The sequence below is a fragment of the Durio zibethinus genome, chromosome 25 (assembly GCF_047325235.1).
Source record: "Durio zibethinus cultivar Kanyao isolate XHJ-2024 chromosome 25, ASM4732523v1, whole genome shotgun sequence".
NCBI classification, from domain to species: domain Eukaryota; kingdom Viridiplantae; phylum Streptophyta; class Magnoliopsida; order Malvales; family Malvaceae; genus Durio; species Durio zibethinus.
Genome location: NC_143186.1, coordinates 8,080,353 through 8,152,441, shown reverse-complemented (window position 1 = coordinate 8,152,441; position 72,089 = coordinate 8,080,353). Strand labels below are relative to the sequence as shown.

General features: G+C 30.3%; 3 protein-coding genes and 1 non-coding gene across 10 annotated transcripts; 1 reads left to right on the top strand and 3 right to left on the bottom strand.

The window, feature by feature from the left end:
• Positions 1-11,218: 11,218 nt before the first annotated feature.
• Positions 11,219-11,322, bottom strand: LOC149511581 (U6 spliceosomal RNA). The gene has a single exon (XR_016333910.1). It is a non-coding gene; the product is annotated as a U6 spliceosomal RNA (small nuclear RNA).
• A 3,013-nt stretch (positions 11,323-14,335) lies between these two features.
• On the top strand, positions 14,336-16,313 carry LOC111276620 (UPF0481 protein At3g47200-like). Its single transcript, XM_089754628.1, has one exon. It carries the CDS (start codon positions 14,355-14,357, stop codon positions 15,882-15,884), a length of 1,530 nt encoding a protein of 509 aa, XP_089610754.1. The 5' UTR covers positions 14,336-14,354; the 3' UTR covers positions 15,885-16,313.
• An 8,345-nt stretch (positions 16,314-24,658) lies between these two features.
• LOC149511580 (uncharacterized) lies at positions 24,659-27,495 on the bottom strand. Its single transcript, XM_089754046.1, has 2 exons — positions 25,328-27,495; positions 24,659-25,145 (listed from the first exon to the last, which is right to left on the bottom strand). Exon 1 carries the CDS (start codon positions 27,135-27,137, stop codon positions 26,331-26,333), a length of 807 nt encoding a protein of 268 aa, XP_089610172.1. The 5' UTR covers positions 27,138-27,495; the 3' UTR covers positions 24,659-25,145; positions 25,328-26,330.
• A 773-nt stretch (positions 27,496-28,268) lies between these two features.
• On the bottom strand, positions 28,269-50,104 carry LOC111276058 (uncharacterized). Of its 7 annotated transcripts, none has more exons than XR_016333465.1 (15): positions 49,901-50,104; positions 48,514-49,681; positions 47,686-48,412; positions 46,860-47,355; positions 45,421-45,572; positions 41,908-45,348; positions 41,576-41,788; positions 39,650-39,853; positions 39,312-39,515; positions 37,347-37,505; positions 35,241-35,299; positions 34,265-34,612; positions 33,281-33,719; positions 30,103-30,193; positions 28,269-29,131 (listed from the first exon to the last, which is right to left on the bottom strand). XR_016333465.1 is itself a non-coding variant. In XM_022861804.2 (14 exons), exons 1-14 carry the CDS (start codon positions 49,932-49,934, stop codon positions 28,927-28,929), a joined length of 7,881 nt encoding a protein of 2,626 aa, XP_022717539.2. In that variant the 5' UTR covers positions 49,935-50,097; the 3' UTR covers positions 28,269-28,926. The 7 variants fall into 7 exon arrangements, 5 of the variants coding, with proteins under 5 accessions (XP_022717539.2, XP_022717540.2, XP_022717541.2 ...); XR_016333466.1 differs by having other exon boundaries at positions 35,245-35,299; XM_022861804.2 differs by lacking the exon at positions 35,241-35,299 and having other exon boundaries at positions 49,901-50,097.
• Between the last annotated feature and the right edge of the window lie 21,985 nt (positions 50,105-72,089).

The following is a 72,089-nucleotide window of genomic DNA, read 5'->3' as shown; positions in this document are numbered from 1 at the left end:
GTTTTCTTAACTTTGATTAGACTTCATGAGTCATGACATCTCATCAAGTATTAATTAGATAGAAAAATTATGATATTACAAATCAACTTTGATATATGGATATAAACACCTTTCACCTAAATAAATTTATTGTCATTTTTAGGTAAAAAAAAATATGAATTTGTCTATTTTATAGTATCTTTTGCTATATTTTTAAATGAGCTTCCTTAAAGGTGTTGATTATTAGCCTTTAAAGCTTACTAAAAAAAAAAAACTCAATCCTTTACAATAATCATCTTATGCTATATATTAAAATAAAAGACTCAATAATCATTTTTGTTATTTCTATCGTTATTGCAAATTATTTAATTTGGTATTATTTTTTAATAAATATATTTTTAAAAAAATAAAGTGATGGACTCATTGCTAACGATGAGTTGTGAAATGAGTATATCAAAATTGTCTTCATGGAGATTGAGTGATAATTAGCTCCCACTTACTTTCAATAAAAATCCAAAATATATATGATGATATTTGTAGAAGATATTAGTTTTGAAGGCTGCAAACGCAATAATAAACATTTGTTTTAATAAATCTATAATAAATCTCTCTTGCGTTCCACACGTAAGAACAATTGTAATATGAATAACAATAATAAATGACAATGAATCTAAAATATAGTTCCATGTTAGATATGGAGCTACATCATGTTACCATGGAGATATAGATCATTTTTCCTTACAATATGTATTTTTTGGCTAGAATACCCGATAAGAAACATGATTATGGTTGTTTAAATGCGGCTGGTTTTAAGGAAACACTAGTATTGAGGATAGAAATATATGGCGGTGTTGAGCATATCTCCTCGTATTAAGAATATGGAAATTGATTAAATGATCAGATAATCAATTAAATTTAGAATATGGAACAATATCAGATGGCTGGATCCGGGCTGAGTATATGAAACTTGATTAGATGGCCGGTATGCTGACTGAGAGTTTGGAAATTAATCAGATGGTTGGAATGAGAATGATGAATGTGGAACTTGCTTAGATCGCAGCGTTTTACTTCTAGTGATGGCTTGGTTGGACCTCGGCTTGGGTGGTGGATGTTGGTTGGACCTCAAGTGGGGTGATGGATCTTGACTGGACCATAATTGGGGTGGTGGATATCGACTGGACCATAGTTGGTGTTTTGGACATTGCTTGTATCATAGCTGGGGTGGTGGACTTCCGGAATGAGAATCATGAATTAGATCGTAGAGTTTTTCTCCCACTGGTGGATATTGACCGAACCATAGCTGGGGTTTTAGCTATTGCTTGGACCATAACTGGGGTGGTGGATTTCCGGAATGATAATGATGAATTAGATTGTAGGTTTTTGCTTTTAGTGGTGGATATTGACTGGATCATAGCTGGAGTTGTGGATATTGACTGGACCACAATTCGGTTTTGGGATTGTCCCGGCGTATTAAACGGCCAGTATGCAAATTGAGGAGATGAAAATTGATTAGATTGGGTACATGTAACTTGATCAGACGATCGGATTTGGATTGAGGATATGGGAGTTGAGAATATGAAACTTGATTAAATGAAGGGTATGTTAATTGAGAACTCGGAAATTGATTAGATGACTGAAATGAGATTGATAAATTCGGAGCTTGGTTAGATCGCTCGGCATCACTTCTAGTGATGGATTGTTGGACCTTAGCTGGAGCTCGGATGGATTTTTGGACCTTAGCTGGAGCTCGGATGGATTTTTGGACCTTATCTGGAGCTCGGATGGAATTTGAATGGACCTCTTTGACAGCTCGGAGGGAATTTGACTGGACCTCTTTGACAGCTTGGATGGAATTTGATTGGACCTCTTTGACAGCTCGGAGGGAATTTGACTGGACCTCAGCTTGGAAAACTCGGAGGGGTTTTTCCTGGACCTCTTTAACAGCTCGGAGGGATTTTGACTGCACCTCAGCTCGGACAGCTCGGAGAGATTTGCCCGGGACCAGAACTTGGTTTAGAGATTGTCGCTGCATATTTTGGTGGAGGCACGTCGGAGTAAAGGGGAATAACAAGCTATTGTTGACAAAAGATGATGATACTTACAGGATGAGTTAAGTTCTTCCCTTTAAATTTGTGAGGAAGTAGTGCAGGTGGATCTGCTCTTTTAATTTGTGGGATAGGGCAATTCTCCTTCGGTTCTTCTACAGCAAATATATATGCAAAGGAAGAGAGTATGCGGTACAGTACGAGTAAGCGAACGACGGTGAAAGTCTTTTTAATAATTGGAGGGAAGCTTCATCCTATTTGCCTTTCGATGTTAGGACATTATAGATACTTCTTTTTGTTTCAAATTTGACTTAACTTTTGTTTTTTTAATTTTTGTAAAGACAAAATTTAGATGAGTTTTTTAAAATAAAATTAGTAATGTTTTTTATTAAAAAATTTTGGCAAAAATTTTAATAAAAAATTCAATTTATAAATTAATAAAATTTAATAAAAAATATATAATATACAAAATAATTATTAAAAATACTATTTTTAATTAAAATTTGGCTCATACTCATTTAACTATTAAAATTCTATCAAGATTTTTATTAAAAATGTATATTCAAAAAATTATTAAATTTTTTTTTAATTTTACATACTTTATATTTATAATAAAATCTTTTGATTTGTAATTCTTTTATTATTTTTAACAAAAAAATCACAAATTTTATTTAAAAATTTTAATTTAACGGAAGACTTTTCTCTTTTCTAATAGTAGGAAGAATCTTCTATTCCTTTTTCATATATTTTATTTAACTTTTACATTATTCAGGTTTACTCTACGTAAATTATTCTTTTGAGGATTATTTTGCTTTTGATGTTTCTTTTGAGAAAATATTTCTCAAGTATGATGTTAGTTAAGATGAGTCAAAATTAATTCATGATCCTAAAAATTTTGATCAGAAACTTACTGATTAAAAAAGAGAAGCTTCGACAGTTCCTCTAATCTCGAAAAAAAAAAAGTGCCATTAAAATTACAATTTTTTATAGTGCAAAAAACAAGATAATAGAAGAATAGTGATGGGCAATAAATTATATCCCATTCAATTATTTTTTAATATTTAAATTTGTAATAAATTGAATTGTAATTATAATAATTAAAAATTAAATATTCCATCAAAAAATTATGTCTCAGAAAAGTTAATCATATAATAATAGTATTATACTATATGCATGCATGTCTACCTGTACTTTACTTTTATTGATTATCATAAAATTTGCCAGGTTGTTAAAAAAATATATTAAAGCTCAAATAGACTTTATAATTAAAGAAATTAATACATACATAAATAAAAATGTGAATAATAAAAAGCAAAAGGGTAAAAAAAAAAACTTTTGAACTAAAATTTAAATATTTATTTTCATCAATTAAATTCTTACTAAAAAAATGATTAATTGTTTCAGTTCAACCGATGACTTAATTGAGTGAAAATAAATATATAACATTTTAATTTGATGAAAATAAATATTTAAAAATTTAAGATTTGATTAATTATAATAAAGTGTTAAAATTTTAAATAATTATTAAATTTTTATTTCAAAATTTCTTTTACCCTTTTGCCATAATGAAAGATGTAGCCGTGGTTAATCTTGACTTGACTAAAGTATATTCCTTTCCTCCTAAAATTAATTGACTTTTTTTTTATCAAATTAACTTAATTTTGATTATTATTTTTAATAAAATGAAAAATATTAAAATAATATTTGCAAATTATGAGTTTCAAATTTCTTAATACACATTGTTTACAATTGTAGTTTCATATAATATTTTATAAAATGAAGATCAAATTGACTTTTTTTTTTTGAAAAAAATAAAAGATAATTAATTATGACGGAAATAGTATTTACAATGAATGGGTACAATATAGATTATTATTTATATAAGAATATATATTGTATATTGCAGTGTTAAATATATAAGTAAACCTTATATTATATATTTTTGTTAGTTTTATATTTTAAAAAATAAAAGTTTTAGTTTGGCACTCCAATTTTAATTTTATCATCTATTTTGATACCGGATATTAACATCGTTAGTTAATTTATTAACGTAGTATAAATATTTAATAAAATATGGACATATGTCAAAAAATTTTGTTAGCACCATATCATTATTTGGTATGTCAGTATTAAAAGAAATTTTTTAAAAATTCAAAAGATTTTTAAATTTTTTAAAATTCTAAAATATATTAACAAATTAAAAAAATTAAAAGAACTGAAATGTTTAGAAATTTTATGAGAACTTAAAATTTTTTAAAAATCTCAAAATTTTTATAGAAATCTAAAAAACTTCTAAAAAGTTTTTAAAAATAAAATTTTAATAAAAATAAAATTTTCTTAAAATTAAACAAATAACAAAACTTAAAAAAGTTGAAAATATTAAAAAATTCTAAAAATTTTAAAAAAAATTTAAAAAACTTATTACAAATTATGAAAAATTTTCACTTTTTTGAATCTTAATATTTTAATATTTTAAATATTTTATGAATTTTGAAGATTTTTTATAAAATTTTAATATTTTTTATAAATTTTTAATTTTTTTAGAATTTTAGAATTTTTATATTTTTAGAATATTCTAGACTTTTGAAATTTTTTCTAATTTTTTTTTAAAATTATTTTTAATTTTCAAAAAATTTGAGTTTTTTTTTTCTATTTTTTAGTTTTTGTGAATTTTTTAAAAATTTGAAGAATTTTTTATTTTGATTAAAATTTTCAATATTTTGAATTTTTTATTTTTTGGATTTTTATTAAAATTTGAAAGTTTTTGAAATTTTTAAGTTTTCATAATTATTTTCATTTTGATAATTTCTAAAATTATTTCATATTTTTAATTATAATTTTTTAAAATATTTCAATTTTTCTAAAAAAAATTTTTAATTTTTTTGAAATTTTCTTCTAAAGTTGACATGGCATTTGATGTCGTGGCATTGATCGGATTTTTTAATACGTATTAATATTTTATTAGATGACTATGCCACATTAGTAAGTTGATTAATAGCATTAGTTTAAAGCATAAAAGTGGATGACAGAATAAAAATTTGACTACTAAACTAATAATTTTATTTTTTTAAGTATTAAATTAACAAAAAAATATATCCTTCGATCAAGATTAGGAATGATCATTAAATTTGGATCGGGATTGTGAATGATCACTGGATTTGGATCAAATCAAGATTGAAAATGATTGTTAAATTTTGTTAAGGATCGAGATCAAGATCGATCTTTAATTTGAGATCAAGATTGAAACATGAGTCAAGATTTTTTGGATTCAATCCATGGATCAAGAATTTTCTCCCAATTCAATTCATAAATTTGGAGTTTTTTTGGACTCGATCCATAGATTGGGAGATTTCCTGTCGTTAATTTTTGATAATACTTCTACCAAGATATAGATGGTTATGGGAGGAAGCAGATGTTGTTGACAAAGTTCATGTATAAAGAAGATTAAACTTAAAAAAAAAAAAAAAAACTTTGCTTCTTGAAAATTGAAATGAGGAGATATGGGAGAGAAGAAATAAGAGGAAATTTGATAGAATTTATGTTTTAATATCTTAAAATACAATATTTAATATATTGAGGAAACTTCCCCCGTTTTGGCTACTGATGTTCTACGGAATTACAAAGTTGTTCCTTAAAAAAAGATATGCAAAGTTGTTGGCTTTTGTTTTGATAGGCTCTGGTTTTTTTTTTTTTTTGGTACCAACTTAATCCATGAGTCAAGACATCTTATCAAGTATTAATTGGATAATAAAATTAGGATTTTACACATCATCTTTGATGTGAATAAAGACCTTTAACCTAAATAAATTTATAGTCAATGTTAGCTTGGAAAAGAATATGAAATTTGTATATTATATATGCAATTAGAAAATACATGACTTTGTTAAAGGCTAATCTCAATTCAAATTGAGACAACTATTGTAAATAATCTTAATTAATTTATTGATACTTATGTGTTAATATCTATATATTTTGATATAATTATTATAATTATATTACATTTCTGTTTAATTATACATGCATATATTTTGTTAGTTATATATTTTTATATTGTACTTATTTATATTTTATTCATATATTATATGTTATTGATATAACTTTTTAAAATCAAATAAATGCAAAACTTTTGTTTCTCGCAGCGAAGTGGAAACATTCGTCTCATGAAAATAATTATAAAGAAATGCCAAATGAGTCAAAATTATTCGAAAACCAAATAGTGGGTCTACATACACAATAACATTGCTTGCAATATCATGAACTCTAAATATAATTTTTCTTATATGTTCATCTACTTGGTTTCAAAATGGATTTTTTTTTTTTTTTTGCAGAATTAATAAGTCATTTAGCTTTATCCAAAATTATAACCTTAAAAAAATTCAAAAATTTGTGCTTGCATGTATCTAGAAGTTGAGAAATTATGAAAAAAAATAATTTTTCATAAATATATTAATTTTGATGTAAATAAATTTACTTGAACTGACAAAAAAAATGCCCAGGGAAATTCACAAATCCCTTACTACTAAGTTGAAATCATGACTAATGTCTTAAAAATGTTGCCCAAAGAATCTTATACATATATTCCATGTCAAAACCCAAAAAGAGTGAGTAGTTGGAGAATACGTAAACCATTTCTTTAGAGGCATTCATGTCGTGCTTGTTACGCAAAATTGGTGTTTTTCCAAAATTGCAGGTCCCAAAGGGACAAATGATAAGCATGATGATTGACAACCGTGGCTAAAGCCAACCTTATTTCTTTATTTTTTTTTTAGATAAAAGAACAAAAAAAAGAAAAAACTTTTGAAAAAAATAATTATTTAAGTTTTTGTCAACTTATTTTAATTAATTAAATTTTTAAATATTTATTTTCAGTAATTAAATTTTTATTAAATGAAAGTTGATTAACCGTCAATACTTATTTCTATCTAATCAAAAATTTAATTGAGTAAAAAAAATATTTAAAGATTTAACTGAGCAAAAAATAAATATTTAAGAATTCAATTAATTGAAAATAAATATGTGAAATCTCAATTGATTGCAATAAAACAATAAAAACTTAAATAAATTTTTAAGTTTTATTTAAGAGTATTTTTTTTATATTTAAGTTTCTTATAACATGATTAGGAGAATCCTTTGATTTTATATATATCGATCTATTTTTTGTCGAATACATTAATTTGGTGTATTCATAATTTAACTTTTATGATGCTTTTCATAAAGAACGATTCTAATAAAAATATTAAGACTATGGATATTAACATCTTTAAATTGTCTTTATTATTTAGAAAGAAAAATAATTTTAAAAAAATCTTTATTTTGAAATATTATGAAAATCTTTAAATTAAAGAAGTTTTTTTAAATGTTTCGACATAAAAACAGAATTCAAAGATAGTCTTTTCATCGAAGATTTATCGTAACATTTTTTTAAAAATAATAAAAATAATATTCTTTGTAAATAATAATTATTAATGATTCTCCAACATCTAAGTAGAATGTCAACAATTATAATTATTATTATTATAACATATCAATTTAAAAACTCGATTGTTAGACGTAAAAATTTAAATTATAAAAAATACGAGAAGTTATCATCAATCTCCTTTAGGATGTGATTGGTTACCTAAATATTTTATCTTTTTAATAAAATAGATTTAAAGTTTATTAAAAAGATCATTTTGGTCTACAAAAACTGAATTGGGTTTAGGAGTCGATTACATATGAGGAAGGATTAGTACCTTCATAGCGCCTACAAAATTGATACTAATTAATCATGCACTATTTATAATTTTGGACAAAAATAGTTTTTATATGAAATTTAATTATAATTTCCTTCATTATTTAGAAAGAAAATCAATTTAAAAAAAGTCTTTATTTTAAAATATTATGAAAATCTTTAGATTAAAAAAGTTTTTTTCAAATTCTCCGACATAAAGAAAGTATTAAAATATAGTCTTTTCATTTAAGATTTATCGTTATATTTTTTTAAAAATAATAAAATAATATTCTTTATAAATGATAATCATTGATAACCTTCTAACATCTAAGTAGAGTACTAACAATTATATTTTATGGAATGCTATTTTAATTTTATTAATTTAACACTAATATTTTGAAAACTTTTTCGTATAGTAAAAATGAAAAATGTAATAATTAATATTAAACATCAATAATTAGAATAAACATATATATATATATACATTATAAATGTACATATTAATCAAAATATGAGATATATGCAAAAGGTGATAAAATGTGAATTTAGGAATCGAGTTTTCAAATATAAAGGATCATCTAGACTCTCTAACTTCTATGTAGAATTTGGGTGCGACTATTTATATTTAAATCCCATTTTATTATCTTTTATTTTTATTATTAAATTTTAATTTTTAAGTTATGAAAATATATGAAAATTCTTAATAAAATAAAATTTCTTCCCCAACCTTGGCATTACTACCTATATGACAATCCAAAAACTCTAGAAAATCCAAACCCTCCAACCTCCAAAATTACCTCTAGCTCCAGTTCAGATCCTCACTCACAAACATTTTCCTTCCATAACAATTACCACTTTCTTTGACACTGGTGCAGCACAAACCATAGCAAATTCTATTGTTTTACCTAAAAACCTTTGGAAAAACAAAAAACCTTCTTCAAGATCGTTGATGAAAATGTATTCTGTATAACTTTATCAACAACCTTATTACCCTTTAGATTTTTCTAGGTTATCAAATAACTCAAAAGATTTTAGGATCTCCACTCCCCTAGAAATACCTTGTTATTGGTTTTGATGTCATAACCAGTATACCGGGTTTAAAACTTAATAAAAAAGGTATAAAGTTTGAAAGTTATTTCAAACCTTGGAAAAACCTTCCCAACCTCTTTACCTTAACCATCCAACCAGATTTTTATAGGAATTCAGATAGAAATTTATTCATTTTTTGTGCAAAAAATCATTCAAAATTTCTCCAAAAATGTAACCACCATTTTTTGAAAAATCCTGAAATTTTCATTACTCTTCATTTAAAAAAAAAAATGAAAATGCCAATCTCACAAAAGCAAGTCATTCAAGCATGAACTTAGATCATTTTAAGTTGGTAATCCAAAGATGTTCCCTTCTCCAGGCTCAAGGATTAATTGAACCAACCTCTTCTCCATGGGTATGTGATGCGTTTTATGTCAACAAACGTTTAGAACAAGTTCGTGAAAAATTAAGATTGGTGATTAATTACAAGTCTCTTAACATTTTTCTTGCAGATGATAAATTTCCCTTTTCAGACAAAAAAAAAGTTTATTTGCAAATTTGGCAAATGAAAAAGTCTTCTCCAAGTTTGACCTGAAAGCAAGATTTTGACAATTAGGTATACATCCAAAAGACAGATACAAAATGACATTTTACATCCCTCAACACTATTTTCAGTGGACAGTTATGCCTTTTAGATTAAAAGTTACTTTTTCACTATTCCAAAAAGTAATGACGAAGATACTTACTCCCATTCTTAATGATGCATTGATTCACATTGATGATATCTTCTGTTCTCTTCAGATGTCACATCTCATACACAGCTATTGGATAAGTTCTAGCAGATTATTCAATAGTATAAGATAATGCTCTTAGAGAAAAAGATGATCATTGGTGCCTCAGAAATTGATTTCTTAAGCATGCATTTGAAAGATGGACAGTACATAACTCAACCTCATATTGCTTAGACACTTGTAGATTTCCCTGATGAAAATCTTTCCAAGAAGCAAGTACAACAATTCCTTGGATTGGTGAACTACATGAGTGAATTCCTCTCAGATCATACACAATTAACTCATCCTTTCATACAGATGTTAAAAAAAAAAAATCTCCATGTATTTACCAAATCCAAAGAGACACTGTTATTCGAATTTCCTTGGTTTAATAAAGGCAGCTCCTCTTCTCTATTGGTCTCTATGAGATTTCTTGAACCCTTTTCATTTGAATGCTTACTCTGTGTCTATTCCTCTCTAAGAGAAGCTTCAGTCGAACATGATCTTGATAAGGATTGCAAAAGATTGACTTTTATCAAATTTTTTACACTTGAATTCCATAAGAAGTCTGGACCTTCCTTAATGGAAACTCTTACTAGATAAGTAACCCCCTTGATCATCACTTGGACTACACTTTGGAGAGGATAATCTTTCCTAATTAAAGATAGAACCCTAGCAGTATCTAGCTTTGTTTTGTTCATTGTACTCTCATCAATAGATATGAAATTTCTTCATAAATTCCTAATTTTCTTAAAGAGATCATAACACCATCCATGAGCAGGGACGTTTTCCAATTTTAACCATGCAAACTTATCCCTACTTATCAACTTCAGACTCTATGGTTTTACCCAAAAGAACCATTCACTCAACCAGGTTTTCCCATATTCCAGCATCCATTCAATCTCCATTCTCGACTCAAATTGTAACAGGATCAAGCTGTTACCCATGACTGTAATAGAAAAATGCAATACACCTTGACTTGGAGCATGTTTATTTCTTGTGGATTTTTAACTTCCACTACCACGTATGCTTCTAGCCATTCCATCTTCAGTTCCTCTTCTTCTATAACTATTTGAGAACTTTGGGTTTTTTCACCTTCAACTTCTTGCTCCAGAGTTGAATTAGTGCATACCTTCTCTTCAGCTCTCCTACAACCATCATTTTCGGCCTCCATCGGCTTCCACTTTGTTACTTCTGCATATGAAGGTTTTCCATGCCCATATACTGTTAGCTGTTGTGGCTTATCAATCCTTTGAACCTCTTCTAGGATTTGAGTGTTTTGTTTTGTGTTGCCCTGCCTTTTTTTAACTTTCAGAGACTAACTTGCAGCTTCCAACCATTCCATATTGTGCCATCCAAAGCCCTCATAACTGATAGGGCCTCACATAAGTCTTTGAAACAGAAAAAACCGAACTTGCTACGTCTTTCCTTTTTTCTATTTAAAGGGATATAAAAATCTACCCTGCCATACTGCATTATCAACCTCCACAAATCCTCTTCTTTCTCAGTTGGGTAGATATTATCCACAAAAACAGTGATTAAATTCCTTTTGCATGATCATTCTCTGCGGCAACCTGCTCTTTACTCCACCTGTTTCCTTGACGCCACCCTCTGTTGAACCTGTTATCCGTTCTCTCTTTAGCTCTCTCTCCCATTCTCTTCATTTTCCACTTGATGTTCTTCAAAAAATTTTAGACTTTTTCTTGATTTGTGCGCGTCATCGTTGCGCAGGTGTCATGCTAATCTTCTCTGTATTGCTTCAATTTGATCCGATATCCCCTTAATGCATTTTTTATGGGGAAAGGAAAGGATGGTTCGAAACCAAACCTTTTAAGTCCTCAACATGCACTTTAACCACTACGCCAAGGGCAAAAAACATATCACTCGTATTAGAAAATTCTGATTGAGCTGCTTGTCACAATTATACCATGTAGTGATTATAATGTCGATGTCGTAGACTGAACTCGAACCCGAAAACATGCCTCAAGAAACCTGATCTCAAACTTAAAATTATCGTAATTTAAGATAAATTGAACTTGAAATGACCTAAGCTCAAAAGAATTTGAATATGAAATGTGATGAATCTCAAATACTCCAAATCCCAAAGGATCTAAACTTTGAGACCAACTTGATCAAAACACATAACAAATCAAACTTCATTCTAAACGATCCTATGTTTAACTATTAAATTTATTCTAGTACAAAATCGAATATGAAATAAGTTGATCCAAAAATGACCTGAACTTTAAAGGATCAAAGCAACCTTAAAAATGATCGTAAACATTAAATAATCTGACCCAATCCCTCTTGAACCTTACATTTGCCATGTTTCAACTATTAGGCAAATTATTGGCGTGTCTCTTATCTCCATTGAAATGATTTGTCCCCAAATAAACAATATTGAAAGGACCATGTCCTATTTGAAAATAAATAAATAAATAAAATGCTTAGCTCTTAAATCGACAAACTTAGCAAACGCTTGATCTTGATTTAAGTCTTCAGTCAAAGCTAAAATTTGATTCTACATGTTCAAATCAGTATTTAGTCAATTTTAAAATTTGGATCATCAAGTTAATTGGAAAGAAATTTAAAAAATTAGGAGTATACAGATGGCATAAAATAAATTTATTATCAATAAGAGATTGGGTTAGATAATTAAGGAAAATGAATTGTATATTTTAATATTGTCTACAAAAGCTTTAAGCCTTTATTTGAGAAAATTTGTTAGTGATGGACTCATTGCTACCGACGAGCTGTGAAATGGGTATAACATAAATTTCCTTATGGTGATCGAATGATTAATTTGCCCCCACTTAATTCATTAAGAATCCAAACTATGATGATATTTGTAGAAGATATTAATTTTGAAGGAAGCAAAGGCTACAAAAAACATATTTTCTTTTCTTTTTATAAATCTAAAATAATAAACATCTTGGGCGCTAGCATGAGAACAATTATACTATGAAATAACAATAATAAATGAAAATGAATCTAAAATATAATTCAATGTTAGAAATGGAGTTACACCACGGATATCGATCCTTATTCCTTACATATATATATAAAGGTAAAGTGTCTCATCACTTCAACCAAACAATATATGTGTTGGCTAGAATACACTGATCAACGTTTTGGGATTGTCGCTGCATATTAGATGGCCAGTATGCAAATTGAGAAGATGAAAAATGATTAGATTGGGTATATGTAACTTGATCAGATGATCAGGATTCGGATTGAGGATGCGTTGATTGAAAAATTGAAATGATTAGATCGATGAATTTGATTATTATTTGTTAAAAACTTTAAAAGTTTTAAAAATAATATTTGCAAATTATGAGTTTCAAATTTCTCAATACAGATTTTTTAAATTTTAATTTAATATAGTATAGATTTTTTATTTTATATATATTTGGGTGGAAACTTGTTTGGCTTTTGATTTTGGGATACTACGGAGATACTTCCTTTTTGTTTCAAATTTGACTTACTCTTACTTTTTGACTTTTGGAATAATATTAGAATCTTCTCACTTTTTCATATATTTTTCTGAGAAAATTTTTGGTTTTTGATGTTCGGAATTTTCTTTCGAATTTTTTTTTCTCGATTAGGAATTTGGTTAAGATGGGTGAAATTGAATTGATGTTACCAAACATCAAGATAACATCAAAAGCAAAAAGTCGTAATGAACAAAAACAGTACTGAAGAGTAATAAACTACATTACGTTAAATGCATAACATGAACACGCAACCTGTAATAGTTGGTATTATTATTTTATACAAATAAAATTATAATTTAAAATAAAAAAAAGTTTTAAATTATCAATCTAATTAAATTTTAAGTTTTAATTAGTCAAGTTTTAATCAATCATATTATTATTATTTTAATATTTAAAATTATCATAAATTGAATTATGATTATATAATATATAAAAATCACTAACGCCAGTTGGCATAATGTTAATAATTTAATTATAGTATTATAATACGAAATCGCCTCTGCGTCAATGTACGCATGTTGGAAAAATTGCGTTGCAGCCAATAAAATATGCAAGATATATTATTTATCATTAAATAAGTCCAGTTGTTAAAAAATATATATTAAAGAGCAGAGAAATTATAACATAAACAAGCCTGTGAAAAATAAAGGATTAGCCGTTGGAAAGAAATACAATTAATATAAAAAATGACCTTAATTTGACCAATATGCATCGTACAGATCCGATGGGTACATTAATATAGATTGTTATATAAGAATACAATGTATATTTTATTGGCTTGAATACAACTAAACTTGGCAGAATGTGTTCTTTCGTTGATAAAAAAACCATAGCCCACATGCATTGACGCAGGTCAACGGTATAATAGTATACATATATGAAATATATTTATATCTTTGTGAAAGAAGTGAAATAGTAGTGCAGATTGCAGATTAATTCCGGGCAAGGAAGAGAAATCCAGGGCTCCCTTCTCTCATTGAAGAAGACCTCCTTACCAGAACCTATAGTGTTTTCGTTCATCGATTGATCATATCTAGCTACAACAGGAGGTACCACTCCTTAAATTCTGTTGTTACTATTTCTGAATCTAATTTATTGCCCCCTTACAACTTTGCTCATTGTTAGATTCTCAATTGATGAATAAATCAAACCAGAAATTCATAGCTTTTAATTTGTTTAACATATAGTGAATAAATTTTTATATATTTGATATTTGACTTATAAATCAGTATTACATGATTATACGTGAGTAAATTTAGCATTTTACATTTTTCTTCTAACACCGAGATTTTGGTCATGCTAAGGTGGAAATCAAAGAACCTGACAGATGGAGAATGTTGCAACAAACCAAAATAACTCTTCATCGGAGGAAAGTCTATTCAATGCTTTAGCTATACAGATTCAATCCAAGTTTGATATCGTAAAGTACTATTCTCAGCGACCCTTGCTACAGGATCGTATTATCTGCTGTGTTGACCCCTTACTTCGCCAAGTAAATGCAGCAGCCTACAGACCAAATTTTGTCATTATTGGTCCTCTTCGTTGTTACGAGACCATTTTAGAACACATCGAAATACAAAAGCGGATATGTTTGGCCTCATTTCTCCAGCGAGCTGAGAAGAAAGCTAGCTTGATCGATTTTTTCAAATTGATCAAAGACTCTGCAGACCGAATCCATGGTTGTTATGAAGAAACCTATTGCCGAAGTTGGGATTTTCTCTCACACGTCATCCAACAGAACATACCAGTCAATGATGGCAGTTCCGGATTGTTTATTGAGATGGTATTAGTGGATGCAAGCTTCATCATTGAACTTTTCTTGAGAGCCTACAACAAGGAATTAGAGAGAGGAGAAATTGATTTTATATTCAACACCCCAAGGAAAATGCATGATATCCGGCGAGACTTGTTTTTGGCTCATAATCAACTTCCTTTCTTTATTCTCAAGGACATGTATGAACTTGCCTTTGGTGGTAACCCCGACTTCCCTTCCTTTATTCATCTTACTTGTCACTTCTTCAGCCCTTATTACAACCAAAACAAACCCATTGAAGATATAATGCTACCAAACCATTGCCATTACGAATATAGAGCCAAGCTGGAGGGAGCTAAACATTTCACAGATTTGCTAAGAACACTTCAGATGCCATATACATTTCAGGATGATTGCAGTAAAGAAAAATCTCTCTGTAGCAAACTCGGAATCAAATGGATGAAAACCAAAATTGCGCATTTCTTTAATCTAATGTCTTCTTCATCTGTGCCATCATCCAAAAAGACAGAAGACAGCCTAGAGGCGGGCAGAGTGCAAGGTCGGTATTTATATAGTGCAGTTTTGTTGCGTGATGCAGGGGTGAAATTTAAAGTGAGCACAAGCAGATGCTTACTAGACATAGAATTTAACAAAAAAAATGGAGAATTGAAAATCCCACCTTTGAGAGTTGATGAGTCAACTGAATCATTTTTCCGCAATCTCATGGCCTGGGAGCAACGCTACCATTCACATGAAACTTACTTGTGCGACTATATCTTTCTAATGGAATATCTCATCAAATCTACTGAAGATGTGGATTTACTCATTCGAAGAAGAATTATCATCAACCAGCTCGGCAGCAATACGAGAGTGGTAACTTTATTCAACAACTTTTGCAAACATATTACTCCAATGGAGAAGAACCATTTCTCTGATATTTTTAGAGAACTAAACGCTTACAATGCAGTTCGTCGTCACAGTTGGCTAGCAATTCTGAGACTCCAGTATTTCTCAACTCCATGGAGAGGTGTTGCTACAATTGCTGCAGTTGTCCTCCTTGTGCTTACTCTAATTCAAACCATATGTGCACTTATCTCTCTTTAGCTGTAAAGAGTAATCCTATCTGATGGAGACTTAGTCAGCAGGAAATTGATCCTTACAGAGGCAATGGAAACTAGGAGTCTTGGTAAGAAACTGGGCCTAATTGCTACCTGTAGTGAAGATATATTATTGAAAAACTAATGAGCTTGGAAGGATGTGTAAACACTTTCATTTTCGGTGTTTTGGTGTGTTCAAAATTTGGGCCTTTTGACTGTTTGTAGAAATTATGATCTCTATTATGAGAATTTTATCTTGGAATGTTAGGAGTTTGTCTAGTGCTTGTATTCCGTTTGGAGTTGTTTTTGACACGTTTGGCAATTGATGTTTCACGCATTCGGTGTATCTTGTTTAGATGAATTTTGTTGTTGTTGTTGTTGTTGCTGTTAGTTCTAGCTTTGTAATCTTTTGATTACTTAATAAAATTTATTTGGCTTATCCAAATAAGGCTGTAGAGAGTAATTAAGTGTTTAATTTAGAGTCTAAACATTACATAAATTTTGAATTGGAGCTAGATTTTGGTAAACCAAAAGCTTGGGTACCTGAGGAAAGCCAGACTGTAAGGTGAATCTAATAGAATACAGTAGCTTTGCTGCCCTGAAAGCATGAAAATTAAGAGAGGCCAAGCATATGCTTGGATTATAAATGAAACAAAACTACAAAGAGTTCAAAATCCAGAGTGGATGAATCAACTGAATCATTTTATCAAAACCATATGGCCTGGAAGCAATAATGCCACTATATATATATATATATATATATATATATAGATTATATATATATATATATATATATTTATTTATTTATATAACACGGGTATATATTTCTATTGGTATATATATAACACAAGTATATATTTCTATTGGTATTTCTCATTAAATAAGTGAAAGTTTTGGATTTATTTATTTGAAAGAAAGATCATAATTAAGAGAAGTCGACCTATCAAAATATTAATAGATTCGACATAGTTTGACTAAGAAAAGTGAATAATTTCAATGTTGCAAACTCAAACCTTAATTAAAAAAAAAAGCATATATTTTATAAATTGTCTATATATAAATTTTATATAATATCAATGAATCAAATGATATTATTTTATTAATAAATAAATATCAACCCATAAAATAAATATATAAAAAATTATTTTTTAAAATTTATTTATTAATAATATAATATCATCTTATTCATCTTATTAATAAGGTATCATCATCTAATTCATTGATAGTGTATAAAATTTATATATTGACAATGCACCAAATATAAAATCAAAATGAATTAAAATATTATAATGTACCATTTAATTTCTCCTTTCACATTTATTGTAATTTACCTTTAATGTCCCATTTAATTCATTGACAGTCTTCTTTCTCATAGATTTATCAAAAGTTAATAGTTCACAATCTTCTACCTCTAGATCTTTGTTTAGTTTACCTTCTCCTCCTTCTCTTCTAATTAGAATATCTTCCTCTTTTAAGTTAGATTTCCTTTATAAAATTATCTTAAAAAAAAAAGTCCAAGAAACAAATCTTCCACTTGCAAATCCTCGTATTGCTTTTCAAAAACTTCTTATTCCCTTTTTAGATCCATAAAAACCCTTTTAATACTAAAATATCAAGGTCCAAAAAAGTATGTTCAAGCCTCAAAGTGTAATCAATGCTTTCTCCTAGCTAGTTCTCAAGAGCACCTCGTTACTCTCTAGATTTTTCCAAAATTTTCACAACAATAGTTGAACCAAGGATATACTTACATTCACTTTAGTGCTATCAAAATTGCTTAAAACTTTCATGACAAAAATGGTATTTACCAAGATGGCCTTATTGGATCAAGATTCAAAGATTATCAACATGCAATACTTGTCATAATTAAAGCAATGCTCAACATCGAAACTGTCTTCTTCATAGTTTTTCCAAACTATAACATGTCTCTACATGATCCAACACTGCTGATGCTCTAAAAGTTCAAGTGCAGATTGTAGAAACTGAGATGAAAGGATTCTAGGAAACACTTCACATTAGATGGCGTACAACATTCAAGATCATGCTATAAACTTGTATTTGCCCAACTCTAGTGATGCTATACTTGTAAAGCTAGAAGCTGCGGACAAAAATCTCAAATATGTTCATATTCCAAAGCAGATTTCAAATGAAAATCTTGTTACCCTACTCCATAAGTCATGGACAACAAGTTACCAAAAGATTTGAAAATAAGATGAACCAATCCAACACTTTGACCCTTTCTACAAAACAAACCCAGATGGTACTGTGACAATTGAGTTTGATCATAGTAAAGGAAAAGAGATTCCTAATCCGACTATCTTTCCTACACAGTTCATGATGCAACCATGTCAAGCTGAGCAAATGTACCAATTCCACACTTCAAACCTAATTAAAAGCATGTATATACATATAGATCTCCAGAATGACATTGCTATTGGGACATTAATTGCAAATGCAAAAGATGTCAAAAAGATAACTATAGAAGCTTTCTTGATGATAATGATGAACCTTCAAAAAAACCAAAAAGAAAGTTTTCCCAACAAAAACTAAAAAAAAAAAATAGATATGAAAAAAGAGACCCTAAAGTTGATCTTATTGGTGAACCCTCAAGAAAGTTGACTATTATGTCATCTATTCCAAAAATAAGAAATCAAACCTTCCACAAAAAACCTGAAAACCTCATACCCCTAAAAACCCGGAACCAAACCAACAGTTACCTCATATGTGCATACTGCAACCAAGTCACTTTTTTATGATTCAGATTTTCCTCCTTACCAAGAACTTCACAAAAACCAATACAAACACATTTCAAAAATCTCAAACCCTACTAACAAAGATCAATATGGAAACCAAAAAGGTGTTTCTCAATTTAAGCAGTCTGAAACTGGCAATCAAAGAACTCTATTCAACATAATGCATATTTGTACATGATAGAAAGCAAGCTAGATCAAAGTGAGCAAATATTTTGATCAAAGTCTTGTCAACCTCCAAAATATTATTCTTGACATCTAAACAAGGATTATAACCTAGATCAAGAACTTAGATACATGACAGAAGCTAATACTGGTTACACCCATGCTTTTGTAGAAAAAGAAAACGATATTAAAAGCCTCAAGTTTCAACTTGCACATCTTCAAGATCAACTCTATTAGAAACAATAGCAATAACTCCCAACCTGTAGTATTTTTCCTCCCATCAACACTAGAATGCATGATACTTCTTACCAAACTTATGCTCTTCCTCCTTATCAACCTTACAACCCATCTTCCCGTCCTAAACCTTTTTTCACCCTATTTCAATACAAACCTCCCCTTGTATCAGTACCTTCACAACCAAGATAATACTTCACACTAATGTCAGTATAATTAGAATAACCTTCTTTGGCACAACTAAAAAAAGGGATTCAAAAATTCAAAGATAAATAGATAGTTGACTAGAAACCTAGGAAAAATACAAAACAACCACTTTCATAATCCCCAAAACCAATATCAAACACTAGTGCTACTACTTCTTCAAACCCTACCCCTAAAAGTACCTCTTAGAACTCAAAACCCCCAACACAGCTCATGATTTCTCCTAGTCTAAATATTTTCTCAAAAATACTCCAACATATGGCATAAAATAACCTCTCTTAATTTTTATTAAAGATATTTTTCGTACCAAATGTGAAATAGAATCTCAGATGGAAAGTGATGAGTCAGACCACTTAGATGATTCAGATGAAATACTTTCACAGATCTTTATGATAGAACCAACAGTTGAAGTTCCAAAAAATAACCCTGAAGTGCATAACCTTAAAGCAATGGATGATGAACAACAACCTGTTTCTTCTCTATAGACACATGTTTTTCCTTCGACATCAAAGTTCTCAATATTCACAATTAATGATATTCCTTTTTTTCTAAATAACCTTTAAGATTTCAAGAGTTCCTAGCTTGAAGACTTGTTAAATTAAACTTCAATCCCAATATTACGATGAAGACAGTTTTAATGACAAAAGCTATATCTCAGTTATTGATAATATTTTGTGGCCAAGATGCTCATAGATTGGAAATGCTTACAGAATAATTTTTTTAGCTAAAATATTGTTCACTCATCCAAGAGACCTTAACAAACATTACCAATAATTTTTCTAATATTTTTACATACTTGGTGGATTTGATTATGTCAACCTAAAGCAAGCTTTTCTCAATTTTGTTCTAAAAAACTTACTTAACAAATAAGGACTCAGTTTAATCTAGGATCCATTGATTTGAGATCTATGAATCTAGGTGATATCTATAAAATGATGATCAAAGCTTTTGACAAGATTTGTAAAAAGCACAAATACGTTGCAGATTTGGTAAACAACTCTAAAAAACTAGATAAGCGATGTTCTTACTTAATAAACCATGTTCTTACTCCTCATCAGACTATAGATCAAATGTTTTTCTGAAGATTCCTTATGTCTTTGCAGTCACAAAAAAAGAAATCATTTTAAAAAAATCAAACTTTCTAAAAATTTTCACTTTTTTTAGACATAAAAATCTGTTCAAAACTACAAAAAAAAAAGCCCAAAAGATTTTAGAAATTCAAGTTTGGCAGAAAGAAAAGAGACCTAAAAAAAGAAAAGAAACAAATATTTTTTTTGTGACAAACTAGGACACTTTGCAAAGAACTATCCAAAGTCAAACAGAAAGTTTGTGAAGATGATACATAATATTGTTAATATCTCTAGTATTAATCTTTTAGATGATGACCTTAAATCAATCTTCTTTTTTAATGATGAATAGATTGAGAAATCATTATTCATGATCAAGCAGTATGATGATGACAGCTCAGACTCAAACATAGATGACTATTCAAAAGATGATCATTGTCATGAGTTCATGTCAATCTAATAAGTTCAAAACTTTAAAAAATCTAAACCCTTCAACCTTCAAAAGTACACTTAGCCCTAGTATAAATCTTCACTCACAAACACTCTCCTTCCATAATAGTTACAACATTCTTTGACATAAGTGCTACCCAAATGATAGCTAATCTCATTACCTTACAAAATTTTTTAAAAAATAAAAAACCTTCTTTAAGACCACTGATGAAAATGTATTCTTCATAAACTTTATCAACAACCTAGTTACTTTTCAAATATTCTCAGGTTGTCTGATAACCCAAAGAATTTTAGGATCCCTACTTCCACAAAAAGACCTAGTTATTAGTTTTGATGTTATTACTAGTATACCAAGTTTAAGACTCAGTGAAAAAGGTATCAAGTTTGAAAGTTATTTTCAGCCTTAGAAAAACCTCTTAAATATCTTCACAATCTAAACAGATTTATTTCAAGAATTCAAGCAAAAGTTCATTTAGATTTCACATACAAACAGTCATTTAGAATTCCTTTAGAAATGTAATAACTCACTTTGGCAAAATCTTGATTTCTTAATTACCCTTCTTTTTAAGAAAGACGAGAATGACAATCCCTCAAAAGCTAGTCATTCAGGAATGAACCTAGATCATTTAAAGTTAGCCATTAAAGAATGTTCATAGCTCCAAGCTCAAGGATTAACTAAACTAAATTCTTCTCCATAGGCGTGTGAAGCATTCTATGTCAATAAAAAATTAAAATAAGTTTGTGAAAAGTTAATATTAGTAATTAACTACAAGCCTTATAATGTTTTCCTTGCAAATGATAAGTTTCCTTTTTCCAACTAAAAGTCATTGTTTGCAAACCTATGACAAGCAAAAGTTTTCTCAAAGTTTGATCTCAACTATGACAGATTTTTCTGATGACAATCTCTCCAAGAAATAAGCGCAATAATTCCTTGGCATAGTCAATTATATAAGTGAATTTCTTTCAAATCTTCCTTAGATAACTCATCCCTTCAGATAGTTACTAAAGAAAAAATCACCCAAGTGATCCCAGAAGCATATATAGTTAGTAAAGTTACTAAAGATAAGATCGCAGTCACTTTCAACATTAAAGATTCCTTCTGATGAAAAAATAATTTTGCAGATAAATGCAAATGACAAATATTTGTCGACAATGTTGATTAAAGAAAAAGATGAAACTAGATAAATATGTGGATACAAAAATGATAAATTTAAAGATTCAAAAATCTATTACCACTCTATGCTAAAAGAGATTTTAGTAATGAAATATAGAATTCAAATATTTAAATTTTACCTCATTGGATACCATTTTCTCGTGAAATTAGATATGTTAGCTTTTGATTAGATGCTCGATCTCAAGAAAAAATAAATATCAAATGCACAATTACTTAGACTCTCTTAATGGTTTTTAAAGTACTCTTTTACCACCACACATATAAAAGGAAAGGATAATGTTCTCCCAGATATGTTAGCCAGACCTCTTTTGAGTTCTTTGAAGATTATTCCTATGATATCACTAATGACCCTCTCACCTTCACCTTACTCCTCCCAAGCCTCATCCTTAAAAAAACTTTCTCATTCTTCCAACAAAACCTCACCTTGATGATGAGTTTGCCCTTCCTGATGAATTTCTCAACATCTCAATTGAAAAACTCCCTCAAAAATACGAAGACTAATTGTAACTAAAACCCTTGACCAAAAAGCTCCACACTTCATATTCAAATACCAATCCAAGCTACTCAAAAGATTTAGAGACACTTCAATTCAATCCCTTGGAATACAAACAAACTACCCTTTCATTTACCCTTTTAAATCTCCTGACCCTCTTTGGTTCCCAAAAAAAAAAACTGTTTGTTTCATGTGTTACCTTTGTCACCTTGACTATATTGCTATAGAATTCCCACTCCAAAAGCTCAAAAGATTACTTCACACTTTTTACCAGTTAACCATCAACCCAAAATGAAATCACATAAACTTTATTCATTAACATTTTAAGTTTTTCTTCCAATGGTTCAAACCATTCCTATATGGATCCAATGGTTAGAAACCTATGAAAGATACACTAGAGTTTTCTTTGATCTTTACATCATTGTAATCTTTCACAAATCTTGCAATTACTTGGCAAATGAACCATGATATTTCCCTTATATGATAATTTATAGCTTACAAAGCTATTCATTATCATATTTCATATTTGATCACCTTACTAAATACATAGAGTTTCAGAGACATATATGTGAGATGAACCATGAGATTCCCAATCAATATGGCCAAAGCTCTAAGATGATGTTCTATAGGAAAATTTTCCTTCAAAATATAATTATCAGTTCAAAATTGATAAAAAGATTTATGAAACAAGATTTAATAATGTATGGAAAGAACTTTTTTATGAAATAATAGGATTTGAACTTGACCATGTTACTCTAGTAGATTAGAACACTTATTAGACTTCTCATGATGTCATTAAAGAAATAGAGTGGCAAGATTCATATGACCCATATGAAGATTTTGACCCAAACTAATGGTTAAAAAATATAGGTTATGTTTCACTCTAAGTACAGATAATTCACATCTGAACCTATCTTAGAACACTCACTTTTCTCACAAGTAATGCTGCTTCAGTCAGAAGTTCAGTCATGGTGCTAAAGCTAAAAAAACTCATTATTCCAGTCCAATTATGTATAATTATGTGTGATGCTATTAAAGATACTTTCCAAAATGCTTCAAAGACTATAAGATAAAGATTGGTGCTGACACATCAACTCAAGTTTGTTTTCATCAACATCAACTTTATGTCTACTTTATGTTTTGTCAGGTTATACTTTAAGTCATTTTTTAGTTAGGTCTATTTTATTATTACTTTGATAAAGGAAAAAAAATATTACTTTTACTTTATTAAAGCTACTTTATTAAAGTTACTTTAAATCTAATCGATTGCTTTATGTTAAGTCATAGCCCCATTGTAATTATTATAGGTCCTTTTCATTTACTTTTCTTTGCTGTATAAGTTGTAAACTTCCTTGAGAAAGTAGAGTCACCCAACTTCTTTGAAAAGTTACTTGTAAGATTTTTCCCATATAAATATAGTTTTCTAATACCTCTTCTCTCTTTTGGTGATTTCTTTTTTCTTTTCAGTTGTTAAGTTTATAATCAAAAAAAGTTTTCTATATCATGGTTTGTAGTGATACAAGTTAAGTATGTTCTACAATTGTTACAGCATTATAGATCATTTACATCAGAAAGTCTTGTAAAATTGTCAAATAGACCATTGATCCACTTAAACAAGAAAAAATTATTGTTTCAAGAAATATTGAAGTAAGTTACCATAATGAAAAGCATATCTCCATAAAAGTTAGGCCATCAATTCAACATTATGCCAGAAGAGCGTCAAGTCTTGAACACCAACTAGAATACCTTAGTTATATGTCTAAACTATAGACTTCTTATATTTGGTATTACCTTGATACTAGCAACTAATCCTCATCTAATTCTTTTTTCCAAATATTCCTCATGCCTTTGTAGTTATAAGAAAAATAAACATTTTAGAAAAATTAGTTTTTCCAATATTTCTACATACATGATGAATTTGATGAAGTCAACCTAAAGCAACTTTAATGACAAAATTGATAGAAAACTATTTATTTTTCTCTTTTTATTTTTTTTTTCGATGGAGGAGATCAAATTAATATGGGGGTTTACCAATATGCCAATAGCTTTGTTAAGAAAGTTGCTACCTATATTTCTAACATGACGTGCATGTGATCAACTAAGACTTACCAAGGCAATATACAGTAAATTCTGTAACTATTTACTTATATTTACCAACAAAAAATAGATTATTATCTATAAAAATTCTATTAATTCTTAATTTAACACCATATAATTTTATCATAATCAATTAATATCATCTTAAAATTTAATGTCGAAAATTTCAATCGAATATAACTATTTTTCTTCTAGTGTATTGAAGATATTAAGGATACTGGACGAGGATTGAAGATATAAGATAGATTGTTAATCAAATGATTTAAGGGTTCTCATCCTTGTTTCCTTCGGCAAGGATTGAGAATACCAACTTGAATAAACTACAAAAATAGTGTGAAAATTTAAAGATTACAAATGTTGGAAAGGCAAAAAACTTGTTATAAGGTAAAGCAATTCATGGAAACTGAACAAGAGCTCGTAGTATGTTGGTTTTGGAACCTTTCTTTCATCTTTAAAAGCTACCTTTATAATTGAGTGACACCTCCAGTCCAGTTGTGGCGTGGATTCTTCAACTACAACATCTCCCAAGTTCCAATCGACGCTAAACATGGGATAGAAAAAGTGCACCTCTCCTTTAACTGCCATGTGCCTTATGCTTGAAATTCTATCAATAGCATAAAATTCTCAAGCAAAGACTCTGCGGTTTGCATATTACCTTTAATTATTACTAAAATTCAATCAACCATATTTCAAAATTTTGTAAGATCCATCAAAATTTTGGATGAAACACATGCCAAACCATGCTTAAAGTCACAACTTTATGCTATCTTGAACAAGTCAACAAACCCAAATTGTTTTATTGAAGGAATGTGCTCTTACCTTCTTGAGCTTGCTTACGGTTGGTGTTGGAGTAATGATGGGATTGGAGTTTGTGATTGTGCTTGGACTTGACGTAGAGTACGAGATTGTACTAGAGGCTGAGGTAAAGTTCGAGAGTGTACCAACAACGCAGGTAGAGTTCGGGATTGTAATTAAGGCTGGCGTTGGAGAAGTGACAGGGTTGGAGTTTGGGATTGTGCTTGGGTTTGAAGTAGAGTTTAGGGTTGTACTTGAAGTTGAGGTAGAGTTCGAGATTATAATAGAGACTAGTGATGGAACAATGATGAGTTGGAGTTTGGGATTGTGATTGGACTTGATGTAAAGTTTGGAATTGTCCTTAAAGCTGAGGTAGAGTTAGGGATTGTACCAACAGCACAGGTAGAGTTTGGATTGTAATTGAGGCTGGTGTTGGAGCAGTGACGGGGTTGGAGTTTGGGATTGTGCTTGGGATTGAAATAGAGTTTGGGGGTTTTACTTGGAGCTGAGGTAGAGTTCGAAATTATAATAGAGATTGGTGTTGGAGTAATGACGAAGCCGGAGTTTGGTATTGTGCTTCGACTTGAAGTAAAGTTTGGAATTGTCCTTGGATCTGAGGTAGAGTATGGATTTTTACCTGCGGCTCAAGTAGAGTTCGAGATTGTTATAGAGACTAGAGTTAGAGCAATGACAAAATTGGAGTTTGAGATTGTGCTTGGACTTCAAGTAGATTTCTGGATTGTGCTTGAACTCTAGATTGTCCTAGAAACTGAACTTGTTTGGGATGTGTTTGAGATTTGTGCTAGGACTCGAAGTAGAGTTGGAGATTGTACTGCAACTCGGGTAGAGTTCAGGGAATGTAATAGAGACTGAAGTTGGAATGATGACAAAGTTGGGGTTTGGCATTGTGCTTGACTTGAAGTAGATTTTGGGGTTGTGGCTGAACTCTAGATTGTCTTAGTAACGGAACTGATTTGGGTTGTGTTTGAGATCGTTCTAGGAGTGGAAGCAGAGTTCAGGATTGTACCTACAGCTGAGGCAGAGTTCGGGATTGTACTTGCAGCTGAGGCAGAGTTCGGGATTGTACTTGCAGCTTAGGTAGAGTTCGAGATTGTACTGGTAACTCAGGTAGAGTTCGAGATGGTACCTGCAGCTTAGGTTGAGTTCGAGATCGTACCGGTAGCTCAAGTAGAGTTCGGGATCGTACCGGTAGCTCAGGCAGAGGTCGGGATCGTACTGGCAGCTCAGGCAGAGGTCGGGATCGTACCGACAGCTCAGGCAGAGTTCGAGATCCTACCGATAGCTCAGGTAGAGTTCGGGATGGTACCTGCAGCTCAGGTAGAGTTCGAGATCGTACCTGCAGCTCAGCCAGCCTCTCAGATAGAGTTCGGGATTGTACCGGCAGCACAGGTAGAGTTCGAGATTGTACCGGCAGTTCAGGCAGAGTTCGGGATCGTGCCTGCAGCTCAGCCAACCGCTCAGATAGAGTTCGAGATGGTACCGGCAGCTCAGGTAGAGTTCGAGATTGTACCTGTAGCTCAGGCAGAGTTCGGGATCGTACCTGCAGCTCAGCCAATAGCTCAGGTAGAGTTCGGGATTGTACTGGTAGCTCAGGTAGCTCAAGTCGAGTTTGGGATTGTGCCTGCAGTTGAAGCAGAATTCGAGTTCGGGATTGTACCTGCAGCTCAGGTAGAGTTCGGGATGGTGCTTGGACTTGAAGTAGAGTTTTGGATGGTGCTTGGACTTGAAGTAGATTTTGGGATTGAGGTTGAACTCTAGATTGTCCTGATAACTGAACTGATGGTGATTGTGTTTGGGACTGTGATTGTCGCATATTTTGGTAAGTTGCGCGATGATGTAGGCAGGCAGGTTATTGTGGGACAAAGCTGGCCGTTGGTAACAGGGTGATATCTAGAAATTAGAAGATGAATCAAGCTCTTGTTCTTTTATTCTACTAAATTAAGATAAATCTGCCAAAGCATGAAATAAAATTAAACTAAAAAACCAAGTTGTGTTTCGAATTTTCTCTCGGTTTTCTCTTGAAATGAGAAGAAAAGGAAGGAATAAATAAGAAGCCTCTTAAATGAGACTCAAAGGAAATTGGCGATTGATTGATTTCATATGTGCTACGCACCATGAAACTTCCTTTCCCTCTTTTCTGGTTTCTATTAATTTTAATAATAGTGTTTCTTAGCAGTATGAATTTGACTTCTTTTTTCAATTTGCATTTTTTGACTTTTGCTATACAAGAAGAATCTTACAGCTTTCCCTCCACTTTCCATATACTTTGTTTAATTAATTTAATATTTATATTTATACAAAAGGAATCTTACAACTTTCTCTCCATTTTACTTATACTTTATTTTATTAATTTAATTTTTATATTTATATTGTATAAAATGTAAAATATATTTACACAAGAGGAATCTTACAGCTTAAAACACTAGGTCTATCCTTTTGTAGCGGAGGCAATTGCAGATGTGGGAGCATTAGATTTAGCCTTTCCTTTTGATATGGGATTTCATACGATAGTCCTAGAAGGAGATGCTTTGGGTGTTATAAAGAAGCTGCAATCAGGGGAACCAGATTTCTCTCCCATAGGAATAATTATGGATGAGGTAAGAACCAAAGTGAAACGATTCTCTACTTGCTCTGTAATGCATATAAAACGAAGTGGGAATGGAGTAGCATATCAACTAGCAAAACGCGGTCTTGGGATTAATGGGGATATGTACCGTACAGGATGTCCCAAATTTTAACATTATGTACTAGCAAAATCAGCTTAGATTTTATATCCGAAACCTTTATCAAATCGACACCTACCAAACCTCGTAAAGTAACTTTATCGGAAGGGGTAGCTCTCATTTTTTTTATTTATTTTTTTTTGGAGCTGATGATACGATGTTAGTGTACTTTCCCAATTCTTTATCTACTCACCCACATGCCACAACTGAAACCTGAGAAATTCTATAATAGTCGCCTTGCTTCCTTCATTAAATATAATCGCAGTTAAAATGTAAAAGGGTCCATTAAGACTATCTCAGCTTCACCAGTAATTTCACAAGAATTCATGCTAGTTTATTCAATTCAAGTAGCAACATTATTGCAGCGATTCAAATTTAAGCCAAGAGCATCCTTGCCTTGCACCTTTATAAAGAATGGTGGCGCCCATCTTTTTCACAAATCCCAGCAGCCATGCTCTATGTTTTGCTAGCCAGCCGGCTGCTCTATTGCCTTTGCAAGAGCAACAGAGTGACTGTTGAAGGTCTTGGCCAATGACAAGAAGCAAATACAAATAACCCAAGCCAAAGACTCCATTGCTCACTTCTCATGTCACCCAGTCTGCGTCACTCATCATAATCTCCTTAACTCCATAATCATTCACAAGCTCCAGCCTGGATACAAGATAGCCCATGGTTTCCAACATATGTAGTCCTATGACCATGACCAACTGTACTTTCTGTATTTCCTTGGCTTGGCTGTTCCAAGTATTGCTTCAATATTTACCAAACTCAATGTTGTGGTTTCCATCTTTACTTGAGTTAGAGCAGTGGTCTATTGGCTTCCCACCATCACTGCCTCATATTATCTAGAATGCAAAAGGATTGTATTCATCTGAGATATCATTCAGTCTCTATAATACTTCTTTCCCACTCAAATACACCAGAGTTCTCTACATCTTGCAGTGATAACTCCCAAAAATCTGAAGACTTCCTCCAAAGCATATTTGAGATCATCAATAACAGTGTTTGGCAGGCATGAAGCTCATCAATCCTCTCCAAACCAGTCAGTTCAGACGAATGATCCTTCCATGGCTGGTCAAATGACCTGTATAAAGAGTACAACAAGGCATTTTAGTTTTCCTGGAGGTGCGGTAGCACAAATACCAAATGAACTTCATCAGGAAACAAGCAAGGAATATGTAGCATAAATAATAAAACCAAACATAACTTCATTCAATCTCCACCCTCGCACCCCCCTTTTATTTATTTGAAGGAAATATGTATGTGTGTATGTGCAATTTACTAGTTAGTATAAAAGCACCCCAAGAATTCATATTGCAGCTCTCTGAATGAACAGCCATACATTCAGAATTTTTTCAAATACTTTCCATGGGAAAGAACCTAATAGTAAACGCCACCAATTCACAAGTGCTGTCAATTTGATTTATCAAATAACTCAACAAATTAACAATATAAAAAAACAAACAAAAAAGGTTAAAGCTAACAAGGGAGTATGAGAAGTCAGAATATTTGTCTAGGGCAGGAAATGAAGCTAGGTCTTCTGAGTAGGCTTTCCGGCTTTACTTATTACTTGCTTTAACCAAATCTAGCCAAATGTAAGATACGCTTCCCTAAGGAAACAAGCCCAAGCAGCCTGAAGTTGGTTTTATTTTCATATTAAACAAACAATGGTCCCCTCTCTGTTTGAATCTGATGAGTGTGGGAATTGTTTTTTTTTTCAGGCTAATTTTTTTTCTTCCATTTGCAAATCAAAGAGTTGGATTATGGCATTTTGTTTTTTTTTTTCATCAAGGAAAAAAGTGAAAAAATATTGCCAAAATAACTCCATGACCCAAGCTCAAGCTTGATAATCCAACAAGCCAAATACAAAGAGGATTAATGAAGCTAAGCTTGAGCTAAAGCCAGAGTCTGAAGATGCCCCAGCTATGATGAAGCCAGACCTCACTAAACAATTAATCAACTGAACTCAGCCCAATTGCAGTTACCAAGTGTGCTATCACATCTTAACAAAACAGAAAATAAAATTATCATAAAAGCAAATATGGAGCGATTTACCATCTCCAAGCAGGATTCAATTCAGGAGGACAGCGTATCCTTGAACACAGGGTCACCATTGAAGTCTTAAAGCCAATCATGAAGTCCAATCCTGATTGAGCAAAAATCATGAAAAGGTTAGAAATGAATCAAAAAAGAATTCCATAAAAGCATAAAAATTATTTTGGAAATTGACGTACTCTCCAGGGAAATTTTTAGTAAACCCACTGATAAAAATAGTACCTTTATCCCAGGTAAGGAAAATAAACAATTAAGAAACGTTATAGCAGCTCAGTAAGGCTCAACATTACAAGCATACAAGTCAGACACCAGCAGATAGAGCATCTATCCTTCAAGCCAAAATAGTTGACATTGGCATTATTGGGTAAACCATATGTTTCTAAGTACACAAGAGCACCCTTAAACTAATTCAGAAGCCCTACAATCAACAGGGAATGGCTACTACATGCTTTCTCAAATTGTAAGAACGTGTTTTTTTTTTTTTTCCTCAAAGGCTATATCATTAATTAAGTATTGGGTTCAATTGAAACAAAAGGAAACATAATTGTAGTCACTCTCTTAACCCACTTGCCATTAAATTATATCACATTCATATTTAGGCATATAAGTGCCCATTCCTGCCACACATCCACCAATGCCATAGAACACATGGATCTTGTATTCTGTTATCCGCTTCAACCATCATAAAATGCCAAAATGAATCCAGAAAAATGTTTAATATCCACCACCTGTCACTAAGTTCACAACATCTAGCATTAATTAGTGTTGACAGATTATGTATCAAATCATGATCAATTTCCTGATTTGTTGGGATTTATATTTCTGGTCTTTTATTTGTTTCTATGTTTGGATGATTGTGTCCTGATTTTGTGGGTTTCTTTGTACATATCAATTCCTCTATATATTTGGTGATTCTTTTTAATAAAATTACACTTAGAGAACATTGTTTTTTATCTCTGTTTTCATGGTATCAGAGCAAGGTTTGCTAGTTTTTTCTTTTCTGATGGCCAAAACAACCATAACTGGTGCCTCTCAAGAAAGTAGATCAAAAGTAACTTCTGAACCAATTACTGCACTTACTCCAAAGTGCACAATTGCACAAAAAAGTAACTATCTCTCTGCTTTGGATGCAAATCAGATTGTAAGAAGTATTGGATTATAGATTTAGGGGCATCCGACCATATGTCTGGATGCCATGAATTGTTTTCAACATATAATCCATGTTCTGGAAACCTTAAGATTGCTGATGGATCACTATCCTCTATTGCTGGAAAAGGAAAAATTAAAGTTTCTAATATGACACTATTTTCAGTTTTACATGTTTCTAATTTAGCATGTAATTTAGTGTATTAGTAAATTGACAAAGGACTTGAATTATGCGGCAAAGTTCTATCCTTCATATCGTGAGTTTCAGGATTTACTTTTGGGGAGGATAATTGCCAATGCTAAGGAGTATGAAGGCTTGTACTACCTTGAGGATCTTCAACAAGTGAATAAATAAGCTTTGGCTCTAAATGGTGAATCTGTTTCTGTTTCTAGTGAAATTATGTTATGGCACAATAGATTAGGACATCCTAGTTTTCCATATCTAAAAACTCTTTTTCCTTCTCTTTTTAAGAATAAAGATGTCCATTCCTTTCGTTGTGAAACTTGTCAACTTGCCAAACACACTCATGTTCCTAATCATCCATATAGATTTTCTAAACCTTTTTCTTTAGTTCATAGCGATTTTTGGGGACCTTAATGGGAAAACAACATAACTGGAACTAGGTGGTTCATGACTTTTATAAATGATCACACACGAGCTTGTTGGGTTTACTTATTAAAAGACAAGTCTGATGTTCAGGCAATTTTTCAGCTATTTCACAAAATAATTCAAACACAATTTCAAGCCCAAATCCAAATTTTCCACATAGATAATGGGAGGGAATACTTCAACTCAATTCTTGGTGATTATCTAAAAGAAAATGGGATTTTTCACCAAAGTTCTAGTTTTAACATCTCCCAACAAAATGAGGTTGCATAATGAAAAAATCGTCACCTATTAGAAGTTGCTTGTGCCATCATGTTTACTAATAATGTTCCTAAGTTTTTTTTTTGAAGGATGCTATTTTAACAACCTCATACTTAATCAATAGACTTCCAAGTAAAGTTCTCAATTTCAAAACACCATTGAACATGTTACTTGAATCATATCCACAAACTAGGTCGTTTACTTCTTTACCCCCAAAAGTCTTTGGTTACACATCTTTTGTTCACAACAAAAGTCCATCTCATGGGAAACTAGAACCTAGAGCTGTAAAATGTATCTTTATTAGGTACTCTCCTACTCAAAAAGGGTATAAGTGCTATTGTCCATCCACGAAACAAACATTTGTCCCATTAGATGTCACATTCTTTGAAAATCCACCTCTGGGTATTGTACGAAGGTTTGGGGTAATCTTGTCAAATGGAGGAGCAAGAAACAGCATGTTGTTGCTCAAAGTAGTGCAGAAGCAGAATTTAGAGCTCTTGCACAAGGAATTTGTGAACTTATCTGGCTGAAGAGACTTTTGGGAGAATTGAAAATGATAGCTGAGTACCCTATGAAACTGCATTGTGATAACAAGGCTGCTATAAATATTGCTCCTAATCCGGTGCATCATGATCAAACAAAGCATGTGGAAGCTGATAGGCATTTTTTCAAAGAGAAGATTGATATGGGAGTGATCTATATGACCTATGTTCCTACAAAGCCACAAGTAGCAGATATCCTAATGAAGGGACTACATAAACCAAGCTTTGAGACTCTTGTTGACAAGCTGAGAATGATAAATATCTATTCTCTAGCCTGAGGGGGAGTGTTGACACATTATGTATCAAATCAGGATCAATTTCCTGATTTGTTGGGATTTATATTTCTGGTCTTTTATTTGTTTCTGTGCTTGGATGATTGTGTCCTGATTTTGTGGGTTTCTTTGTACATATCAATTCCTCTATATATTTGGGGATTCTTTTTAATAAAATAACACTCAGAGAACATTGTTTTTTATCTCTGTTTTCAATTAGAAGAGTATTTAACCTGTTAGGTTGTCAACCAACACATCAATTGATTCATTTCATAAACCAAACCCAAATATCTATTCCCACCTCAATCCATGATGCCATATAGAGAAAATATTAGTCAATTCTACTATACCTGCAAAATTGGAATCGTCAGAAAGGAGTAGGAGACAAAGTGCAGAGATGACTGATGGAAGAGCACTGCAATTTATGCCAAGAGACTGCTGGAGATAAAAGACTTGGGCTGCTAGCATCTCCTCAAAGTGAAAGCTACTTTTACTGCCTTCTTTATCCCCCTTTGCAACATATTCCAACAAAGACCAAAGAGTTTTCAAGTTTGATCTGTCTGAAAACGTGGCAGTCCAATCATTAAAATTCCAAGAAAGCTTCCCATGAATTATAGAAGCAGTTAGCCAGCGTAAAAGTTTCAATGTTAATGGCTCCTCATGTGATGCCTCCTCGGAGACTACTGGGAGGCAGAGACCAGATTCATTGCACTGAAACATTTTTCTAGACTTGGACTTCAAGGCAGTAGAAGTAGCCCACACAAGAAAACTTGAGAGCTTCTCTCGATTCTGCAAAATACATCCAAATTGAATTTATTGTTTAGTGAAGGGAACAAGGCAAATGTAGCACAATACTGGGGAAAAAAAAAAAAGAAATAACATAAGAAAAAATGGATTGAAAGAACTCCTTTCTCTTTCTCTTTTTTTTTTTTATTCTTTCCTTCTGTCTTCTGAGCCAGATATTGATTTAAAAAACTCAAAAACCGCATTAAACTAACTCAATAAGGTCAAAGTATTAGACAACCTGCTATATAGAGGCATAAGGTACTAATAGATAAGTAGCAAAGTCAAGAAACAATAAATCCCACTTCTCTTTTATTCTTAGAGCCGTTAGGGAGTTAGTCAACAAAACTTATGAGTAAAAATGTTTTTCCTGTCCCCCATTTTAAAGAAAAAGAGATAAAAAGGGACCTTAATCAGCATAATTTATAATTTTACAAAACTATTTGACATGATAAAACCAGTCATAAAATTCTCCATCAGGATATATTATACAGATACATAAGTACATAATATTCATCAAAAAAGGTATATAAACAGAGAGAGAGAATAACCATGCAAAAAATGTCAACCGGAGGTGTGCACATAAGTATAGCTTCAAGCCCACACTCGGCATTTGCAGTACTTCCAATGCCATGCTCATTAACAGCCAGAGAGATTTCAAATAAAACCTCAAGTGATAGGGAAAAATGAGGCTGGTATATTTTCCTTTTGTGGGATATCTTTAGAGTTGATATGATAATCTGTAAAGTTGGATTGACGAAAGCAGCATATTCATTTGTCACCTTCATGCCACCAACAATAAGTTTATATAGATGAGATACAAGTTCCATCAGCTGTTCAAGGGCACAGCTTTGCAACCATTCACTGATATCTTTTGATGAAATGACCACATTAACAATCTAAATCAGAAAACAGAAAAATTAGTAAATAAAGCATTTAAGTTAACATTTAGCATGTCCAGAGAAAATATGTCATTAATGGGTCATACAACTATGAATAGTAATTTAAGTGATAGGACTATTTTAAGTAATATTAAGACGGTGAAATTCAAGCAGCATCCATATTGTTTGTCCTACCATAACTAATGGAAACATAGCAATTTTTTTAAGAAACATTTTCCAACATAGAGCAATTCTGATAGTTCATATCAATGATGGCAAAGATGACAACACTAACTCAGTTTAAATCACAACGACAACCTTGAACTTTTGCTAAGTCAGAAATCAGTTTTATATGGATTGTGAAATAGAGAAACTACATTCACCTTGCAATACATGGATCACACACTCATTCATTTATTTTGATACTATTCCAAAGTTTGCAGTAAACAAAAAAAAAAATGTATGAATAAATGCAAGTCTGTGAAAAAAAATATGTTTCCCATTTAGGTGGACGGAAGAAACTGCACTGAAAACCAATTTTATGGAACCTTACTAATCCCTTAAAACAATCAACAAGGACACAGCTTCTACTATCTGATCTATGTGTCATTCATGAGGAATAGCAATTACGTAGGTAAATGGTTACCTACTCTGTCCAAGGGCATAGCCACATAGTCTGAGAGTGGGTAAAATAACAGCATTCACCTTGCAAAAAATATAAATTGTATTGAATAAAATATTAACCTTAGTAAGTTAAGTAAAAAACTTAAGTGAATGGGGTCAAAAAGTAAATTTCATCTTCACTTAACGCTCCAGTTAGATAATTTTCTTTCAATTATAGGTATGACAGTCAAAGTAGATGTCATAGTTCAGACTTTAATGTTTATAATAACACATTCTAAAAGAGGTCATTCACTGACCAACTTGGAAACCATATACAGTAACAGATTTTGGCTTATACCTGTTGAAATTCTTTCCCCTTAACTTTTTTGCCACCATACTTGCCCACTGTTCTTTCTCTTTTTATGTTTCTTTTAAATTATTTTGAATTTGTATATAAGCTACAAACTGTGATCCAAAGTCATGAGAGTAAAATGTGGCAAGAATTGACCCAAAGTTGCCTAAAGGCCAAACCCAACATGACCTGGTCCGAACTAACTTCGAAGGCCAACAACCTAAACCTGACATTGAGGGTGTGAATGAATGAGGAATTTTGAGATTCTGAGAGAAATTTAAAATGATGTCATTTTAAAATGCCTCAATTTAAAATACAATATTTAAAATCGCGTTGTTTGAATAATTACTTTTCATAATGAAATTTTGTGTATTGCAATTTGATCAAAAAAATAAAAAAAAAAAAGAAAAGTATAAAAGAAGAATAATGATGTTAGAGATAGAAAAAGAAAATATGGAAAAATATGGTATATAAGTGTCACTAGATTTGTAAAATAGTGCAGATGTTAGTGATAATATTAAAAAGATCAAGAAATATATTTAAAAATGAGTTTTTGTAGTAGGAATGTAAGAAAATAAAAGTTACATAAAAAAGGAAAGAGAATAAAAGTTTGTGTTACTAATAAAAAATAAGGAATTCACCAACGGTGTCATTTGAAATGAGAAATTTGGGCATTCAAAACCCCTTATCAAAATTCAAAGACTTTTGAAAATTCCAAATTTTATTTTCTGAAACAATGAAATATTATTTCTGGAATTTTAAATTCTTTCAACAAATGAAATCCCTCTTAATCCTCATCTAAATGCACTGAAAAATGAACCCGCAGAAACAACCAAAAAAAAAAAGGTCAAAACCCATAATGACCTGAAGTCCCAAACCCAGAATTCCAGAACATCTCAACTCAAACCTAACCAGAGCCACCCTGCCCCCTAATTGTCACCTCCAGTTAAAGTGGCAACAGACCATTGGGAACTTTGGGATTAAATCATTCAGCAGAATCTGGAAGAGAGACTATTTATCCTTTACAGACATTTATGATTCATAACCATACAAGAAAAGAGAGTGAGCAAGAGATGACGAACAAGGGAAGTCAATTCGGTGAAAGGAATTTGCTATAGATCTCTGCAGAATTTTCAGAGACATCATCTCAAAATTCTCAAGAAAAGCTTAAAAAAGTCGTGCCTACATGATAACCTCCTTAAAAGCATGAAACAAGACCTAGTTATTCATAATAAAGTAGGCATAGTCATCAAGATAACTGAAAGCCTCACAATAAGGCCAAACACATGGTGCTAATGATGATAAAGAAGGGAGAAAGCAGAATAGGGGCCCAAAAACTAGATGTCATGAATTTTGAAGGAAATAAAATCCTTAAAAAATTTCAAGGGAAAAAGACCAGCATCTTAAAAACTGTAACATACAAGAAGGTTCCAGCACATGTCAATGCCAAACGTTATGGTCCAAAGGTCATTTTACCAAAATTAGCAAATATATATATATATATGAACAAAGGTTTGCAAAGAAACAACTATAGAGCATTTAAAGAATATTTCAAAGAAACACAAAGATAGAGCTATAAAAGGTAATCAAAAAATCCAGAAACCTTCACATCACACCCTGCAGTGAAATCAATGCTACAAAAGATTTTATTCAAGGAAAAAAAAAGAGATAGAGCTGTTACAAGCTAGAAAGTAGAAAATTTGGAAATAAAAGCAGAAAATAACAAAGATAAATAAATTAATCCACATACAGGACACTGTTAATAAATTGTAGAATCAAGTGGAAGCAGGTAACTACCTCTATAACCACAGCCAGTTCGGTTAAGAAAATTTTCTTATTATCTCCAAGCAGCACTCTGCCATAGGTTGAGAGAATAGATGACAACCACGAAAACAGACTGCACCTTTCAACCAGATAATGAGCCATTTTATGAAACTCCACAGACTTTTTTAGTATCTGTAAAGCAAACAAGATAAAGGGCCTAATAAGGCAAGCTCGTCAACAACAGTACCAAATCTGGTATTAAAGTAACTTTGGCATCCACATTTTTCAAGCATAGAATTTGTTCCACTTACATTGGCAGTAATTGTTGAACTTAAATGATATTTGAATAAAGGAAAGAAGACTAGTTAAGATTAAAAGCAACAATCTAATATCATCTCTGAAATGATAGACTACCCGCTTAAAAGATTCACAAGATAATGGGCCAATTTGACATCTGAGTTTGTCACAATGGTAGCAGTCTGAACATAAAGATCAAGAAGAACAAACTGATAGAAAAATTCATAGAGCATTAGCACTAAATTACAATACACTTATAGCATCATCATAAATCCAGAATCAGCATCAACAAAATATATTTCCTCTGTTCCAAAATAATCCTCCTTCTATTTTTGGGATGTCTCAAGAATTGCTGCAACCGAAAGCCAAAGGCTAATTATCTTGTAGATGACACATATTATAGTAACATATTTATCTCAATTAATCATTATTTATGTCCCTACAATTAAAAATACCATATCTATATTGCCTATTGTTGTTTCATATTTATTTCTGATAGCCCCACCGTGTATGACTCCCATTAACAATATGGCAGCATGAGATTCTTATTATTGTTATTATGATTAGCTTTTTCCATGACTAATTGAATGAACCAGAAGAACAAACAAGAAAACTCTGGCTAGCAGGAGAAATGATGTAACCGTAGCTTGATTGGCTGACTTCTCAACTGTAGGATTCATTAAGGAGAATCCTTTTTCTAAACTTAACCTATCATAGGGAACTCAAATGTTCCCAACCATCCTCCATGCCACACAAATTCAGTACACATTTGATTGAATAGATAACTTTCATCAGATCAATCATATTAGCTGAAGGGGGAGCTCCTTAGGTTCCTGGTAAAACCATGAAATAATGTATTAAAATTGTGGACTTGGCATTAAATCCACCTTGAAATTTCCCATACTATGTCAGCAGTTTTGACACATTGTGTGATTCTATTAGGGAACCTAAGAAACTCCACCTAAACCTTACATTTATCCCAATAATATGATATAAATTCTTACTCACATCTTCATTTAATTAATATTTTGGCTCATTTTCACCTCACTTTTTTCTCTCTAAAATTGAATCTCTCTTTAGTCTCTTCAAAGCCCTACCTCTAAGCCTTAATCACTCGGTTTCCATTCATTTCCCATTACATCATTCATCCCATATTTAGAATATTCAAACCACCAAAGCTTTGTACAAGTACCATACCAATACAAAACCTAATTCTTCTTCACCTGTCGCCACTCACCACACTTAAGTTCTTCCAGGATTGCCCAACTACTGTCTTCTTTCCCTTTGATATATATAACACAATCTAAACTTTAAAGAACCCTAAACCACAAATATCAAACTTTCAATACACGCTTCTTTACTAAAACCGTTCATCAAGTTCGTATAAAATGACCTATGTTACTCAATTTCTTATAGTTTAGAACTTAAATATACTGCCAATCATAATTAGTGTGAACTTATTTAATATTTTCTTAATCCTCAAGCTCTTTCAAAGCAGAAATATATAGGGACATAGAGACCCAAATCAAATTAACAATAAGAAAATAGTATGATTGTATCAGTGACAAGATGATAATGTGTGAAAACTAAATTTACAGAAAAAGTGACAAGGTTCAACATTTTCAAGAAACAGGGCAATGAAAATATGATACAGGAGTATATAAAAAAACAGACAACCAACCATAACAGCCTAAATAGTACCTGAAGAATTAGTTTCTTTGACTCAATATCTGAAAGAGGGGAAGCATAAAAACTCATCAGAGTCTCTAGAATAGAGCTCCTGATATATAACCAAGCATCATCCTCTAAATTAAGCCCTGCATAAGCTAGGCGAAGTATCCAGAGCCGCTGTGCCCTAAAGTTAACAGCTTTACTATGGAAAAAATCATGGAATAAGGGTATTTGCTGCAAACACAAATGAAGCATACAAAGAGTTAGTTACCATATAAAGTAATAATTAGAAAAGAGAAAGAAATTAGAAGAAGCATATTTAACAAAAGGTTTTCGGCATTTTGCAAAACTTGGTGATAAACAAGTACCTTCATAGTTACCCTAGAAGAGTCCATCAAAAGCTTATTTAAGGTTGAATAATGTTCATGTAAAGGATCCAACAAAATCTGCGATGTCTCTGCAGAAAAAATAGCTACAACAGAAGGGATTCTTTGCCATGGTTCCTCTATTCCATTTTGCATATACATCAACAACAGGTGAAGTCGCATAACATCCATTTTCTTCTGACACCCCTGCAATAATTAATTTGAACCTTGGATAAAAATTTCTTACTAAAAATTCTATGCAATTAGCAAACTTACGCACAACAATTAGTCAGTTAAACATAATATCCAATGTTGATAATATCTAAGCCAATTAACAGCTTAAGTTCTAGTCTACATTCAATTACCAATGTTTAGGGAATCCACTTCCAGAAAGAATTATTAATACAGGGAAATCTCATAATTTTCCAAATTTCAAGCATTGTGGAACCATTGAACTGAAACAGGCAAAATTGTGAGACAGCCAAGGAGTAACTAACTAAGAGGGGCAATTTACTTTATAAAAAGGTTTATCAGTTAAACTTATGTTAATTACTTTTCAAAGTAATTATGTTTCCCTGTGCTGGTGAGAAGCAAGATGATTCAAATTGTGCAAACTTCATCAGACCGTTCATCAGCCAAAAAAAAAAGATCTGACACAAGGTTTGCTTTCTGCCTGTCTGTAAAGATTACACTTTGAAGGCAACATAATTTTGCAAGCCACTTAGAAGATCATTTCGATGAAAACAAAAAGGACAAATTTATGATCAAAAGCTTAAGGTATGTGGAGAAAATTATGATAATTATAAAACCCTAACACTTATTCTCCCTTTGAAAATTTTTATAAGACACACATATCTACAACTATTACTCTATAACTATTAAGAGGACAGATGTTAAACCACCATAGAGAAAATTTTGGAAAGTGATTTGATATGTCGAGAGAAAATGCGTGTATGATAAAAGTGCACACAGAAGAGGCATTGGAGACGATGCAAGCTGCAGTTTGTGGAAAAACCCATGTTGAGAGACTTGCCATGAAGCAAGGTGGCTATGGATAGACTCCTTTCCCCCAGGAAGCAAACTATGTTTTACAGAGCATCTCACCTTGATTGGTTCTCTATTAATATCAATGGTAGGTAAATGAGAAGTTTGGTGAACGGAACTGACCTATGTTTGCAAACATGATATGGCTCATAGAGAAGTGGAGGAATAGGGCTATTTTAGCCAATGATAAGAGTTCCAGGGATGGAAAAATCGGAGATCATAGGATAAGTTATTAAAGAATATCTCACCAAGTCCATGAGCACAGACAAAAAGGATCCTAGATCAGAAATCCTTCTCCATTCAGTTAAACCAGATTAGGTTTGGCTTAAACTCAACTTTGGTGGTAGCTAGAATTAAAAAATGAAGCTTATGGAGATATTAGAGGGGAATGGGAGAATTGGATAGAAGGTTTTACTTGCTTCCTTGGAGATTGTTCAATTGACCTTGCTGAACTTTGGGGAACATAACATGGAATTTAAATGGCCAAGAGTATGGAGCTGGACAGAGTGGAAATTGAAACTGATTCATTAAGCTCAGTGCTTATGATCAAACAACCCACCCAACTCAAACACCCTCTTTCCCATATCATCCAACCCACCAAAAATCTCTTGAACACCAAATGGACATGGAGACCTTTCAACATCCCTTGGCAAAAGAATTTCATTGCAGACTGGCTAGCCAACAAAAGATTATTTAAACACCCCAGAATCTAGATTTACCAGCAAGCTCCAGACAATCTGAAATCTCTCTTGCTTGCTGACATAGTGGGAGTTGGGTATCCCAGACTAGTTTAATTGTTATTGCTCAGGACCATTGGCCCTCCATTTTACCATAAAAAAGAAGTGCAACAATAACTGATATACAAAAAATTAAAAAATCCAGTACCTCCAGTGAAATCTTGAATCTTGAAAGAACTTCATATGCCAATTTTCTCATCCCAACATCAAGAGAAGACATGCTTACAAATGCAACAGCAAGCAAGCCTAAACCAGCAAACTCGACCGGTTCAATATAGCCTGCCGACAAACTATGAATTGAAAAGCGCATGATAAAAACAGGATCATATCGCTGTATTTTTCCGGCACCAGGAGAAGGTGGCTGCAAATATTGAAATTATAAAAATTATCTGTGTTATATCATAATCATTACATGAAATACAAATGCTAGAGCAACAGAACAAAACTCAGAGGCATAGACTACACTAACCAAGGATATACCTTAATCATGTCCTTAAGATTATCTGTTGGAAACTTGTTCAAGGATAAAGGCTCATCACTAGCAGTTCTATCATAAGGAAAGTGCAGCACTGTTGCGGCACATACTTTGGGTTCAACCAGAAGATTCTCCCTGTACTTAATTTTTCGACCCTCTAGAACTGCTTCAGTATCAGTGATGATATCAATAGAAGCATTATGCTCCAGCCCATGTTCATTTTTTACTTTCATAGCAGCACTGCCCCAAAGGTAATCCATTTCTGCAATATATTTAGATTCCAATGAATCAATTGACTCAATTTCATTCATCAGACTGTATATCTCCAAGTCAATTTCACCAAGTGTTGCACCATAAGAAGACAAAAGCAACAAATGCAATTCTTTAAGATTTATGCCATTATCATTTCTAGAATCAAAACCAGACTGATCAGTGCCAGACTGGAGAAGTGTTCTAAGTAACTTAAGAATTTCTAACTGCTTCACACACATCACAGCTGCTTCCTGGTCATCCTTGCCATCATTCATATTTGAAGAGATATGAGGGATAACAAGCAACCTCAGAATACTAGACATTGGCCTAAAAAAGGTACCGGTCTCCGAGACAGATGATTTAGATATAGAGTGAATCATAGGGCCAAACTGAGAGTGACCAAGCAACATTTGGAGGCATAGAACACGTGAAAATTTTCCCTCTGACAGCAATATGAGGATGCTTCGTAGAATTCTCAGTGTATTGGAATCTTCAAATCTATGGAGGAGGGTGGATCTCATTAATTGTTCTACAAAAGGAATAGATTGCAACTGAATTAGATAACCGTGCATTTTTCTGGTCAGTTGAAGAATATTTCCCAAGATGAAAACTTCCAAATGTCCGTACAAGCATAAGCAATCCCCACTATTTGCTATTATTGATTTGGAATACTCTGGAACTAAAGGTAATTTCTTAACCATCCATTGCCATGCACCCACTAAAGCATTCATAAAATGCATTTTTGATGAGTCTGCTTTATTAGATCCCAATATTAATGAAATTTCCTTCAAGCCTCCATCTGTTTCTTCTGGCAGAAACAGCTCTTTATCGTCTTCCGGAAATAACAGCATCCTGCAGAATGATATTTTGGCAACAACTTTATTAATATGGTTCAATGACTTGTTAACTGAACTAAAATCCATTTCAGTAACATTGCAATCAAGCAGTTCTTCATGTGTAGCAGAACTAGCAAAAATGGAATTAAAAAGCTCCAATCGCTTTTTCAGTTTGAAAGAGTCTCCACTTAACAAAAAGTGATATCTCAACAAATTAATTGCTTTCCCCAGAAGACTTCCATCAACCAGATTAAAAAGTTCTTCAGCAGAAGATGGCAAGAACTCACTGTATTCCTCCTGAAATATATCTGTGGACACAAAGCTGTTCCAATGCACGAAACTGTTCAACAGCAACCTTGAATAAAAGGATGGTATACTTTTAAAATGCTGGTAAAAATTCGTCTTAAATTTCACAAAAGCTGAATTTACCAATGATAAAGCAGCAGGAAGAAGCATCATAAAATCCTGATCTGAAAGGGCATAGCCAGAGACTTCTTTCATCAGAAAGCCATTGGAAAGAAAATTTCTGTTTAAGATACTTAAAAATAATTGCCCAAAGATTGATAGATGCAGGGGACTCATCTCAATAAGAAGATGCAACAGTCTAGCTTTTCCAATGCTGGTTCTAGAAATGCAATGAGAAACTATTTCTACTGGAGTGCTCATTATAACCCTTGACATTACTGCACTTGATGGATGAAGTGCACCATGATGCGTGTTTTTTTGCCTATACACAGAACTAACAGCTCTAACAGCTCTTAGCAAACACATATCGGCAAAATCCAATTTGAAATTACAGGCAAATTTACAAACTGTAACATAGATATCCTCCAACCGGTTAACATCAAAAGTCTTCTCTTCCACTTCCCATAAGAAATCATATGGTGCTCTCATTATTAGAGGCTGCTCCAAATAAGTGGACAAAACTTCAAAAGCACCACCAGCAATGGAAAAACCAACAGACAGAGCAGACATTACATGAAAATTTTCGACTGTCAGTTGATTCACATTAATTCTATTAAACATCCAATTCCCCAATTCAAGAAGCCCAAAAGGGGATATAAATCGAATCAAAGCATGTAAAGCACAAAATGATGAGAGAAGTGGCTGCAAATCTCCACTAGCACTGCACACATCAAACCTGTCCCTCAGGTCTAGAAACAGCCTTTGTACCAGGGAACTGAAAGCCCTCTGAAATGTCCTCCTTGGCCCATCTTCAATGACAGAATAATGGCTTTTTGAAAAATATAAGTAGTACTCTAAAGTTGCAGTCAACAGATCCAGGACATGACGATCTAATTTATGAAGTCTCTGGCTAGATAAACTCAGAAAAGTCTCCAAACCATTCCCTAAGAGTCCTGTTGTCACCAGACTCACCTCCTTATTACAGCTCAAAGGGCAAGTCAGCGATGCTATCACTGCCGGATGACCTAAGATAGTTTCTGCCACTTCTCTTATGGTTTCTGCTGACAAAGGAACATCACTATCCATTAAACATTCAAAATCAGGCTTTAAAGCCAACAGTTGGGAAAACATATCCTTTACAAGAATCAAGCACATATCAGAAAGTTGTTCCAGTTCAGTTAACTGTTTGCTTCTATAAGAAACTCGCACATGATAAAACCAAAATAACACAAGGCGCAGACAGGAAATGGGCCCATCACTAGTCCATTCTGACCTCTTAGCCAAAAGCAAGTCCTGCACTTTGGAGTGCTCCGATAAATAAAGGGCATCAGTGCTTATAATTGCAGAAAATAGCACGTGAAATGGAATCTGCTTCAAAAACAAACTAAATGCTGTGGCAGCTGATTGTATCGTATCTAAATCAATGTCAGAAATCATTCCTTCAGCATCATCATTGCCTTGTTGATGGATCCTTGTCAAAGCCATTTCCAGACCAGGAAAAAACACCTCAGGCCATAAATTAGAAATACCAACAAAAAAATTTTGCTCACTAAATATTAATGATGATAAAAGTAGGACAGCTACACCAAGCTTCAGAGAAATAGTCATTACCGAAGGAAAATTCAATAATATATCCTCAGGTGCCGCACATAATGTTGCAGAATAAAAGGCTTTAACTATTCCACTTAGTTCACCTTGATGCTCATTTCTAATAATTTTTTTCACTTCACAAAGTGTATTTGCAAAAGAATTATCATCAAGGATAGCAGTTTTGTCAATTGAAAGATAGTAATGAGGTCGTGGATACAAAGCATTTTGTGAAAAGTACAACAAGCTCTTCAGTGGCCTCCACTCACAAAAGAAATCCCCAGAATCATAAACCATGGAACAGCGATCACCAAGTCCCTCAGACAAAACTGATTGAATTAAATCAGACAAGAGTGCTGCATCTACCTAAAATTTCAGTTATCTTAGAAAATCACAAATAGAAAGTTTTCTAGCATAAGCTAAGTGCAAAATATGTACCTGTGTCTGCAAGAGATACTTCAATGTATTGCACACATACAATGATATCATTGACTTCTCAGATAATGAAAAGGTTCCAGATGAGGAATTGAGCAATCTTAGACATTTATTGAGGGCACATATAATGAGAAGGCTAAAGTTCGGTGATATACCTGCAGAACATGAGCAGTGGCTTCAATAAATAATACTGCCATTTATCTCAAATTTTGAGGGACAGAAAAATCTTGAACCACAGATCAAAGTCTCCTCCCAACTTATTTTACGTATTTTTTAAAAGAAGATTTACTTTTAAAAGTATTAGCAAAGTCACCATAATTTTAAATTTTATCAGTGAAACCTTATCAATTGACACAAAATCTAACAGTCTCAAAACATCTATCTTAAAACCTTAAAAGATTATCTAGATGTTGAGTAATTGATATTTCTACTATCAAATACTAAACCGGAACCAATTTTCTGCTAAGCTTGTTAGTAAATATTGCTAGTTGCAGAATCAAAAAAATGGCATGCTCTTACAATAAATGCAATAATTTTATCAACCTCATATAAGTTGTTACTGCCCAAAATAAAGAAGACAAATTGCAGCTATGGTAATCAGGTCATAAAAGCTGATCTTGGTCTTAAAGTATTTGTCAATAAATTGAACAGGAATTAGGAATACTTTGCATAGAGTTAAATATTAAGAATAACTAAAACAGACAGAGCAACAGAAAGAGCAATAACAGAACTACTAAGGCAAAGACTGAGTCCTGCATATAATAGACCATTATCTATTTATTTTGTAATGCTATAGAGCTACCAAACTGTTCACGAGGGCAAATTTTTGCTGTAAAAAAATTTATATATATTTTAAGCTCACGGCATCTCTCAAAAATTCTTGAAATAGCTGAAAAATGGAACAGCTTTGTTCACCAAATTCTTGAAAAACTGGAAGAGAAGGGAAGCAAAAGTTCCCCATTTGATTGCAGATCAGTCAATATTTGAACAAGCAATCTCAATGACAAACAGCTTAAAGCAATATAAACCTTGAAGTTTAATGCATCTATTACTAGAAGCATAAATATACAAACTCCCCGTCTCTTTATGTTTGTTGCCATTTGACTTTTATGTACATTAATGAAAAAAGAAGCCTTAACTTTAGTGCATTGTTTATTAAAATATTAAAATTTTTATAACATTCATTTATAATGCTTTTTAATACAAAACGTTAAAAAAATATAAAAATAAAAATTGCAAAAAATAAATTTGAAATACTTAAACAGTATTGGGTGTTCAAAAATGGAAAAGGAGCAATTTTGGGATACCCCAACAAGGAAAGCTGGACAACGAAAATTAGACAGAAGAGTACGTCCTATTAGTAACTACAAATTACACTTACAAAACTATGTATGCAAATATAACAATGTAAGGTCAACCAAAGGATATAAATTACTAGCTACCTTTAAAGCCTTTTAAGCGGGATATGTAACGCCGAAATATATCCCAATGTTTGAACAGATTATTCCCAATGGTGGAAATAGCATCACCTAAGAATGAGACAACAACTGCAGAAAGGCTCTGCAGCACTTCTACTCCATGCACCTCAACAGAGGATTTATTTCTTCTATAACCTGGCAAAAATAAGAACCATGCATCAATTTCACATGGGTTTCTGTCAAAGGCACCAGTACTCAACATAGCTGCTCTTGCCAGTAAATATGCCTGATTCTTTATGTCACTATTTGGTGGAAGAATTAGCAAGTTAATGAACATCTGCAGATGCTTGTACATCAGCAATGGGATTCTATTAAATTTTCTGTTCGCTGGAGACCATCCTATGTATTCTATTAGCAAAGACAGAAGAGAGCGCTGAAGATCTATTGGCAATGCTGATGGACTGCTCAGAAGATTCATGAAGAAGTCAAATGATCCTTCTAATACAGTAGGTAGAGCCTGCTGCACAAAGTAAGAGAAAAAAAAAACTATTTTAGAACTAAATTACAGTAGAGATCATTCACTTTAGATGTCAAAATAAAAAAGAATGATAAGCTTCCATTTTTCCTCAAAAATGATAGTATAGGTTGATGTATAGAGCTAATCCATGGCACTCATTTAGTGCCTTGACTGGAAACTTCATTATGCAAAAGGATGCTGCTAAGAAAAACCAAACATCCATTAGAATATTTGCTCTGCCAGTTGAACATGTGCATTTTGGTGACATATCTCTCAAACAAGGTTCTATGAATTGGAACTTAAAAGATACATATTCAAAGAACTGAAACTTACAAGATAAATCTTGAGAGTGTCCAGAAGCTTAGAGTAGAAATACATCTCCACATCTTTTAATTCCATAATAGGGCTGGAGGATAGGTCTAAACCCCAAATTTCTGAAATGACATTCAAAAATTCCTTTACAGTGCCCAACACATCTGTCACATGTGCATCTGCAACCATGTCATGATCCTCGGGCAAAGCAATGTCAGGACCAGAGGTTATCCCACCTACAATAATGTCTGAATCCTCCTTTGAAACACCAGCTTTCAATTTCTTTAAACTGCTGTTTTCTGAAAATGTTTCTAAACCAGGTTTCCTCTTCAAAGAAGGAATTCTACCGTGGGTACCCAGCGAAGAAAATAGTGTCAACAAGACCTGTGTATTAGGGAGCAAAGTTTGAACCTCATTCTGAATATCTCGCTTCAATGATGCCCAACTTTCCATCATCTGATTCCTCACACAAGAAATGTGGCTCAAAGAACTGATGAAGGAATCCAACAACTTCAACTCCTCCAAAAGAACCCTTAAGGCTCCATGCTTCACAAGAAAATCAGAGTGAAGCAAACCCTTGGTGACTACAGATCTGCTGAGTGGACGAGGACATATGCAATTAATGATATTCTGCACATCTACACTATCAAAGGAAGGCGGATCATGAGACTTAGCGTCAAAGAAACCAAATGGATTTCCCATGGCCACTGAGGAAATCAAGCTTGCAGCCAGAGAAACAGTAGAAAACCTGCAAGTGCTTCAGTTACCATTAATAAATGCAGTAATATAGGAAACAGTATTAACAAGGATAAAGGGCAGGATCTTATGAAAGTGATGAGGAAAACTGACCAAGTAGGCGATGCATGATCTTCAACACTGTATGGGAACTCATTCATATAAGCTGCACCCAAGGATGGTCTCCCCCTAAGAGTAGCCAAAAGTAAGTCCTTATGATAGCCAATCTCTGTTGCTTTTAGCTTTTTCATGACCCCCAATAATCTCTTTGGATTACCCTTTAATGGATTAGGATGTCTCTCCAAATCAGGCATCAACCCATTAGAAGGATCTGTGCATACCATAAGAAGAACAGTGTAGGCCAATTCTGCAGCAACTCCCCCATTCTCCCTTCCAGAAATGTTTACCAGCTGTTCTAAAGTAACACTGCCAAAGAGAACGCTCCTAAGACCTGGGGGCACTAATGACTCTTCTGTGAGAACCCTATCACGCAATGTAGCCAAAATATATGTAACAGTTTCATCATCATCATTCCCAAGGCATCTCAGTACACCAGAATACATTTCTCTCTGTTGCAAGATCCACCTCAACAACCCCGGCTTCCCCATCTCCAAAAATGACATAGCAAACCCAACAAACGACTTTCTAGTCGAATATTTTTTCTTATCAATCTGCTTTCTTTTTTTATACTCTGAAAGCTTAGAAAACCCCTGGAGTTTAAAATCAAATTTCCTGGCAACCTCAGAAGCCAAGCCTGAACCACGCCTAATAACCGATCCCATCAACAAAAGTGCAGCATTTTGACGCTTCCCATCTTTACTATTCAATTCCTTATAAACATCCTCCAACTTTTCATCAACAATCAATCTAGCAAACTTATCAAGCACCCTACTCACACCCAATTTATAATTGTATCTTCTCCCCTCAGGATGACTCAAAATAGATGAAATCAAAGATAAAACATAGGACATTCCAGGTTTCCCCTGTCGAAGCTTCCAAGCTTCTAGAAGCTCCGACAAGGAAGGAGAAGTCCGAACATAAAGATGAAGCAATTCAGCTCCAGCATCAGTTTTGAGCAACTTAACAAACTCTTTGGTAGCATCTGAAAACAATTTGATTTCAATAGAATTGATCTTATGCAATAATTCTTTCAATTTAGCTTCCCGAGACGACTCAAAAACAGATGTTTCAGAAACTCCTTCCCCTTCTTCTTCCTCTTCCTCTTCCTCTCCCCCTCCTTCAAACTCACTTTCAGTATCATTATCACATTCCATAACTGCAACTAAACGATAACAAAATAAATAAATAAATAATGACAATAATTCAAACCAAATTTCATTATTAGAAAAACCCAGTTATTACAGATATTATTATAATTATAATTAAAAAGAACAGAGCAAAAACTAAACAAAACCAAGAAAAAATTTAAAAAAAAAAAAATTCCAAATAGTCATTGAAAATTTCTATAAAGAAAAAGTGGGAAACAAAGAAGATGTTATACCTTGCTTATTAGAGGCAGAAATGGGTTCCTCCATTAAAGGGCAAAGTGAAAAAAAAAAACCGAAGCCGCTGAAATAAACTCGACGGTTTTGCCACTCTCTGTCTAAAATTGCAGAGTAGGGTTTAAGAAAGAGAGGGTTTAGGTTAAGGGCCCGCCGGTCTCCTTTTTTTTTTTTTTTTTTTTTTTTTTTTTTTGGGCTGGGCTAGACTTCTTCGTCTTCGGTTTAGAGAGGTTCAATAACTTTAATAGGAATAAACAATATGACCCAACAAACTTTCTTAGATTTCCTACTTTTTCCAACTGTTTTTCATTTATGAAAAAAACAAGTTTTTTTTTTAATTTGTGGAAAGGAACAAAACAAATTATAATTTAAGTTCTTTTAGTTATAACTATAATCAAATATTACATTAATAATTGAATAATAATCATAATAATTGAATAATTAATTAATTAACAAACTAAAACGTAACTAAATAACTAAGCTTAGATACAATGAAACTTAAATCAAGCCTTATTTTGGACTAACACTTTGTATTAATTTAAAAATAATTGCTTTTGACAATTATTTAAATATACTTCGGACAAACACATGATATTATATATTTTATCAAATACAATTAACATTTCAATAACATTAATAATATTAATTTTGTATAGAATGGAGGAAGATGGCGTGTCCACGTGCTACCCCTCTATTCCTCCATTTTTATTTTTTTTTTGTTAAATATATTTTTTATTTTTTATTTTTATTTTTATTTGTTTTTAATTAAATAAATTTTATTAAAAAACAGCCTATGAAAATAGAAATGATGAAACAATCCACATTTAATTAATTTTAATTTTTTAAAAAATATTTATTTTTTTAAAATAAATACAATTACATTCATTTATATATTATCATCCATTAAAATTTGATATAAAAATATTACTTCTCTTATATTTAAAATTTAATTTGAAAAAATGAAAATTATCTCGTGACTGAAAGCAAGTCTAATTCTAATATTATTATATTTGAATTCATCAATGCTTTTACAGTAACTTTTTGACACATCATTGATTTCCTCTCAATCGATATGGCAATTGAAAGGCATTTTGTTAAGGTTGAAAGCCATGGCGAGATGAAACAAAAGCTTCTTTCAGCGTTAAGAAGGAAAAAAAAAAAAAAAAAAAACCTCCCTTGTTAATTATGGGAGTAAATTTTTCCCTAACTTAGTCCAAATATCTCATCCAGCCTATATATTTAAAATTATGTTTCCGGTAGGGGTGACTCGTCAAATGTGTTAAAAAGATCCAAGCCAATCCATGTTGTGCCAAATTTGGTGAAGACAAAGCTACAAAATGCTGCAGACCAAATCTGAGAAAAGCAAAGGCAGAAGGCAATTTTATTTTGAATCAAATGGAAGACAACATTAAACAAACAAAATTTTATTTGTAATTTGTAAAGAGTAGTTCTTAAGTTGCTTTCAAGTAGGCCTCTACCCTTGTTTCGTTTATTCCATTGAACAATGCCCTGTGACTAAATCCAGTTCTTTAAAGAAAATTATTCTTAGTAATTGATTAACAAATTTATAAATTAAATGAATCTCAAAACTTATATGTAAAGCCAAGCTTTTGTCAAATTAGTTTATCTTTAAATTCAATTTTCAAACTCAAATTATCTTTGATTATGCTTTATCAGAAGATAAGTACAAAGGGTCATAGCATTTCGTATCTAATGTCTTAATATAACCTAACCTAAAAACATTTTTTTTATAGCAATCGGAATAAACTAGGTTGGTATTGAAAGAAAATGCCAAATGCCAATCACATGAATTTAGAAAACTCTCCCCCAACTTGCTTTTTATATCCACAATTAAACCTTCCATATATCTTGTCTCTAGAAATCCTTACCCAACACACCAACTTCACCTTCATATTCGTCAATGCAATATACAAATATATATATATATATATATATATATTTGCTTTCTACCATTTCTTTATTGTCAAATTATCAATTTAGAGGAAAATCGATAACCGTTAACTTGTATATCTACAAAAAAAAAAAAAAAAAAACTCGAAACCACATTGGCATAATTTATTTGTAAAGAAATTGATTACATTATACATAATATAGATTTTTAAAATTAAAATGAAATATAATATTTTAAATAATTTCAGCATCCACATGCCTACTTTGTGTGTAGACATACGACATCAATTAATTTTTAAGATCATATATAACACAATTTTTTACGAAAGAACTATTATAATATAACATTGAAAATTTAGGAAGCAACAAATGATATTTAAAACTATAGGAATCAAAACGATATACGATCTTAAATTGAGGAATCATAGGTGCTATTTACTTTATATATAAAAATAAATGAAAATTAATCATGTAAATAGTTATCGTAATGTATAATTTGGATACTCAATTGTTAGAAGTAAAATATTTCAAAAATTATGAAAAAACAAAAAGAGTTATCACCAATTTTTTTAAAGCGTGATTGGTCACTAAAAAAATTTATCTTTTTAATAAAATAACAAAATTGATTAAAATTTTGTTAAAAAAATAATTTTGGTATACAAAAACAGGATCGAGTTTAAGAATCGATTACGTATGACGAAAGATTAGTACTCTCATAACATTCATAAATTTGTACTAATTAATAATGCATTATTTTTTATATTGGATAAAATAGTTTTAATTTGAAATTTAATAATAATTCCCTTTATTGTTTTTTGAAAAAAAAAAAAAAAGAAAGCAATTTTAGTAAAGTTCCTTATTTAGAAAATATCAAAGTAATCTTTAATTAAAGAATTACTTTCAACTTCTCTAACATTTTATGTAGAATTTGAAATAACTTTTTTCGTTTAAGATTTATCACAACATTTCTTCTAAAATAATAAAATAATATTTTTTGTAAATGATAATTATTAATGACTCTGCAACATCTAGATAGAGTATTAATAATCATATTTCTCATAATATTATTTTAATTTTATTTGTTCAAAGCTAAAAAAAAAAATTTAAGAAAACTTTTATGCAATAAAAAAATGAAAAATAATATAATTAACATTAAACATCAACAAACATATATATATATATATATGCATTATAAATAAGTACATTAATTTTAAAAAAACAAAACATATGTAAATGATTATCAAATGTGAATTTAGAAATCGGATCTTCAAATATAAAGAAACCACATGGACTCTCTAACATTTAGGCAGAATAAGTGCGCTTTTTATATTTAAAAATCTTATTTGATTATTTTTATTATTTTATATTTGTTGTTTTAATAAAATGAATTTATTTTGAATTTGTAGAAATGTATGAAAATTTTTAATGAAATAAAATTTTCTAAATACCCCAATATTTAGATGGCATTTGGGAATAGATTACTTTTTATGTAAATATTCATAAAATTTTTTAAATATCCCAACATTTAGGCGATATTCGAAATTTAATTAACTTACTTGCATTATATTTATGATTAGATAAATATAATTATACTAAATCAAATTAAAATTAAAATCTCAGCAATTTAATACATTTTGCCAAATCAACAACTCAAAATAATTAAATATGGACTTATTAAAAAATATGCATGCAAAATAAATAAGCAAAAAACTAAATAAATTAAAATAGATTTACCATAATTTGGGTTCCAAACCCAATTTAATAGAAGAGTCCAAAGCAAGTGAACTGAGGCTGGGGCTTTGTTCGCAACTCTATTCAGTAGTGGGCCCAACGATACCTTTTTTACTATTCTTCTCTTTTGTTTTTAGCTTATAAAAGTTTCTCTTTTTTTTTTTGTAACATCATTTCATCACCCATTTTTTAAAAAATTATTCTTCTCCTTACAAACCCAAACCTCCCTTTAAAATAAAGATTCTGACGTCATTGTGTCACCACCATCGCCGTGCTCTGTCATTGCTGCTGGCATTGATTGGTGATTTTTTTAGTTGCTGAAAAAGGCCCACAAATTCTTCTACTCCTTTTCTTTCTATTTCTAGCTTCTATTTTTCATGAATCTTGCTCGGTCACCCTAGATCTGAACTCAAAATTTGTGGCTTTTTATCTTTTTTCGTAGTTTTTCATTGTCTGATTTAGCCAAGATTTTAGTATCTTGTTCTCCTATCATTCCTCTCTTTTTTCACCATTGTCAATTGCCTAAAGGTAGTCGTCACTACTCGTACTACCTCTGTCGTTTTTTTTTTCTCGTGGCTTTTAAGGTTATTTTTCTTTTTTTTTGTTTTTTATTTAAAAAAAAAGAATTGACCTCTTTTTTTTGTTTTATTTTACAAAGCTTGCTCAGCACTATGTTCCTTATTATATTGGTGAAGACTAATTTTTGTTTGATTTTTTTTTGGTTTTGATTACGGTTTTTTTTTTTTTACATTGGATGGTTGCCTAGTAGTGAGAGCTTTAGGTCTCTGGTATTGATGCTATTTGGGGTTGGTTCTGAGACTGATCTCTTATGTTCTTCAATGGTCATGGGTCAAGATTTTAGAATTGTTTTGCTAGGGATGTGTGGGCTCTGGTGTAGTTAAGGCTAGATGGAAAAAGGTATGGGTGAGGGTTCGATGCATAAAGATTCTATGGGTGTTAGGGAGTTAGCCAAGTGGTTACAATGATAAAGCATGCATAAGGACTATGTGAGGGACTAGTTGGATTTGCGAGTACAAAGAGGCTGGTCGCGGGGATGTTGTGGTAAGGTGGCTTAGGATTTTTTTCTTGGAGATGAGTGCTTAGGATTGTGGTGGTTTAATGAAGGGGCATGGTGAATGGAGACATGGTGAATGGTGGCATAAAGTTGCTTGCAATGGTGTGAACAAAAAGTGTAGATGTTGAGATGGTAAAGGTTTGTTTAAGGCTTATCTGGGTTTAAAGGAATAAATGGTTGAGCTCTTGCTAAAAATGGGGGCTAAGGCTCTCCCAAGCTTAGAGTTGAATTTTCGTTAAATGGGGTATAAGAGGCTTGGGCATCTGTGGAAGAGAAAGGTTTCAGTGGTGGTTAGGGTTTGAAATAGGGATGATGTGGGTGCTTGGTGTGTGGTTCTGGTTGATGAAAATGCTCTCTCGGATGCTGGTGCCTAGGTGTTTAAATGAATGTCCCCCCTCTCAAGTCTTGAAGGTGCTAGGTTTATCAAAGAAAACTTTTGTTCTCATCATCTTCAAGCTATTTTTGTATGGTCATGGTTTGGCAAGGCAGTAGATGGTAATGGAGTAGGGTATTGGCGTTAGCCTGTTATATACAATGGCTAGACTAAATTGGTAAATGGTTATCGACCACTTCCTCTTATTTTATTTTATTTTTTTATTTTTGTTTGTTTCTTTTTTTTTTAATTATAATAATAACAATAATTTAACTAATGAATGATTTGTTTGTATATATATATTTTTTGTAATTTTTCAATTAATTAAATTAATACTAAATAATAATAATAGTAACAATAAAATAAGATTAAAAATAACTAGTTCAGAACAAGTTCAAATCAATTTGATTTAATGCTTAAATCAACTAAAAATTGTGCAAATTGAGCTCGAAAAAAATTCGCTTAAACTAACTCAAATAAAAACATATAAATTGAATCTTAAAAAAATCAAACAAATTCAAATTAATCTGGACAAAATTGGATGTTTATAACAGCAATGCATAAAATTTTTCACTTTTCAAACACTAGCATCATGTTGACAACTATATGATCATACATAATGAACAACAAGTAAAAATTGCATACCTTAAGTTTGTTGTGTGAGGTAAACTCTAATCCTCCAGAATACAAAATTTTTTTAAAAATAAATAAGTTTCTTATTCATCAATTAAAATATCAACATTTTTAAAGTACAAAGTGTTTAATAATCTCTAGCCACTCCTAAATCCATTGTATAAAGATTTGAGTGTCTAACACATGTTTTGTTATTATATGAGCTGCTTCTTTCCTATTTTTTTTCTTACATGATTAAATATGCATGAGAAAAAAACTGCTAACAAGGTTTTTGCTTGTTTTATTATTGTGCCTATGAAAGACAAATCATGGTTTGGTTGACATATTTTCTTGATAATGGAAAGAGTATCTCCTTCTAGAACAATGTTAGTAAACCCATTTTTTCTCTGCAAAAGTTAAACCTTGAGCCACTGCCATTACCTTCACACAATAAGCATCAGTTTTTCACGGCACAATTTATGTACAGACCCTTCTAACCTAACCCACAACATTTCTTACCACCATTTCAATTCCTCTAAGCCTCCTATTTCGATCCACCACACCATTAAAGTTTACTTTAAACTACCCATATTCTAATGGTTGCCATTTTTGTTAGAGCGGTTCCTTTTTAGCTTATTATTGCTCTTGTTCTTGTGTATATTTAAGCAGTTATTCCTCACAAAGGCTACTATCAATCTGGCCTTTCTTTATGCTTCCTTATGAGTTTTTTTTTTATTTTTTTCATCTAGATAGCCTATATTGCAATCATAAATAAGTGAAAATTTGAAGATTCACTATTCTTTGTCACATGGAGTAACTATTCTAGAGTGTCTCTATATTCATTTTGCATCTCTTTCCCTATTAAACTCTAAATGTTTGCACACTTTCTTTGCACACGAGCATTCAAACATTGCAAGAAAAATAGTTTCTTCTGCCACTCCACATCTTATGCATGTAGCTCCATGGATTATCTATTTTTTTCTTCAATTTTTGATTCGCTAAAATGTTTTCCTTACTAACTTTTCATACCAAGATTTTGACCTTTGCTGGAACTTATGCTATCTAGATGTTCTACCAGAGCTTTCTATATGAAATGTAGTTATCATTTCCTCCCCATTCTCTTTCTTATCTTGTGCCATTCTTTATAGCAACCTATAGCCATTTTTGCACACGAGCATTCAAACATTGCAAGAAAAATAGTTTCTTCTACCACTCCACATCTTATGCATGTAGCTCCATGGATTATCTATTTTTTCTCCAAGTTTTGATTCGCTAAAATGTTTTCCTTACTAACTTTTCATACCAAGATTTTGACCTTTGCTAGAACTTGTGCTATCTAGATGTTCTACCAGAGCTTTCTATATGAAATGTAGTTCTCATTTCCTCCCCATTCTCTTTCTTATCTTGTGCCATTCTTTATAGCAACCTATAGCCATTTTTGACTGTATATACCCCTTTATTATCATAATGCCATATCGTTACATCCTCTGAACCCAGTTTGCTTAAAAGCGGTGCACATATTGATGTGGCCTCCTCTAGTTGAAACATTTCATAGATTAGATTCTATTTCCAATAGTGTGTACCATCATCTATCAAAGTCAAGATCAAACTATTCCTTTTCTATAATCCTTTTGGTGATTTGATCACACTACAATAAATCTAATAATTTATAATAATTTGTCTATGTGGCACATTATATTTTATCACATAAAATAGGTAAAAAATGATGAATAATATATTTCGTTATACTTTTATATTGTTTTGATATTTTATATGACAATATATTAAATCATCACAAGATAACATCATTAAATTCTTGCTGTCAAATTTTACCTCCAAATTTATTTTGTTGAAAATTTTTTTGTGACGTTTTAAAACTCCATACCTTGTTTTATGTATTTGGTTTTGGTAAGAGTTCTATTACTAACCATATACTACATGCTATTAGGAGCATTACATCCAGCATGACATTATTGTTTTTTTATTTTTTAAATTCAAGTGTGGCCTCTTTTATTATTATTTTTTTGTTGAATTCAAATTTACTTGATGAATGAGATGAGTATGGCTTGTTGTTCATCTCACATTAATAGTTTATCAATTAATAGCAAAAGAGAAAAATGGTGGAAGAAAAAATTAGTTTTTTCTCACCCTTAAAATTATAAGAATCTAACATCAATAGCAAAGATCAATCTATTAAAGTTAAGTAGGAAAGTGAAAGATACATAGTAAATTTGAGATCATTTCTTTTTCGTTTAATGAAAAATACTTACTAACTTTAACTTATTGTAAAGCTTGTTCTAGAATGACAATGCCAGGTTAATTTTTATGTTTATTAGATTCTAATATTTTTGTTAGTTGATTGGAATGTGAGAATTTTTATATTTTATTTTTATGGATCCCATGATCTTGTCTTATTTTGATCTCATTGTCTCTATTGTCATTTAATGTTTATTATTAATTATGTGTTGAGTTTTAAGTGACATAAACTCACAATCAACATAATCACCATCAACATAAGATTTGAATTAAGAGATTCAAAACATGCTTTTGATCACTACCTATTTTATAGTTTTGATATTCTTTGTTTTTTAGACAATATTATATGATTTTAGGATTAATGTTAAAGAATGTATTACATTTAAAAACAATGCAAATATTTGGATGATACTTTATTATTTCTTCTTATTTATATAGGATTGTGTAAGAACAATATTATTTATATTAGATTATTGTAAAAAAATGACAGTGATGATTTATGACATTCAATATTTTGTTACCATTCTAAAAGAAATTTTTTTTATATTAAAATGGTTAATTTGTGACTCAAAAATATTTTTCATGAGGATTATAATATCGTCATATTCAACTAATGATTTTTATTTCAATAAAAAAAATCAATTTGTAATTGGTGATGAATTTAATTGACACAAAATTATCATATCGTCACCTAAATTAATCGTTGTATATATATTTAGTGACATTATAAATTTTTTTATGACATATCTTATAAGCATGGTGACGTTAATTATGTCACAAATATTATGATAATTTAGCTTTTGTCACTAATATATACAATTTTATCATTTATTTTGTGACGACTATAACAATTAATGACTTTTTTTCATATATAGTTGACAAAACGTAACGTCACAAAAAAATAAAGCATAAGGTGACATTTGATTCTATCATCACCTTAGATTCACAATAAGTGATGATATTTTGGTATCGTTACATTAGACCTTTAGCAACATTGCAAATGTAACGAATGTTGTGAAATTTAATTTTTTGCCATAAAATATATATAGTGACAACAAATAAATATTTAGTGATATTATTCTATACATCGCTAATGGCCAAATTTATTATATGTCATAAACCTTTCAATAAGTGGTAGCCACTTGTTTTTTCAAATCTTCCTCATTTTCCAATCATTAAATTTCCATCTTATTCCTTGTTTGAACAAAGCTTTTGTTGCCTAATGCTTCTCTATGTCATAGAAGGTTGATACTTTAACTCAGAATCTATGAAAGATACGTTTGTAAAATATATTGCCTTTAAAACATGGTGGAACAATGTTCCTATGTTGACCGCTATATACTAGCCTTGTTCTATTAAAATGGCTTTGTTAGAATCACCCATATATCAAAAGCTTATTCTTTCCTCAAATTTGGATTTACATATCTTCTTCCAATTGAACTAGTAGATGTTTTTCCTTTTCTTATGTGCTACCACTAATATTTGCGAATCAACTCATAAATTTCATCACACAATGACTTTGACAATAAAAAACAACTCATGGCAGAAGACTAAATGGCTTGGTGTATGGACTTAATGAATACCTCTTTTCCCCAATGTGATAGAGTTTGTTGTCCCTATCCACTTGTTCATGCACTAATTCTTTCCTTTAGCTCTTGAAAGGCTCTTTCTTTTATCCTTCTCTATCATTGAAGGAAGTCCCAGATTTCTACCCATGTTCATGCTATTCAAATGTTTAACTTCCAATGATAATCCATTCAAATAATAAGGAAAAAATCTTTAACAAAAATGGAAACAAGCTACTCAATTGTTATGCTAGTAGTAATATTGATTTGCTTTTTAAAATTTTTTCTCAAGAGATCTCAACACATGAGATAGAAGAAATAGATGAAAAGAAGGTTGGCATAAGCATTTTTATATAGAGGATGGCCAACCATGACCTATTCTTAATAGGTTTTAAACCTTGTTTAATTCTTCTTTTGTAAGGTTGGCAATAAGTAGGACACCAGCTAATTTTGGAGTATCCATTTTTGAACCTGATTATTGATCAAGATACCTAAGTTTGATAAATACTTAAATATTTTTTATTTTGGTTATCAAAATCTTACTTATATAATATAGGAAATACCTATTAACTACCCAAACCCGTTAATACTTTCCTATTAAGTCAAAATTTGATTTTTAAAGTCAAATTTAAAATTAATTTTAATATATTACTACGAAAAATTAAATAAATAAATGAAAGTTAACTCATAAAAATGAATTATAGTTAAAAAAATAATTAGAACACTTAATGAATTAATTTAGTTAAGCATTATATTAATAATAAATAATTTATAAATAAAATATATAATATTAAAAAATTAATATTTATGTTTGGGTTCGAGTTGTAAGTATCCTAAAATCATTACCCATATCCTATCCAAACTCATGATAGGTAGTAAATTTACTACCCAGTTATAGTATACTATAATCCTACTTAATCAAACTGAAAAATGCAAGGTACCTATTGCCATCTTGACTTTTTTGGGCTTTTAATTTATTTGGCCTAATAATTAAGTCCAATTTAATCAACATGATTTAATCATTCACAAGCTATGTTCTATTTGTGTGCGATCCATTAGGTTTCTTATATCTTGCTATAAATATAAGCATTGTAGTCTTTCATTAATTTGGATTAAATGAGTCAAACCCTAGGAGTTCATTGTTACTTCTCCTATTAACTAATATTATATTTATAGATAATGGTTGTCATCTAGCAATGAGCATAACCCCAATTGTTAAGAAAGGTCAATGAAGTTTGACCAACCTATCTATGCTTAGTGTTTCAATATAATTAGTATCATTTTATCAATATCTCAATTTAATATTAAGTATAGATTGGTGTCTACTCAATTAGTTTAATCATGTTAAGTCTCTGGTCAAGCACTTAACTCTTTAAATTAGTTTTAAAACTATTCCAAAACTTCATTCTATTATGACCAAAATTTTTTTGAGTTAATTCTTGTTAAGACTAATTTTTTTAGTTACTCAAGGTGATGAATCATATATTAATCACAAATATATCTTCATATGTCTCATGTTATATCAAACAATATCTTATTAAGGCATCCATGGTTAGGACCATGATCAATCAAGTCAAATTAAAGTAACCTAAGGGTAAAAAATGCCTTTAATTATAATTCAATAATCATTTAAACCCTTAATATTTTATTACAATCAAGCAAACCCTTAATCTTCTTTTTCGATTCAATTAAACTCTTAAATGGATGAAAACTAGTTACATTACAAACTTTAGTCAATTAACCCATGAACTATAGTCAAATTAAACCTTTTGAGGGATCTCAGAGAGAAAGAAGGGGAGAGAAAATAAAAAAGAAAAAAAAATTTTTCTTTAATTATCACATACATTAATTGTGTCACATAACAAACTTTAATCCATTTTATTAATATCACAGGGAAATTTTTTTTAGTTGACAAAAAAATTAACAATGTTAACTTTTTCATCCAAATAAAAGACTTAATTGGATGCAAATAAATGTTGAAGGGATTGATTAATTATAATAAAAAATAGGAGCTCGGATGATTTTTAAATTATGGTTTAGGTTTTTTTTAACCCTTTAGCCATCAAAGTATAATATTCAACATGACAAAGTTGTCACAAACATTAAGGGGGTGTTTGATTGGAGGGAATCTAAGATTTTCTCCCATAATGTTGCTATTGGATATTCAAATTCCCACGTTTAGTTTGGAAGTATCAGATTCTTGGGGTAAATATTAGATTCCTAATAATACCCAAAATCATAAAATCAAAAACTCACATCTCTTTGTGATATTTTAAGATTTTGGGAAGAAAATGACTTTTGTCCCACATTTGACCTTAATAAAAAACATTTCCTTTTTATTTTACTCCTATGAAAATCAACGTAAGAAAAATAAGCAATTGTGGATTACTTTTGTTTTAATTTCTTTTAATTGAGTATTTTTTTATATTTTTCCACTTAAATATTGTGTTTGTAGGCCTTGAAATGCAATAATTGTGATTATTTATGACATTTCTTTTAATAGAAAAGCAATATTTGACTTGATGGCTTTTGATTTAATGAGTATTTATTATAGATATGGTAATTACTGCATTTCTTTAAATAAAAAGGTAATATTTGGTATTTATTTTTTTTTAATTTATTTGATTCGATAGCTTTTAATTTGATGAGTATTTTATTATAGGTATAACAATTACTCTATTTCTTTGAATAGAAACACAATATTTGGCATTTATTTTTTTTCTACGTTTGACTTAATGGCTTTTGATTTAATGACTCTTGATTATGGGTACGACAATTATTGCATTTCTTTAAACAAAAACATAGTATTTAGTATTCAATTTTTTTATCTGTTTAATTTGATGACTTTTGATTTAATGAGTATTTATTATGGGTTTGTCAATTATTGCATTTCTTTGAAGCTAAACGCAGTAATTGTTCATTGTATTTGTTCAATTACTGTGTTTCTTACATTTTTTGGATGAAATTAATGTTGTAATTGATGATTAATCTTTTTTTTTATAACTCAAATATTATGTTCCTTATGTTCCTTATGTTTCTTGGATGAAATTAATAGAGTAATTGATGTATTGTTATGTTTATTATGTAGTGAAGGATATTATAATAAAAATATGTTATTAAGTATTCTTAGAATTTTCCTAACCAAACATAAGAATCTAAAAACAAAATGCCATAAAAAATCATACTCTCCCTCGAAATCACACTTTCTCGAGGATGATATTTTCTCTGAAAATCTAAAATTCTGCAAACTAAATGCCTCCTAAGTAACTTACCAAATGGTATTCTTATAGCGGGTCATATTCGACGAACTTATTCTCAAAACAGACACCTACATTTAATTTAAGTTTATCAAAACTTCTACTTATAATACTAGTTCTTTGTTGTATAAACAAGAGTATAATCATTTATCGATCTCAATAAATTTATCAATGTTTTATCTTAACAAAGCATTAACTCAAAATAATTTAAGACTAGCGCTTTTATGCAATAATGATATAATAATTACAACTTAAAGTAATTTTCTTACAAAGCATATTTATTTCATCAACCTTATCTAAGAAATAAGAAATATCAAATATATGGATACAAACTTATAAATAAAGAATGTTTTATATGGTAATAGTAATATTTAATATGACATTTATCACATAACCAACTTGATTAATCTTAGAGCATACACCTACTATATATGAAAGCCATTGGGTTTGAACCATACATAAATAGTTTTTTTTATTCCCTAAACTCTATTTTTTTAAGGAGTTCAACTAGTTGGTTCGATAAAATCAAAATTGAATTATTTGTATTACCATTTTTTATTTAAATGAACTAAATTATGTTAAAAAAAATTTAACAAGCCAAAATTTTCTATTAATTTGGTTGGTTTTTAACTTACCAAATTGTAATTGTTTTAACATTTAGAATTTAAAATTGGCTAAAAGGTTATAAAAGTTTTTAAACAAAAATTTAATAATCATCCAAGCTTTTATCGCTTTCTTGCAATTAATTAAACTCTCAAACATCAATTTTCACCTATTGAACCCTTATAAGATAAAAATTGGTTATTCATTAATACTCATTTTCGTCTAATCAAAGTTTAATTGGGATGAAAATAGATATTTAAAAGTTTAATTTGATAAACATAGACGATTGAGGATTTAATTTATTCAAAACAAAAGAAAAATTAAGACTTAATTAATTGTAATAAAATATCAAGACCATAAATGATTATTAAATTTTTATTTGATGATTTTTTTTATCCCATTTTACCTTTAAAATTACATCTAAGGTCTAGGTTTCTCATAATGCAAATAAGCTTAATGATTCAACAAATATTCATATCAATTTAGGTATAAAGTTCATTTATGATAAGTCAAAAACTTTAACAACCTAAAACCTAAAAAATGTAGTACCAAACTTGTTTGTCATTTCATCAAATTTGGTTAAATTTTAGATAATTCGATTATTTTCTACATATCAAACCTAATTACTAAATAACAAAATATTAAAAAAAACTTCATTCAATAACCAATTAAAATATTTTTATCATAGACCGAATTATCAAATTAATTAAATTCAATCCATTAATTTTGCTTTTAATCGAATTGTGCATGTCCACATCCACTCTCACATCTCCAACTAAGGATCTTGCTTAGAACTCTATATTATATATCTCAAGTTCTAACAACTAAAATTCAGAGGTTCAAACTTTCTTTTCTTTTCTTTTTTCTCTTTTTTGCTTGGCATATGCATATGACAATTGTATTTTATGTGTCGAAAAAAATTTATATTTATATATTATTATACATTATCAGCAAATTATATAAAACACTTCTAAAAAAATTAATTTTAAAATTTTAAAAATATATACACTTAATCCTAAAAATGATGTGTATATCATCATATAGTGACAATACATAAAATAAAAACCAATAAAAAATATTTTGAAAGATAATGAAAATAAAAAACAAAGGGAGAGGAACGAATGGTTTTTGACTTCAAGAGTGTAGTCATAGACCTGCTCACGATATTTGAGCAAAAATCAAGAAAGCCATGCCTGGTTGCTGAGAAGACGTTCACAACCTCCAAAACCCCATCCAGAGGGGCACCATGACCCAAACTTTATGAAGGAGTGAGCCCAATTGTCCTAACGGCTGAGTCAACATTTCTTAATTTGTGGGCCAATTTGAAAGAAGAAACTGTTGCACACAACTTGACCGCAATTTGCAAAATTTCTGTCCGTAGTGGGGATGTACGGTTGGACTTGCTCAATATTTTTCCATTTTTATTTTTTTAATAAATGAAATGTCAAGACTTGGACAACAACTTGTCCTGTATTTATTTTTTCTATTAATTTTTATGTGGTTACTTGGACTACAAGGTTTAACATTTGATTTTTCATTGATTTTGGTGGGAGGTATGATTGAGAGTTGTTGACTACATTTTCACAATTCGAGAAGAAAAGTAAATTGAAAAAGAAAAACATGGAAAGGATATTCAAAATATATAATTAACTTACTGATAATTGAGTAGGCATGAGAAATGATATAAGAAATTGATAAATACAAATAGTAATTTTACAAATTCAAACAATATTAGGGCTATTCTAGATAGTTTATCTCTAAGCTAATGAAAAAAAAATCACTAATTTGTTTTTTCTATAATAAGGTACTAATTTGTTTGTAAGATTAAAAATTGACTCGAAATTTTTTAGGTTTAAGAATAAAAATTCCTTAATATCATGAATATTTCTATAATAAAATATTTAATGTAGTATTTAAAATTTAAAAATTTTTTAAAGTGATATTTTAATTATAAATTTATTAATTAATATGTTACACTTCTTAACATGACTAATGTCAAATTATTATACGTGATGAATAATTAATCTTACAAATATCATTTTAACCAATAAACTCATAATTTATATATAATATTAAAGATTTTTAAAATTTAAGTATTATATTAAATAATTTACTATAATTTAAAGATGGTTCATAATATTAATAAAAAAATTATCATTTCAATTATCAATTATTACATTAAATATGAAAAAATTTTATATAAATAAAATCTTACCAAGTATTTTTAGTGTTTCTTAATCAATAATTGGCAAAATTCAATTAAAAACTACTAATTTTTATTTTTTTTTACTTTTGTTTGATTGGCTAGGCTGGTTTGTTTGTTTGAGTGTTGTTGGGGTTGTACGGTAACGTAAAAAACAAGATGCTGCACTGGCGCTGGCGTTGGCTTTGGGGCAACGGTGTTGTTTTTGGTGGGGACTCAGTCATTCACTCACGTCCTTTTATTTCTGTACCACTAACCGTACGGCATCTTTGAAAGCCAACCCATCATTCCTTGCTTTGCCGACTATGTTTCTCCTTTCATTTCTCTTCTGTCTTTCTATGACGTGGATTCCACCCACACCCACACCCGCGGCACGTCTTTTCTTTCACTCTCTTTTCTTTTTATCTCTTTTATATGACACCACATGTTTACTTGTGAAAAATAAATTGATAAAAATTTACTAAAATATTATATTATTCTTATAAATTAAACATTATAAAATTATTTTAATTATATTCATATCATTTATGACAATGCATGATAAAAACAACAAAAAATTACATTACTCTTTTCATCAGACATAAGCAACCGTCCAATATCACTCATAAATCGTACTAACCAATTGATTTAGATTAATTTTAAGTTATCATGTAATTTATTGTAATTTAATGAATGATCCATGATTCAAATTTTATAAAAATTGATATTTTTAAGAAGTTTTATATTGTTATGCATATATCTAAAATTGAATTTTGGATCAATTTTAAACTAATGATCATTAAAAATTACGAAAATTGTACACAAAAATACTAAATATTTTCAATTTGTGCATATTAAACTATTAGTTTTATAAATATAAACATGTTTAATTTCTTTTGAAATTAAATATAATTATATAAAAATATATTTTACCACTATTAATGAACTTAGGTGCCATCTGTATCATCATGAACAATTTTTATTTGATCTAAATGATAAATTCAATTTTTAAATAAAATACATACAATTTTTAAATAGTATTATATAAAATGTAAAAAAATTATAATTGATTTGGATATTCATATATGGCACAGGTTTAAAATTATTAAACTCAAATGACAATGACAAATTTCAATCTTGAGCCATAATATAATGACAAATTAAACTTTAATCACAATTTTTTTTTCTTTTGAAAGGCAGATGATTATGTTATTGAAGAATAGGGATTGCAAGATAGTACAATGGATTTAGAAAGTCATAATAAACCACCAGCAATATTATTTGTCTCGTGAAAGATGTGCTTGAAGAGGATGTTCTTAGTGTTGCTTTTGAGTTTCAAAAATAAAATAGTTCATAGATTTTATATATTACTATTTTTTTAAAAAATTGTACTTCTAATAGAATTTAATTGAAATAAAATAGAAAAAAATTGGGGGTAGCATTATTAAGCAACAACAACTTTCATATGGCAAAATGTCCAAATTAATTTCTTTTTTTTTTTTTGCACTTATGCTTTTATATTTTGCTTTTGATACTCTTTTTACTATTTTAATAAAAATTTTATCTTAACATTTTTTGTAAACAAATGAAAATTAAAATAATAAACCAAAGTGTTTCTTTTTTTTTTTTTGTTACCAATTTAAAAGTGATAGTTTGTTTTAAAACAAAAGGATTTTAAATTATATAGAATAATCAAAGCTCAAGTGAAATTTTGTCAAATGATCAATGAATAAATTGCTTCACTCAAATTTTTAGTGAAGAAGAAAATGAAGAAGAGAAAAAAAAAAGCATATAGAAATTAGGGAGTTGGTGTGTTCTACCTAGATGGAATGGGAACATCCCTAAGCAAATTTTGCCTTTGGTTTTGTCTTGCAAGGAGGAAATTAATTAATGTTGCTTTCATGAAATGATTCATGAGCTTTCGAGTGCCTAACCAAGCGTCATTCTTTTAATTAAAGTAAGCAAAGAAGTTTTACAAATTTAAAATGATAGCCTTTTGACCTCTCACAAAGAATCCAAAGGCCACCCTTTGAAATTGCACTAAAATCAAAAGCTACTAAACAAAAGCTAAATGATAACCTTTCAAATCTTCTTCTACACATGTAATCCATAACCAGCTTTTTTTTAATATAAAGTTATAATCAAAATAAACTATTATATTCACATAAGAAATTATTGACAAAATAACCTAACAAATTGGGACATAATTGAATAAATTGAATATGAAATTGAACCAAATTCACATAAAAAAATTTGACTCGAAACCATAAGGTTGTAAGTCATCCGATTAGCCACTAAAATAAAGTTTTATTGGAAATAACCGGCTCTTAGAATTTCATTGCAATTATAAAACTATCCCACCAAAGAAAAAAATTGAGAACATTTTTTAAAATTTGACTACATTCCAAAATTGATTCGTTGAAATTGTAATTTGATTTAAAAATTTCATACTAAAGAGAACTTTTAGTGCATATATATTTCTACGTACTAATTAATTACAAAGTTGAGCCTTTGTTCATCAATTGGATAAGAAAAGTTGTAATCACCACATCACTATAATTTGACCCTTTTGTTTGGCACTGCATTTTGATTATTTAAAAATCAACAAAATTAAAAGTATTAGTGTCCAAATTCATTAACATTTAAATAATAATGGCAAGATTTAATATTGATCCAAAGTATAGTGCCAAATTATTTTCATCTTAATTACATCTCAAATTGAATTTTTAACTCTCTATTTTAGACTTAATGTTCTAAAATGGTCATGTATTACTTATTAATGACCATTTATTTTTATTTTTTGACATTAAAAATTATTGAACTTTATTATAAAAAAAAAGTTTTAGATTGTTAATGTAAAAACAGCTAATGTTAACGTATTTTCTCAATCTCTAAACATGTAAATTATATTAAAAATGAACATTAATTTGAAATACAAAAAAAGAACAATATTTATCTTAACTCATAAATTCTTTGTTTTGTTACTTGCACGGATGAATTGGAATCACTATCATTATGGCGATAAAATCCAAAAAAAAAAAAAAAAAACTCTCAAAACATTCGTAAAAGACATTTTGATCCTCTTGTTTCAAAATGTATTTTTAAGCCCTTTGACCATCCAATGCAAGTAGTGAAAGTTAGTTAATAGTTACATATGAGAAAAACATAATTACCATAGAATAATTGAAAATAAAATAATTAAAAAGAGTTAATTAAATTTTGGTGAAATATTTTTATAAATAAATAATGATGAAAACATTTTTATTAAAGTTTAGTAGCTCATAAGTAAATAAAAAAGAGATCCATAATTATGAGAAAAAAAATTAAAGAAAGAAATGAATTAGTAAAGATAATACCTAATTAGTTAAATTATGTATAATTTTTTAAATTCTTGTTCATTTTATATTTCCTCCTCTTTCCCTTCTAATTTAATTAGAATAATAATTTTATTTAGATTTATTTTTTTTTTACTTCAAAACTTAATTAGAATAACTTTTTTATTTATTACTTCAAATTTATGAGCTTTTTTATTGTTAATAAACTAATTATAAAATAATGTTAACTAATTCATTTCTTTCATTTATTTTTTTATAATTATGTCTTTTTTTATTTGATCATAAGTTGCTAAACCTAATAAAAAATGTTTTCATCATTATTTAATGATAAAAATTAATTTTATCATTATTTAATTAACCTTTTTCAATTTTTTATTTTTCAATCAAGCTAAATTATGTCTTTTTTATTTTTTAAATAAAATATCATTTTTGTATTTATAAGTAAACTATTGACTAACTGCTTTAGACGTTTAAATATCAAAAAGTGCATTTTGTAACAAAAGGGGTCAAAGTGTTTTGAGAGAGGTTTTTGCTCTAAAAGGGTCGAGAGGTATTGAGTTTGGCTTCAAAAACCTTGAAAATTAGATAAGTTTTATGAGATGGATAAAGTCGATTTTTGTTGCGTATTTGAAATTCAATGAATTATCCATCGATAATTTATGAGATTCAATTTAAGATTTAATATAGTTTCAAATCATACTATTATTGAAATCAGTTTCACATTATGCTAATTAAAGAAAATTATCCAAATTATACATTTAGCTAGGGACTATTAGTTATTCCAATCATTAGTGGAATTGAAATTGATCCCATTATTAATGCATGTCATATGATTGCAACTAAGCAACTAAACAATAATCTCATTTTGTTAATTAAATCAGATCCGCCAACAATTATATAACTAATTGGAGAATTTTTAATTCTTTCTTTTATAAAATATTTTATAAAATGTTTATTATTTTCATAGCAGTTGACATGCAAATGCAATCATGTGAGGCTACTTTGAAGATCACAACTGCTCTCTACTGTTGTGTAGTGTGAATGTGTAGAAATTTGCATCAACGATTGGGTAATGATTTTCATACTTTCACAAAAATATTAATTGATGTACAAACGGTACAAACATTTAACAAATATATAATTTTTTTTAAAAAAAAATTTAAATCAATACAGGTTGTAAAGTTGTTTAGTTTTTAGCGTGTGAATGCATATTATTTTTTTCATTTTAATTTTAAAATGTCTTGAGTTATAAGTAAGATTATCAAATAAGAAACATTCCAAATTCTTAGTTAAAATATATTTTAATCAATTATTGTGAAATCAAATTTCTTAACAACATTATTTTTGCATTAATATAACAACAAATTCAATTATGTATATTTAAAACTTTAAACTTTAGAAATATTTTTATTTATATATAAGTATTATCAATCATTGTTAAATGTTCATATAAAGACACAGGTTAAATATTTTACAAAAAAATAACTAATTTGAAAATTAATAGTCAAAGATAGTATAATATTTTTTAAGAAATAATTAGTTAGAAATAATTTACATATTCACAATGCTATATATGTATATTTTGGTAAATAATAAGGAACTAAAATATAAGAGTATTTCATGGGACAGTATTTCCAATCTAGACAACAAATCCAAAAATAGCATTTACTTAAAAGAAACCAAATTCAATCTCTTTATACTCCTTTAGGATTGTCAATCTTGTTCAAATCTAATGGAGAATTCGATTTATTACTTTAATAGAGATAGAGATAGATATTAACTTTTGTAAATGGAGACGGAAATGGTTATGGTTTTGAATTTTTTATCAGGTATAGATTTGAAGATGGATAATATAACATTCACTTTACACCCATACCATATATATATTTATATATTTAATAAATTAATTTTTTATTTAATAATATAACTTTTATTTTAGATTAATTAAAATTAATATATTTGTATTTGAAAATATATAGTTATAAAAAATTTACATAAATGTACTAAATAAAAATAAAAACTAAAAAATAAATTTTTATTTTTTATATATTTAAAAGTTATAGGTACGTAAATTATTTATATTTATTCAATAAGCACGGAAATGAGAATGAATTTAAAAATTTTGTTGAACATGAATACAAAAATAAAAATGAAAAATACTTTACCTGTCCCATATTTATCCGTTAACATCCCTATCCTCATTTTTCAGATTCCCTATAGTCATCGCATTCCAAGCTACTACTTGTTTCTTAGGCATCTTATCGAACAATTCGCAAGTATAAAGAATATCCCCAACTAATTGGCACACCAAGACAAAAATGCAGTCCAAGAGAAAAATCTGAATCTTTAATTTCATTGAAAAGTCTATAGAACATAATTAGTAAAATAGATAAAGAAATTGACGAATTTGTTTAGCTTTAAGAAATCCTAATATTTTTCTGAATGATGATACCACAAGTATTTAGATCACCAAAAAATTTAGATTTAAAACAACAATGTAATTATTAGTAAAATAAAACAAGAAATTTATTATTATATTATATATAATTAAAAAAAAAAAGATAATTTTCAAAAGAAGAATATACATAGAAAATGATAATCTATATAATGTTTCTTAGTTTCAAGTGAAGTATTATTTATAATAATAATGATAGTAGTATAAAACTTATTTGATTCAAACTTATAAAAATGATGCATATTGTTAATTATTTAGATAATCATAAAAATAAGTCGTATGTAACTTCTTCAACTGAAATTTTCAAGTTTTATATTGAAATATAAATTTAATTATTTTTTATTTTAATGAATACATATCTAAGCTTTAAATCTAATATAAAAATAATAAAAAGAACAACAATAAATAATATGAAAATAATTTAATAATCTAGCATAATATAAATTGGTTTATATCCTAATATTGTAATATCTTGGATAAAAATGCTAATGTTCCACGTCCTTACTTTTTCATATATTATATTATAGATTTATTGTTTATTAATGAGATTATATTCATTTATAGGTAGATATTATAATCATAAAATGAAATATCTATTTTTTACTCATTCTAAGAAATATAAATCGAGATCTATTTGCCAATCAAGAGAAGATATATTTTTGTTCCTTGTAAAAATATATGTATTAATTTGATTCATTCTCTAAAAGGCATGATTCATATGGATTGTTTTTAATTAGTCGATTCATCTATCTTAAGCACCAATATTAAGTTTAATTAGTTGACGTTAATTTTTTAAAAAACAATTTGATAATAATAATATTTTATTATTGGAT

Excerpts from the sequence above, each read along its gene's own strand:
- LOC149511580 (XM_089754046.1), bottom strand. The coding sequence starts at position 27,137 with ATGCGACAATCACAGTCCCAAACACAATCACCATCAGTTCAGTTATCA.
- LOC111276058 (XM_022861804.2), bottom strand. The coding sequence starts at position 49,934 with ATGGAGGAACCCATTTCTGCCTCTAATAAGCAAG. Across the intron at positions 48,413-48,513 it reads GATCATGCATCGCCTACTTG|GTTTTCTACTGTTTCTCTGG; the intron begins GTCAGTTTTCCT and ends AAGCACTTGCAG. Across the intron at positions 37,506-39,311 it reads CAAAGAAACTAATTCTTCAG|ATACTAAAAAAGTCTGTGGA; the intron begins GTACTATTTAGG and ends TTTGCTTTACAG.
- LOC111276620 (XM_089754628.1), top strand. The coding sequence starts at position 14,355 with ATGGAGAATGTTGCAACAAACCAAAATAACTCTTCATCGGAGGAAAGT.